Source organism: Papilio polytes, unplaced genomic scaffold (genome assembly GCF_000836215.1).
Source record: "Papilio polytes unplaced genomic scaffold, Ppol_1.0 DF823823.1, whole genome shotgun sequence".
NCBI classification, from domain to species: Eukaryota; Metazoa; Arthropoda; class Insecta; order Lepidoptera; family Papilionidae; genus Papilio; species Papilio polytes.
This window is the reverse complement of record NW_013525381.1, coordinates 302,020-374,108: the sequence shown is the minus strand read 5'-3', so window position 1 is coordinate 374,108 and position 72,089 is coordinate 302,020. Positions and strand designations below refer to the sequence as shown.

General features: G+C 32.8%; 3 protein-coding genes across 3 annotated transcripts; 1 reads left to right on the top strand and 2 right to left on the bottom strand.

Moving 5' to 3' along the window:
• Positions 1 to 45,837: 45,837 nt before the first annotated feature.
• Positions 45,838 to 48,532, bottom strand: LOC106103360 (tenascin-like). Its single transcript, XM_013283105.1, has 5 exons — positions 48,395 to 48,532; positions 47,259 to 47,402; positions 46,741 to 46,878; positions 46,485 to 46,625; positions 45,838 to 46,026 (listed from the first exon to the last, which is right to left on the bottom strand). The coding sequence occupies exons 1-5, from the start codon at positions 48,474 to 48,476 to the stop codon at positions 45,908 to 45,910; spliced, it is 624 nt and encodes a 207-aa protein (XP_013138559.1). The 5' UTR covers positions 48,477 to 48,532; the 3' UTR covers positions 45,838 to 45,907.
• Positions 48,533 to 58,049: 9,517 nt separating this feature from the next.
• On the top strand, positions 58,050 to 59,353 carry LOC106103427 (uncharacterized 30.3 kDa protein-like). The gene is made up of 2 exons (XM_013283203.1): positions 58,050 to 58,333; positions 58,516 to 59,353. Exons 1-2 carry the CDS (start codon positions 58,261 to 58,263, stop codon positions 59,298 to 59,300), a joined length of 858 nt encoding a protein of 285 aa, XP_013138657.1. The 5' UTR covers positions 58,050 to 58,260; the 3' UTR covers positions 59,301 to 59,353.
• A 551-nt stretch (positions 59,354 to 59,904) lies between these two features.
• On the bottom strand, positions 59,905 to 60,579 carry LOC106103428. The gene is made up of 2 exons (XM_013283204.1): positions 60,485 to 60,579; positions 59,905 to 60,169 (listed from the first exon to the last, which is right to left on the bottom strand). The coding sequence occupies exons 1-2, from the start codon at positions 60,561 to 60,563 to the stop codon at positions 60,018 to 60,020; spliced, it is 231 nt and encodes a 76-aa protein (XP_013138658.1). The 5' UTR covers positions 60,564 to 60,579; the 3' UTR covers positions 59,905 to 60,017.
• Between the last annotated feature and the right edge of the window lie 11,510 nt (positions 60,580 to 72,089).

The following is a 72,089-nucleotide window of genomic DNA, read 5'->3' as shown; positions in this document are numbered from 1 at the left end:
GGCAAGTAATTTACAAATTAAAACGTACGATTTTATGCCTTACAAAGAAGTTTGTTCTGTTAGGTCACCTTAACAGTTTTGGTATCTTCTATTATTTGTTTTTAGATATTTCAGGAAAAGCGAAACCGGGATATTATTATAATAACCTTATACCGGTTGTGTAATAATACAAGTTAAACATTAATTCAATGGGCAGCTTGTACAAATGTTTTAATTAAGGCGGGCCTAATCCCGGCGGTCTATTGTATTTACTTTAACAAGTTTAATCGAGACCAAAGTCAATTTGAACGGATGCCTCGACGTTCACGTCTCGCTTCACTACCGTATGAAAATTTAATTTTAATAAACTAAGGTATATATCACTTAGTTTTAGAAATTGTATAGTGTACACGTTACCACATGAATGAAAATTAGACTACTAAGTCTAGTCTATTTAGTTTTTTAAATCTAAAACCTAATGGTTGTGGACACGACATGATCAGATTCAGATGGTCAGCTTTATAAAATGGTACTATAAAATGTTTTCAAAGGCAACTTAACATTTTCGAATGATTAATTGTTGGACATTCGCTTGGTTAAGCAATTGTACAAAATAAAGAATGGCCACTGAAGTATAAATAAAGTGTGATTATTGATTTTCTCCTCTTTGTTGATACATTGAGAGTTGATTTTATTGTAACGTTATAAAGGATCATAATGGCATACGTAATACGTAAACTTGTGTCATCAGAGTAAGTATGTTTTAATATCGCGATAAGGCTCGCGTATTCTGGAGCACATTAAATAGAAACTGGAGTAAGTTTTAATTAGTACCTGCTAATTAAAACTTAGCAAGCTAAGGAGACACGGTTACTTCATGCGGGATGTATCATGGGTATGAATTACCTCGTGTAAAGTGCGCTCGAATGTTAATTTTATGATAATGTTAACGTTACATACTATGGTGCTTTTCTTAGGTAATTTAATACATTTTCTTCAAGGTAGCATTTGATATTAAACATTTTGGAGCTAATTCTAGTTATGCTATGGAACTTTTATAGTTAATCTTTTCATAACATTTTTATCTATTTTCTACCTAAATTATCACAGTGGTAGAGTCCGTTTTAATCTCTACGCATGAATGGGTCGGCTCGCCCGGTGTAACACCACGACCACACAGAATTCCGCGCTACGTCTGATGAGTGTGGTGCCGGAGGCCCAACTTTAGTCCCTTTTCCACCCCACCCGTTTTCTCATGGATGGGAAGGGAACGTGGATTTGACGGTGCAGGAGACGCATAGGAAAGGAAAATGTCCTCTTTATGTGCGTCTCCTACTTCGTCGATTAAGGGCAGGCAACGCATCAGCTATTGCGGGTGTCTGTGGGCAGCGCTTTGCCAGTTTGGTTGATTCAGTGGCCGCTTGCTCGTTTGTCACCTTATGATACAAAAAAAATAGTACATTTAAAATAGCAATAGTATTGTAAATGACAAAATAGTATTGGAATAATTTGTTATAGTTTAATTTCAGAATGGTTATTTTACACGATTTATGTATTTCATCACCGCAATCAAGTATTCAGGATTCAACAATAAACTTACACAATATTCGACACAAAGGAGAGTTTTTAAAATTGCAATGCATGAGATAAAAATTCCACGAGGGAGTCGAAGTTAAAACGAAAACTGAATAGAATGGTGAATAAGTTGAAAATGTGGTTCGAGGAATTCCACCTAACTTTGATTTAAGTTAACGTTCTGTAGTGTGGCTTTATGACTGCATTGTCTATTGGTTGAAGAAACGAAATCCATATCTTACTTATTCCATCATATACTCGCATAGTTTGTCTAAGTTAACAAATTTAAGGTTAACTTTTAGAATTAAGATACACCGCATCTATCCAACATTTATTATCTGGCGTTTAATAAATAGGTTATTAAAGAAAATATTAACATAGAAAGTTCCAAATCTGAAAGACGGCGTTATTAAGTCTCGACATCAATACGAAAAGCTAAAATAATATTTCTTTTTTTGCAAAGTTAATAGGATTTCTATCATTTGAAGCACTAAACAATTGAACTCCATTTTCAATCACGGCCCGTCAGCTAAGCCTTTAAAATACATGAAAATGCCATTCGGGCTTCTACGTATAACCCTATTTCTTTATAACGTATTGTTCTCACGCTTCATTCGTTTATTAGACGTATTTAATTTACACATATATACTTATAGTATTCTTATAAAAATAATACTTAAATTATATTTACATTGTACAAACATAAAGATACTGACTCATGCGAATTTAGTCGTCCTTACTGTATTCTTTAAACAAATGGTTATTATTATTACATCAATAGATAAAATAATCTGACGAGAGTATATTCACGTACAAGTATCGTAATTATTCTAACCACGTGTCTCATTAGAGCTCAATTTTATCCTAAATTAAAAGGCTTTTTGTTCTGTTGAAATACAAATTATAACCAAATAAATTGCGGGGAATACAAATTGACGAAAGCAAAACTTGTTCTCGCGTTTTCTCTTTAATCATCTTTCAAACAATTTCCTTGATGAACATTGTCAAACTGGTACACAAGTTTGATTTGGTTGATTGTAGTGACAAAATAATTTACGCCATAAATAGCTGTGCAGTCTTCGGATGTACATAGACCGGGGTACGAACATCTAAGATATTGCAACGATATTTTACTTATTTCAATTGAGAAAGTTGGTGACAAATTTGGTTAATTTACTGCCATAAATAATGTAGTTGCCGCTTCAGACGATAGTTTTTGTTATAACAAGTTTTCGAGGATTTAACTTCAAAATTTCGTAGTTTAATTAAGATAGAGAGAAATCGCTTCACATTTTTCGATGACACTATGAGTTTTATAAAAACCTGAGAAGGATTTTGTTTGTGTCAGTTTTCTAAATATTATCCTTGAATAATTTCAATTATTTTTATGCAATTACAACTCTTTCAGTAGTATCAACGTAATAAAATTAACTGTGATGTGAAAACAGATCAGTCTTTCGCTTCCCGCCACGAGCGGCGTGATGTATCACTTCAGGTCAAACGTAAACTTTTTTCTAAACCACACAGAAAATATAAATTTATTTTTATATTCCCGTAATACTATAACGATCTATTATACGAATACTTGCAGCAAACAGTGGTCTGGAATCTCGAGTGCCATTCTACTGTTTCTCTTCGAAAAAGACTTAGGATCAAATTGCGTAATGGAAAATATCGGCTAGCCAGAGAGGCATTTTCAATAAAAGTAAGTAGAAATTGTTTATAGAATTTTGATGTATAAATTGTGGTTCTTAAAGATACTTGTACAAATGGATGGAAAGAGATAGATATAAATTTTTTATTTGCATGCGGCGCGGCGTTGTCTCCGTGCTCAGGTGGCGCTATTTATTATGCCTCCGTTTTCCGGGAAAAGTGCTTCGTAAAATCGTGTGCTGACTATGAAATAAATGTAACCACTGTTTGAACTTTGCTAAGGGATATTTATTGCAATAGATTTACATGGTTATTCGTCAAATTTATGCGGTGAATATTAAAAAAAAAATAGCAATTTGTTTTGTCATTGGAATTGCAGGTATAATAATTTCTATAGAAATAAACATAAAACATAATTATTTTTTTTATTTTTAAATTACGCAGCAGCCTGTAGAGGTTGTCAACAAAACAAATAAGATAATATTATTTTCCAACGAAGGCAATTTTCGCTCATTTCAAAGTCTGGGCACAGTTTTATGGCCATTCGTCCCGGAACACGAGGACTGTTAAAAACCTGAATGTTGCCTGAATAATATGCACCATTTTAATTTTTTGCAAGTATTATTGAATACTAAAAGGTATGTGTAGCTTCTGTCAAACATAACTATAAGAACTGATAACAATTAATAACAATTGAATATCACAGTTGAAATTGTGAGTAGAATAGCTTGAAAAAGGAGAAAACTCCAGTACATTTCTTCAAAAATGGAATATTTAATAGAAGCTTTTATCCTGCGTCCTCACTTTTTTAATAATAAAACCCAATAAAGTCAAACAAACGAAAACTTTTACGCAAAAATTTCAATTTTTGACAAGGGTTGCTTGGGTAGAAGTTTTTTAAGCACATTAATTGTGCAATCAATCACGTAACTTTTTGGATTACTAATATATGCATACAAAATAAAAAAATCTAAAATCAATGGTTTACGTTAAAAATGGTATATTTGTGATCTTCCTTATGTTGAAGAAATAAGATTAAATGTCGCGTATAATGTTTTTGGCCGAGGACAACCTTAGCAAAGAAGTAAATTATTCTGAAGTTAATTAAGTGAGGAATGTTGTTAACATTCTTTACATTTCCACTCACGCAGCGAACGGAGAGTTTCAGAATTAGTTTAACTAAAGTACTGTTACTTACACTGAGCTCACGTTTAGTACTGTGTAAAGAAAACGTGGTTTTGTAAAAACTACATTTAAATGAATAAACTTTAAAAGATTAATTAAATTTTTTATGTTATTTTTTTTACAACGCTTATGGCTGTGGCAATTTGGCTTTAAGTTTATTTTTTTAAATAACTAATTATAATTTCTGAAATAAAATACACGAAGTATTTTATTTCTAAGAAACCGAATAAAGAATCTTACTTTAAGGTTATAAAAACATTTTGAAACTAATTAAAAAACGTGAAAGATGCAGAATACTTTCGAAAATTCTTGGATTTGCATTTCTGCGACATTCATTAATTAATTCCGTCAGTCTTTCTTTTAGATAATAAGTGAATCTCTGTTCAGACGACGTGGACGCGGTGATAAATGAATTAGTTTTCCCTCTAGCCGTGACGCGGACTCGGACGGACGATTAAAATCCAGTTTGCAGATAAAATTATTATCTGCAACTTAGGTTTTTTACGTTTCTAATTAAATATCTTCCTATTCTATTATAACCTCTTACTTAAAGGTTGACTAATAATTAGCTCATTTAATCTTTCAGAATTTCTTACGTTTTGTGCAGCTAAGATTTTTCTGTCTTTTATATTGTTGGTTGTTTTTGACATTAAAACCCTGTCATTAGTTTTTTAATTCGAAAAACAAATTTGTTTAGACTTATATTAAACAAATTTTAATTTCTTTATTTACTTAAGTAGAAATTTATTAACATTAAAACGAAACAATTTCAACGAATTCGCATTATCCGAGCCACGGATATTTTAACTGTTTGTGGTTTACTTTGATCCATTTCTGTGTGGTTTATAACTTTGTTAGTATAATTTAGTTAAACAAAACATCCTAATGTTACCTTGAATATTTAACATACATACATACTTGTATAGAGGTATCTCATATCTTACAATAAACAAATTGTTAGAGAAGTGACTAATACTCTAATGTTGTTTTTAACACTTTTACTTGAATTTCTACATTAGCTATTCCCGTGCGGCTTCATCCGCATGAAATTATAAAAACTTTTATTGTTTACAATTGTCAAATTCTCAATTTTGTCGGCACTTTGTAGTTTATGGTCCCTTTCCCACATGAAGGTTTTTTTCAAATTTACTTACCTCCTAAGTTTAATAACGTGAAAATATGTAGCCTAAAGCGTGTCGCAAATGCAGGGCTTTATATTTACTCAAAAATGTTAAAATAGTATAAATAAGTTTGTGCGGCCGAACAGGGAATAAGTACACCGACAACTTAGTGGTTAGATCTTAATTACTTTGAATAAAAGTTTAACGCTAGATGTAATAAAAACAGGTAGTAAATTTTGAGGTATGCTTACATTTAAAGTAGTTCACGCCTTTTAGTATAAAACACGTTTAAGCAATGTAATTTTGTGAGCTCTTCTGTTTATGCGAAGTAAAATAGGCCGTTAGGCAGATGTTCACGATTGAATTGTTAAAGCTTACTGTCGACTCTAAGTTGGAGTAATTATAAGTTAAAATATGTAGTAAATAAGTAAATTTTATTTATTACAATATAACAACACACTTTCAAAGTATATTATTGAATTTTGGACCACGGCATCGAATAGGAATCGAAGCAAATTCAACCTCTTTCCGTTCTCATTCAGTGAACTCCTGATTCCAAAATGTAATTCCATATTGTGGAAATTTTTGTTAGAAAAAAAAGCAAATGGATAATTCTAATATACTAATCTCTGTACAGTATAAATTTAAGTTAAAACTTAAATAAGTATATTAATAGCTAATCCTTGTCTAAAAAGTTTCACTTTCAAAGAGGCACATTACAAGCTTTTGAAATATTTATTAAACTTTCGAATAATGTATTCTTCAGTACAGTATCACATTACTTTGTCTGGTATGTAAATACTTACTTAATGTAGATGCAATGTTAATTAAAAAAAGCTTTAAAAAAATAATGAAATAGGCGACGAGTCGTTTATGTAACCTGTGTCGTCAATTTCTAGTATAGGTTGTTTTCTGATTTCACTTATTTTCTCTTTGAATTAGTTCACACAGGAGCCAAAAATTACAGTGCTTTTGATCTTCATCTCGGAAAAAACCATAAACATATATAATTTTAAATTTAATCCATACTAATTTTATAAACAGGAAAGATTTTTATTTTTGTATGTATTGAAATAACTCCAAAACTTCTGGGTCGATTTCAAAAATTCTATCACCGTTAAAAAGCTACGTTATCACTTAATAACACAGGGCATATATAATTATTTTTTTATTTTCAAGAGAACAAAGTCGCGAGCTACAGCCAGTACTAATTAAATAGGTAAATTAAATGAGAACATTAATCAATCGAAAGGTTAACTCTATTAAAATATAGAATTATAATCGCTGTAAGAAATTCCAAACTCTCTACTGAAGAATTAGCTGGTTTCTTGGAAGGTAAGAAAGTTTTGCTCATGAAATTCCTTACATTTCTTTTTAAGTAGGTTACCAACTGGAAAGTAATAGTTCTTGAATAAAGTTGAAATATTTAAAAAGTTAGACATAATTATAATACAAAGAGAATGTTATAGAGTCATTTTAATTACCACAGTATCTACGTTCTTTTTAGGGACATGTCTAATTAGTACTCGTATTTGTCAATAAGTAACGTTTTGTTAAGTATATTTAAAAAGTTTCCAAAACCTGATTACGTCGTATTTATTAACATTTCTCGAGCTGAAAGAGAATCTTGAATTACTCAATATTACCGCTAAATGAAGTATTCTAAACGAACCAAATAAACGAAATTCAAATTTGTAATAAAGTTTGTATTTTCAATAATAAAGTTTGCCTAAATTAATTTTAAACTTTGAATAAACGTCTTAAATGTTTAAAATCATAAGTAATTAGTAAAATTAGTTTTCATTTTCAAATTAACTTTGTACTGGAAGTGGAGAACTAGTAATATAGTTGGATGTATGATCCTCTCATTGCCACCTTCTATCATCATCAGCTCACTATACGTTCCTACTGAGGGTTTCGTAGCCCCTAAATAAAGGGACTAGTTATATATTTTTATTCCAAATAATAAAACCAATGCCTTTTCATCTATCAGTGCTAAAAGCCTCGAAGTGTATATTAATGTTAGTGAAGGAATACGCCCCATACTTGGCAGGACTTCGGTATGTGGATATTAGGATTCCCTGTGCGGTACAGGCATTCAGCTCCGAGTTATACGGAATATTCCACGTGACTCCATCATCGTGCATTTTTTCGCTCCCCTCGTCCATTACTACGAGATTTTGTTCATACTTTATTACTACACTATAAAATTGTTCTAAAAGTACGATTATAGTGAAAATGAGATTCAGAAAATGCATTAGTCTTAAAGTATTTTTCTTAATTACTGCAATCTGATAATTATAAATAAGTGACGAGAATTCTATCTATTAAATATCCAGGGATTGTATTTACTAAAATTATTTAGAACTAGCTTTTGTCCGCGACTTCGTCAACGAAAATTAAAAAAAAAACTGTTAAGCAACCTACGTGCTCTATATCGGTGTAAAATTTCATCGAGAGTCGCTTTGGAAATACCGAGAAACTCAGTAACAAACATCCATCCATTCATCCATCAATCTAAACTTTTGCATAATAAGATTAGTAAGATAAGAATCAAAGGCGATCAACCAATTTGTTTAAAAGTTTTTTCTTTTTAAATAAAGTATGCAATATAACACCAGAATAATAGAAAACTGTAGTATTGTACTACCATCATGAACAATATCGTCTCACTTAAATATGAATGCTTGTCCTACGTGGAATTTCAATATCTGCATATCACATCCAATTTGATGTAAACATTTCGTTTCAGAATTTAGTTTGTTTTCACAAAACACATATCTTCGTATTACTTTTCATATAAATATTATACGTATTTTGATATGAGTTATTTTGTCCAGTCTTTTATTTGAAAGAAAAATTAGAAAGCATCGCTTCGCATTAGAATCCGGTTCCTTGTCGCTTGTTCGCATTAGAATGGCGTCACTCGGGGTTTCAAAATTTGCGGGCAAAAAAGAAATATAACCAATTCCCGGATTTAAGCTATTTACAATTTTCTATTGATTATAGGCGATTCCCACGTCACGGCATATTTTCGGAACGTACCCCCTTTGAATAATGAGATTAAGGTTAAAAGTGAATTGCTACAAAGGTAGAGGAAAACCGAATAAGGTATGGATGGATTGTGTGAAAGAGGATATGCGTAAGAAGAGAGTGAATTCAGATATAACCGCTTACTAATAGAGATGTATGGCAGAGCTACACATGCTGTGCCGGACAAAAGCAAGTTCATGATTGTATTTCTTAATGTGTGTTAAGAAAATACATATAACATCATAAATATGATTAATAACTCAGATGTTAAAACATATCATCTCAGTTTAACTAATATATGATATTAATTCCGTCAAATTGCAAAACAAACTTTTGAAGAGTAATTTACATAACGAGGCAGCGATCACTCGCGCTCAGCAAATACGTTGTTAATTTGCTTACGATAGCAACTTGTATACTAAATTAATATGCAGCTAGATTAAACTTAGCTGCTTTCTCTAATGGCTTTTGAAATCAAGGTTTAAGTGCTGTTATATTATAAACAGCGTCGGTGGCTCAGGGCTATGAGCACTTGAATTGTAATTTACATGTCTTGGGTTCGAATCCCGCCATGTAGCAATGTGATTTTTAATTTTTCGCATTTCATATGTAATTTACCCAATGTTCTTACGGTGAAGGGAAACATCGTGATGTCTGCACATATAGGCGAAGAAATTCAAAGATATGTGTGAAGTCAACTAACCTACAATGGGCCAGCGTTGACTGAGGCCTAGTCATCATAACTTAGGGTAGGCTGCGAGACCCTCTGGGGACGTAAATTGAGCTGATGATGATTATGATGACATTAAAATTAATGAAAATCCATTGTGCAGTAAGGATAGTTGATCACAATTAATAACGAAAATGCTTAATCTCGGTCTAACTCTCATGTGTACTGAATTTCTGTAGCTTTATGTGCCAACTGATTCACCTCAAAGCAAAACTACGTCGTATCATCGTAACGAACTGTTGGATGTTATGAAATATTGAACGTTCGTTATGCCCTTTGAAACAGAAAAGTGGTTCGATACAATGAATCTGATTGTGCAGAACAGATACTTTGTGCAATGCTGCGGTAGCGATGCTGTTTATTTGCAAAATTAATACATTTTTTCATAAGTACTAGTCAGCTTTGTTCGATGAATTTTTGATGTTAAAGAATGGATACCTATTTAATTTATTTTTTAACTAACAGCTAAGAAATTTTTTTATTAAAATGTATGTAACGAAAAACTTCAAATTTATAGAACCTTGTATAATAAACTTTTAAACACCTAATGAGAAATCTGCTGAGATTAAGGTTGTCGTAACAGGCAATTTGTAATCCGCTTTCTAAGTAGATATAATTCGCAAACACAGCATACGATGATTGACACTAAGTAAACTAAGGGATAATTTTGATAAACGTGCGATTAAATACTTACGTGAACATATGTGTTTTATGTATGTCTAAGTATTTACCATTACAAATCCTATTTATTTATTTTCGACTAGTTGTTGCCCGCGTAATTATCCACGCAATTCAGAGATTACACGGAACAAACGCGGCTTGCGGACAGACAGGAAATTTTAAAATGTGATTTTTGTTATCAGCAACGGAAATATATCATCTTCCCAAATTTGGAATTGTGCTTTTCATATTACAAACAGACACTCCAAATTTATTATCTGTATAGATTTTTAATCAAATTTCAAAATTAGCCGATGTTTTTTAAACATGGTCTTACAAAATCAATAGCCATGTTATGATATAATCACGCTCATTGTGTGTAAGCTAAGTTAAAGAAAACAAATTCTCATCCTTCAATATAGTGAGTATAGAGTGTAGTTTATATATTCATATTTTATTTTTCTTATAAAAGACGTAATAATAGACAGTAAAAAATTGTTATTACATGAAATTTTCGATGACCGTCGACTGAATTCATTGTTGTTACAATTTGCATAACGACAGAATAATCACCAGCCCTGAGGAAATCTGATGTAAATTTGAATATATTTCACGGTTCAAGCATTACCTTGTATACATAATTCATTAATTCAATACGTATTAGTACGAACTCAACTATTATCCATTCGATGTACCAATTGTAGGATAAACGGCTTACTATTGTATTTGCATTGATTTACAAAATCAACAAATAAATATTTGGACATAATTCAAGAATTACAAAAAAATCTGAAATACCTTTTTCATCAAATACCAGAGCTTTATTCTTCATTTAGTTATGAAAGAATAGCTTTCGCCCGTGACCGTCCTCGTGAAATTAAAAATACTTAGTAAGTAGCCTATAGTATGTTCTTTCATCTACATTCTACATAGTTATATGTCATATTTCCGTTCAGTTTAGAAGAAAGCTATAAACTCTAACAAATATCTATTTTTGTTCCGAAGGTTTGGTTGGATAAATCGATCTGGTTGAAAAAATATTAGTAAGATAAGGAAATGGATCGTGATAATTGACGAAACACAGATGTGTATTTAACGGCAGTACCTACAAATACGTTTCGGTGTTTCTCATTTCGTACAACTGTTATAAGATCTACGTCTGTTAAGACTATTCGCACTGTTGTGTGATTGTCGATTGTTTCGCAGACAATTCAACTGTTTAGCTGCACAACAAAAAATCGAGTAGTGTGCGCACCTCCATATAAGCTCATAGGAATCAAAGCCACTAAACAGTTGTCCGATAGTTTAGTCAAAGGTATCTCGCACTCTTAATGTGATATTATAATTATCTCGTATCATTGTTACATTATTTAATCTTAGGCTATGAATAGATAATGAACTACCTCATTTGTTCAGTTGCGTTTAGAAATTCGATTGCCAGTTGCCAAGTAGAGTTTAATTACGCATTACGTACGTCTATTTGCCCGTCAGTTAAGGTATTCTACTATAACAAATGGAATATCTAATTATCTGCACATTTAACCATTAGGTTGGGTTTCAGGTAAAATGACAGTTAATATTTAAACTTTTCTACCTTCTAAACGTGAAATTACTTCCGAAACACATAACCATATTGAGCACTTGGGAGTGATGATCAGCCTTGTGCTCCCAAAGGTAGAAAGTAGATAGTTTTCGATAAACGTCTGATGCCCAGCGTCAGACTCCTGGGCGCCCTTGCACCCGAGTTTAAACGCTCTGCTTATATCAAAGCATTGTTTTGTTTTTTCAAAGATAAATGAAGATGTATTTAAACAAGTGTTTCAACCATGAAAATGTAAAGTAGCGCGCTCTATCCTTTGGCCGCGTCTTCACTTAGCTTAGGCGTAGTCGTGGTCAAGCGCTGGTTTATTAATGTTAAAAAAAATGAACAATTCTTGAGTGTTAGAAGTTGAGTAATTATTGGACGTAATTATTGTTGTAATTTAATACCTCTTCACGTTGAATATTACAGGCTTCAATAAGGCTACAAAAGTTTACAGAGTTGTAAAAAGCAGACGTTACAAGAAATTTAAACTGCTTTATGCAAGTAAAATGAACATTTTGCAAGGGATAATAAAAATTAAGAAACTCGTTCCTTTTAACGGTTATTGAAAAGCTCAAGTACTAAGGGAGTTTATTTTCGTTGTTTACAAAACCAACTATCGCTTAATATTTAAAAAAAAAGGCTTTTTAGTCTTTTATGACGAGAGTAAAAAGTCTTGTACTTAAAAACGCATCTATTATATCATTTTAATAAACTAAATTAATTTAAATTACAATTTGACAAAGTTCATAATAATTTCGATACCAAATAATCTTTTTGTATTGATATCGAATATTCCCCGACAACGCGTTCACATTCTATTTAACTCTCGAAACAGAACTGAACATTGGTAATTAACCTCGTTTGAATTAATTGAACGAAATAATTACAAGCGATCAGACAAACCAAATACAACGATATAACGTGAATTTATCGCTTTCGTTGAGCCAATAATTTTTCTTTTGATAATATTATTTTTAACACACTTTGATATCTTTATCTATATTTCTATACTATCCTACTAATATAATAAAGCGTAAACACAGACTACTTCGTTCCGTAGGATGTAAGCAATTAAAGCATATTTTTGTAAAATTCTTTCTTTATTAAAAAAGCCCTTTATTTACGACACGCTTTAGGCTATATGTTTTTACGCTATTAAATTTATGGGGTAAATAAATTGGAAAAAACCTTCATGTGAGAAATCGACCATAAACTACGAGCTGCCAACATCAAGGAAGTAAGACTGCCGTTGTCATTTGTGCATTTGAATTTTGATAACATTTGACATTTGCAATTGAGAATTTGACAAATGTAAACAATAAAATAAAGGTTTTATAATTTCACGCGGATGAAGCTGCACGGGAATAGCTAGTAAATTATAAGCATATATATAAGTATAGTTAAGTGTGGGCTCAGGTAACAGAATTTCCAAGGCGGCCGCCGAGGGCTGAGCGCCTCGTAAACGCGTGCGTTGACTAGATAATGAGCTGAGATAACAATGTCCTGAGCATATTTACATTTAAGTTTCAATTACAACATTTACACAGTAAACTTTATTGCACATATTACGTAGGCCTTCTTCGCGCTTCTTACAGTTAACGACCAAGCTTAGCCTTATCCTGTTGTACATATAGACATTGCTGTGTATATTTCATAATTTAATAAGTAAAATTATAACTTTTTATGTCAGAAACTAGGTGGTTTATGGGCTGGATAGGTATTGTAATTGCAATTTTAAATTAAAACATTTCGTAAGTTAAAACATGAACTATAAACTTTGTATGTAAACACGAGAGCTTCGCTCATCTCTGCGCGGCATCGCGTGACACCAAACTAATTATTTTCTTCAATAACCGCGCTCTGTAGAGCGTCACGGAATTTATAATTAAAATAAGAGCTTTATGACAATATTGCAATCTTTCATTTTATATAAAAACTAGCTGTTCCCGTGCGGCTTCATCCGCGTGTAATAATAAAAACTTTATATTATTGTTTACATTTGTCAAATTCACAATTGCAAATGTCAAAATTTCCGTTACCATAACAACCTTGCTTCCTTAATGTTGGTAGCTTGTAGCTTATGAAAAGGACAAAGGTGCTTCACCGCCGAATATCCCGTGCGGTGACACCTTTATGCCAGAAATCCAGTTTCGTCAGAGATCAGTGCGTATGGCACTGCAATCTCTTGACGTCAACAAGTCGAGTGGGCCAGACGGTATTCCTCCCATTGTGCTTAGGACATGCGCTCCTGAGTTGGCACCGGTTTTAACGCGCCTGTTCCGGTTCCTGTACTCCATCGGCATAGTCCCGAAATCATGGAAGACTGCCGTAGTACACCCGATCCCAAAGAAAGGCGATAGTTCGGATCCGTCCAACTACAGGCCGATTGCCATTACCCCCTTGTTCTCGAAAGTCATGGAAACGACCATCAATTGCCAGCTTATGAGGTACCTGGAGGAGCACCAGCTGTTAAGCGATCGTCAGTACGGTTTTCGTCAACGTCGCTCAGCTGGTGATCTTCTTGCGTACCTAACGCATAGATGGTCGGATGCAATCGAGGGCAAGGGTGAGGCCCTGGCAGTTAGTTTGGACGTGGCCAAGGCCTTTGATCGGGTGTGGCACAAAGCACTTCTTTCGAAGTTGCCTTCCTACGGGCTGCCCGAGAAACTCTGCGCCTGGATTTCCAGCTTCTTGGAGGGTCGGAGCATCAAGGTCGTTGTCGACGGTGCATGCTCTGACCTGAAACCAATCAATGCTGGGGTCCCACAGGGCTGTGTACTGTCTCCCACCCTGTTTCTTCTGCATATCAATGACATGCTGCGAATACGCAGCATTCATTGTTATGCAGACGATAGCACTGGTGATGCACTGTACACGGCCCGCGCTAATGTTTCTCGGGCCACTGCCGATGAGAACCGGAACAAACTTGTGTCTGAGCTGGAGACCCTCTTGGGTGAAGTCTCGGATTGGGGTCGACAAAATCTTGTCGATTTCAATCCTAAAAAGACACAAGTATGCGCCATTACCGCTAAAAAAAAAAGATCCCTTTGTCGTCAATCTCCGGTTTGAGAACACTCCCCTGGTTGCCACAGCCAGTATCGGTATTCTCGGCGTTGACATATCGAGTGACGTTCAGTTTCGCGGTCATTTGGAAGACAAGGCCAAGCTGGCCTCTAAAAAGCTGGGTGTGCTTAATAGGGCGAAGCAGTACTTCCAGTCGGGCCACCGCCTTCAACTTTACAAGGCGCAAGTTCGGCCCCATATGGAGTACTGCTCGCACCTCTGGGCGGGAGCACCCCAATGCCAGCTTCTTCCATTTGACCGCATACAACGGAGAGCGACTCGAATCGTCAACGACCGAGCTCTTACCGATCGGCTAGATCCTCTGGCCTTGCGGAGGGACGTCAGTTCCCTCTGCATTTTTTACCGTATTTACCACGGGGAGTGTTCCGAGGAGTTGTTTGGAACGATTCCTGCCGCCGAGTTTCGTCATCGGACGACACGACAGACCGCCAGGTACCATCCTCACCATGTTGATGGCTGGCATTCCACAACCGTGCGGTTTTCGCGGAACTTTTTGCCCCGCACAGCCGCGTTGTGGAACGGTCTGTCCTCGGCGGTATTTCCAAACCAATACGACTTAGGGTCCTTCAAGAAGCGAGCCTACAATTTCCTCAAAGGCCGGCAACGCATCTGTAGTTCCTCTGGTGTTGCGGATGTCCATGGGCGTCGTTGACCACCTTTGTGTTCCCGCAGCTCGTTTGCCCCCTTCTCTTATAAAAAAAAAAAAAAAGGGAAAGGGATTACCCCTAAGTTTAATAGAGTGAAAATATACAACATAAAGCGTGTAAGTATAGGGCTTTTTATTCAAGAAAGAGTTATTCGAAAATATGCGGTGATTGCTGACATCCTACGCCACAAAGTAGTGTGTGTTTACGCTTTATTATATTAGTATAGATGAAATTATTAATTGACTTTTGAATTTTGTCTGTTACCACCTAAAAGATAACTGGACGGATAAATATGTCATTTGACAATGTTGATACCAATGGACGACTATTTGTTCAAAGTAAATACTATTTAAACCCTAAAATTGCTTTAATATCTGTATATAAAGCTACATACGACACTGACACGAACTGTTCTATGAATTGCTTAACATCTAAGAGCCAACTGAAATGAAGTAAATTTTGATTAAAATATCTAACACTAAAATAACAAAGTAAATGTCAATTAATTTTCTATTTATACGACTTACAGTAAAGATAAGCTTAATTCCTGTCGTAAATGTTTAACGCCTTATTTACTTCCATTTAATGATTCTTTAAAATGTAAAGTGCTAATAAAATAATCTATTAATGTGTTTAAGTATTAAGATTGTAGGCGCGAGACGCACAATTGAAGACTAAATTCTATAGCTGTAATTCAATAATGTTTGTCACGTTTTATTCATTACTAGCTGTTGCTCGCGACTTCATCCGCGTAAAATTAAATAATAATAAAAACAATATAGCCGATGTTGCTCACAGATTAATTACCTGTCTAACAGTGAAAGATTTTTTAAAATCGGCAGAGCAGTTTTTGAGTTATTTGAATACATACAAAAATACAAATCTTTCCTCTTTATAATATTTGTATAGATTATTTCAGATTTGACATGATTAAGCAGCCCTTTAGTGAAACTTTCTCTTACTAAATACACAATAAAGGATTCGATTAGTAATTGTTTAATAACTCCGAGAGTGGAATAAGATTTGATCTAAAAAAATGCTTCATTACTTGATTTATGTCAGTTAAACTAAGAAATAGTTGAACTTCGAATAAAGAATTTCTTTTAGTATCTCTTGGGACATGAGGTTGAATAATATTAAGAAACTCTAGCGAACTTGCGTTACTTATATAATTTATTCACCTCTGTGAGATAACTAAACTTTATTACTAATATCAGAAAGTCCTTTTTTGAAGGTTTTATACATTTTTTGTTGTTGAAGTAACTGCAACTGCAACGGAAGCGGTTGCTTCGCCGTTTTGGCGGATTCTTACTCGTTTGCTACTTTATATATAAAAAAACGGAGAAGAGACGCACAGAAAGACTATATTTCCCCTTCCAATTCGTCCCCTCCTCTATCAAATCCAGACAGTTCCCATTCTTTCCGTATTAGAATACTATGGGAAATAGAAAGGGGTCTAAAATAAGGCATTACATTGTTTTATAGATGTTTCGTTGCCATTTCAAAATAGAACTTTGCGTTTATCAAAACGTTTGTTTTTAAAACCTTAAGAACAGTTTTTGGTGCGTAATTTCCGTCTAGTTATTTACTTAGGGATAAACAAGAAATAGAATATTTTAAAGTAACTAGTTGCTTGGATCTTACAAAAGGTAAGGTACGTAATTCGATAACAATGAAACAAGAAGCTCTTTGTAAATCTAAACTCTTTTGTTTAGTGTCCGAAAGCAAATCAGTTTTAAGTTTGTCGTAGTAAAACATAAATACGCCATTTTCAGATTGATTTTAAATCACATTTTAGTTAAAAGTTCTTGTTATTTTAGGTCAGCATTTTACACCTTGAAAGTTATATGAAATTGTTTGTTTTGTTAATGGAAAAATTATTATTAACAAAATAAACAGTTACATTTTATTTTGGAATGTCGATTTTTAAAGTAATAAACAAATTCGTGTCCAGACTTTGACCTCCCTAATCCTGCAGACTGCATTATATTAAATTATCTGGGGACTGAGTTTACTTTCATGTATTAGCATAACGAGATAAACTGCAAAGCAAAACTATGTAACATTTTAAACAAATATCAAATTTTAAATGATAATTTAATCTCAAAAATGTGTAAATCAAAATACACACAATGCTTTAATTTTAAAGTGAATTTTATCAAGCAATTTAATTTTAATTTTGAGTAGAAATAAATTTAAATTAAATGTCCAAAAATGTAAGTTTTAAGCTCGGATGTTTAAAAGCGTTTCAACTTTTAGAGGATTTGAGGTTAAGTGGTGCTTACGATCGCTTAAATGTAATTATCCAAATTCATTTCTATTAAAAGCAATTTGAAGTAAAATGTTTATCATTTAACTCGCCTTGTCGCTTTAATTAAATCCACGGTATTATGTTTAAAGGATTTAATATTTTCCTGGTAAGATTTTCTTAAGAAATATAAGATAAAGATAGTAAAAAAATAGATGCAACAAAAGGCTCAATATGCAAAATGCAATAATAGTTTAAGCTCAAACGCACGTCTGGGGAAACCTCCAAAAAATACAACCCTTATCTTAACCATAAATAACTTTATTTCAAACTTATTTACATATTTACAATAAATAACTGTAAACTATGTATATCGATTCGATCATACTTTTTATACGCTTCTTTTTCTTCTTCTGTTTTTACTACATCTTTTCTTTAACAAGCCACGTAAAAGTCTCAGTGGCCAGTATGCAACCTCTATGGCTGTATTCATTCTTCTTGTCAGCCAAAGACGTTACATTTTGCACTGAACACACCCTCTTTTACGTAATTATATCCTTCAGTACGATGAAAGTCTACTTTTAGGGGATAGTTAAACTTTTTATTTTTTTAATTTTGAATACAGATATTGTGAAAAGCTACATTTAGCCATATCCCGCACAAAAGCAAATTCAAATACCACGTAGTCAATACTATTGTTAGTCTGTCAAACTAGTTTCCGACTGCAAATATCAGAACAAACAAGGTGCTTCAGTAGGTGTTTCATTACAACAAATAGTGTACGCATATTTGACTTTAGTGTTAAGCAGTTATATGATGCATAATTTATGGTACATTCTAATAATTTTCTTTATAATTGTGTGTATTTCATAAATTTTTCAAAGACCGATATTTCTGTATTATTAGGTAATTTCAGCGACTAACTTTATACCACTTTTAAGGAAATTATGCAATTAATACGCAGATATGTTATAGCACAGTTTTTTAAACAGTAAAAAAACCTTTAATTATGTACGAAATTTCACCTATCGTCGACTTGTAGTAAAATTTAATAACGAAGTGATAGCAAATAAGTGATGTTTGTCATTTTTGTTTGTATAGGACGATTTAATTACAGGGTTTATTTTTGCTTTTATATCTGTCTGTAATGAATACGTTTCATCTTAAAACTGTTAAAAATTTGTGTATAAAGCGGGAAATGAAAACTCAAAGAACGCATTAAAGGGAGGGGTCTTTCGCTTTGAAGTTTGTTCGTTTTAAAATTTCGCATATATTTATATAGAGATTTATTTTTTCAAACGTACGACTAAACTGTGTGTAATCTGTAGCCATTAAACTTAGAGCGGTAATACTCGTACAGAACCCGGCAGCCACACTTATATCCAAGCTACAAACATTTGCCAGTATAATTGAATCCTCTGTCTTCACAATGTAGCGTTTTATTGAATTTATTTTTACACCATCTCTTCTTCCATGTTCCTTCCAGATATCTGAGAGATTGGTGGAAGAAGTCAAAGATCTGTCCCACCACTGACTGATAGAGACTCAGCTTAAAAATGACTTCACTGTCAGATAAGGGAACAAAATCCGATATTTCCAACACATATTTTACATGTTCATTATCAAACAATTTACAGTTTGGTGGGACAGACTCTAAATCTTACTAATATTATAAATGCGAAAGGTTAGATGGATGGATGTTTATTAGATTTTGTAACTCAAACTGCTGAACGGATCTCTATGAAACTTAGTATAGATGTCGATAAGCATAGTCTGGAAGAACACATAAGCTACTCACTTTTTTTTTAATTTCATGCGAATAGAGTCGCGGGCAAAAGCTAGTAGTAAATACATTTGACATAAGATTATAGTGTATTTAAGCTATGTATGTAGAATACTAGGCATGTACGGTATGTAGGAATAGGACAAGGAAATATCGCTCATGTAATAATTAATGCAACTTTGTTTCTAGAGTATTTAGTTTCGCAGCACCTGCATTAGTGATACACTTTTCAGTAAGGGGTTATTTATAGCGTGTCTAGTCTCGCGACACGAGTACGTCATTAAATCGTGCACCGAGTGGATAATGAGAAGTGGAGCGCGTTTTCACTTAACGCGAGACTAGCTTTTCTATTTAAAAGTTTCTAATGTCTTCCATGTTATAAGTACACTTTTATATGGAAGAAAATCAAACAGTATAAAGTACTGTACCACTTGGTCAATAAAAAAAGCAAAATGCCTTTAGAAACAGACATTTGGGTTAAAAGATCGCTGTCAAGTTTGACGTTCCAATGATGTTTTTTCAATTAACTTTAATGCGTGAAATTTAATGTTTAAATACCTAATAAAATATTTGCAGGCGCAATTTATAGCTTAGTATGAATTTCGAAATGGCCTACACTCACCGTCGAGTGTCGGCAAACACGTGATCTGCGGAGCAATATTGACCCGGATGATATCACGTAGCGCCTCTCCCAATAATTGCTCGATACGCCGTCGATATAGAAATGCCTACTAAATTTGTTATATACCACCTATTGTACTTAAATTCTATTTTTGGATCGTACTTAAAAGAGAATAGAACTATAACGTTAATCCGAAATATCAAAGGAGATGACGAAATCCAAAAAAAAAAATACTTTCTTCACCTAAACACTAAAGTCTTTTTCTTCTTGCTTGACTCTAAGAAACTCGAGTTCCTTGAATTGTAGGTGTATCATCATCATCATCATCAACCTTTGTTTGTCAACTGCTGGAAGTCGTTGGATGCGGAAGGCGGAGGACCGCATTCTGTGGAAGGCATTGGGGAAGGCCTATGCCCAGCATTGGACAAACAAAGGTAGTGTAGGTGAAGTATTATTTAAAATGAATATGAAGTCTTTCGACTAACATCAGGTAATATTGGGTGATTTATGACATTTTCTTGTAGGCGTGGTACTTAGGTATTTCAACAAAATAGTTGTCTTGATAATTGGTGTAGTCGTAATCCTCAATATCACAATTCATATTTCCACTAAATAATTATAGATCATAACGAAATGTTTCGATTAAGATATTGAATTGACGTCCACCGAACACATGGTCGCGCGCGCATTCCGTCGCGACTCAAATGGAACTGACTCGATTTACAAAATGGCCGCCCTACCAGTGCTCGGTGTTCGCCATGGGCATAGAGTAAGCCTACAAATATAATAACTGTAAAAATATATAATGACGCAGTTTTAGTAAACAACCCACTCAGTGACAAACAATTTAAGGACTTGCTTTAGTGGTTTAATGTTTGTATCTTATTTGACATTGACGAAGGTACAGGATTACAATAGGTTAATTTAAATGGAATACTTGTATAGTAAAGTTAAACTATAAATCGTAAAGAAGAAAGAAAAGATCGACAAGAAAGTACTGATAGAAGAGTTTTGATATTGATAATGCCAGCTGGCACGCACTTTATCATGATCTTGGACTGTTGGATAAATATGCAAGGAAGGTTTGTTGTCCCTTTCATTACATTGGTATTAAAAAACGATAACAATAGTCTTTCTAGGTTAAAAAATTATCATTGCAATTTTTAGTGTGAATATAAATGACATTTCTAGCTCCCATTGGTCGTTCAATAAACCCTAATGCCGGTTGTCGTACGTCGTAACCACATTTTACAAAGTTTAGAGCCAACCTTATCCATATTTACTGCGGCTGATATCCGAAACTCGGTATATTTACGACCCCCATAGTGTTTATTAACAACAAAACTTCATTTGGTACGTTTAAATTTACGAAATCGTTGATTTTAGTATTTAAATGACGAATAAAATTTTTAACAGTTATAGGTTCCGTCCGCGTGGAATTAAAAAAAACAAAATTGAGTAGCCTATGTGTTTTTCCAGACTGTCCTCTAGATCTGTACCAAATTTCACCGTAATCCGTTTAGCCGTTTAGAATACAAACTCTAACAAATATTCATCCATCCATCTAAATTTTTGCATCTATAATATTAGTTAGATTTGAACATCTTAGTGTTCACGCTACTTGATTGCCCCCTTTTCTAATATAAAAAAGGTTATGTTTAAAAGTAATTTACAATCTTTATTTAGGTTTTTACTTCAGTTTATAGTATTGCTTATTACAATAACATCATGTTCTAGGAGTATGCGGGTAAACATGTCATCCCAAAATAAATATGTACACATTCTTGTCTAGTGAGCTGGTGATCTGTTCCTAATATTTTGAGACGACGAAATGCATAATTAAATGCATTAGAAACTGTAATAATAACTAAGAAGAAAATAGTGTGAGATATTCAATATGGTGGAAAGCCTTGTTGGAGTAAACTATGTGGAACTAAACAAACTGTTGGGCATTGTGAAATACTTAGTTGTTTGTGTTGCTTTGTGAAGTAAATTGGTTTGACATTCTAACAATACAGTGGCCTCGTGTGTTCCCAAGTTAGTTTACATTTGCGCGGCTTATTCCGGATAAAAGTAACCTAACTCTAATTCTTATTCAATGCAAGCAACTTCTTATTTACCCTTACATTTATTTTCGGAAATGTTAAAAGTTTTAGCTGTTCTTTGTCACTTTAAACATCTCTTCTGTCTGTTCTTTTTTATTATATAACTAGCTGTTCTCGTGCGGCTTCATCCGCATGAAATTATGGAAATTTTATTTTATTGTTTACATGTGTCAAATTATTAATAGCAAATGTCAAAATGACATGACATGACAAACCTAGGCAATCTTGCTTTCTTGATGTTGGCAGCAACTTATGGTCTCTTTCCCACATTAGGGTTTTTATCCATAACATTTATCTCCTAAGTTTAATAGCGTGAAAATATATAGCCTAAAGCGTGTTGTAAGTGTAGGGCTTTTTATTAAAAAAAGGATTATTCAAAAATTTGCTGTAATTGCTTATCTTAGGCAACAAAGAAGTGTGTGTTTACGCTTTATTTTAATAGTATTGATATTGATATAGACTGCGATTCATAGATTTAAGTGGTAAGTTCAATATCTAGTATGGACTTTAATGAAATTTACGATTGTAATGGATTTTATAACTCGCTACAGAACCCCAAAATACACATTTATCTGTTAAATAAAATATAAAAGCGCCACAATGTAGTAATGTTGTAAAAGAAAATAATTTGGTTTGACAGCAGGCTTTTAGATAAGTATAAGTCCTTTATTTTATAGGCTTGCGAAAAATTGTATTATATACGTCCCGAAGTTTTTTTGATAGGAATGAAAAGTTAATGGAGTATAAATTGATTTTTTTTGTATGTTTTATTTCACTGCATTTATGACTATAAAGTTAAAATAAGAATTGTAATTATCTTATGTAAATATTTTCACATTTTCAACGATACGATTTGTTTCTTTTTTCTAATTTTGTTTTCATAAAAAGATATTATGAAAATTGTTTCATTATACTTTGAGATGGACAGGCAATTCCAAGTACTTTTTATAAATACAGAATTTTAATGAAAACTATTTCTGAATGTCGTCAAGTCCAGCGTCTACTGAGAAACTGATCAAAACAAATTTAGACAGTCCGTTTCATCTTAAGTGATACGAAATGAAAAATAATTTCACAGCGTGGTTTTTTGGAATTAACATTTCATTAGAATTCTAAACTTTTGAATAATGGTTTAATGAGAATCATCAAAAAATACAAACTAACGTGAGCGTATTCACTTCTACTAGTTTTAATCCCGTTCTGGAATTGTTAAGTCTAACTAACTATGGTGATGCAGTACGCTAAAAAAGGCCTTTCCCTCCGACAGCAAAAGTCTTCACATTCCTCGATCCCGTGTCATTATTATTGGAAATTGTAAAGTCACCAGTAACACCTTTCCCATGTAGATTTTCTGTTCGTTTTTCTGCACCTAAATATATCGTAAACAACCCAAGCATATTTTTCCCAAATTCCAGCATATTTTTTAATAACTCTTTCTCTAAAAAAGAGGCTATACATTTTCACGCTAGTAAACTTTGGGGTTAATAAATTTGAAAAAAAAACTATACGAGGAAAAGGGACCATAAACTACAAGGTGCCAACATTAAGGAAGCAAGGTTATTACGGTGGCGGTAATTGTTATCAAAGGCCTACGTTGTCATTTGTTGATTTGAATTTTGATATTAATCAAATAAAGTTTTTATTATTTCATTCGGGTGAAGCCTCACGGGAACAGCTAGTAAGTAATAAAACAATCACACCATTTTTCTATACGATGATCCAAAATGTATAAAATAAAATACTTATTTCTTTGAGATTTTGGTACATTTACTGCTTATAATAAATGTAGGTCACGATACGTTCGACTGATATTCGTGTGAAAGCGCTAGGCTTTATTTACAGCTCCACTGGGACCGCTGGCGTTATCTACGCGCTAAGCTTTCACTAACTTTTCAATTCTATCCCCACCTACATCTATTTTTATTTATATTCGAAATTTAACTTAGTTCAAAGTTTTACAATTATTACGTGAATCGATAAGTTCGGGAAATTTCGCGAATGTATGGACGTAAATTTTAACATAGTTAATGTGGTGACGAGTGACATGAAGCATTTTAAATTCAAAATGGTTGAATTTAAATCATGGTTGTTTACGACCAATGGGTGACCACTAGTATATTTTAACTAGCTGTGCCCGTGCGGATTCATCCGCAAATAATTATTAAAATTTTATTTTAGTGTTTGCGTTTGTCAAGTTATCAATAGCAAATGTCAAAATGACACGACATGACAAACCTTAGCAAATTTTCTTTCTTGATGTTGGCACCAATTTATGGTCTCTTTCCCACATTAGGGGATTTTATCCAAAATATTTACCTTCTAATGGCATGAAAATATATAGCCTAAAGCTTACGACACAAGTGTAGGGCTTTTTAATAAAAAAATTTTTCAAAAATATGCTGTAATTGCTGACATCTTAGGCAACAAAGAAGTGTGTGTTTACGCTTTATTATAATAGTATAGATAGTTTAGACGCTGCCAAGTTACTAATAAATTGCATATATTTTTTTTAATCTAAAGTACAAGTAGTTAATTAGTTTTAATAATATTGTTACTGGAAATGGAGTTAAATTGACGATATTTTTAACGCTTTAGGTGAATTTAATGTAGAGTAAGCTAGACAAAACAAATATAGCCGCTACAATTTAGATCTAACGACTTATAAGTTGGGATTTATCAGTCTAGACCAGAGGTGGTTAAACTTCTGAGAGCGGCTATGTGGGGGCTGACGGTCAATACATTTTTACAAATAAGTGCTAAGCTGTCATGTGTATTTTACCAATTTAACAATTACGTTTTTATTAATTTACAAATACAGATAATAATGACGTTGAAAATAAAATTATTTAAGCCCCCTTCACACCTAAATTTAGTTTTTACTAGAGGGTAAGTTAGTATGTGTGTACGCAAGACTTTGATTGTATACGTCAATTGCAAGTTAAAATTCTGTCTACACACGCATAATCGAACCGTTCAGTTGAAACTAAACTTATGTAGCATGCTTAACATGTAAGTTAATTTTAAAAAGTTTGCGACAAAATGTGTAACTACTAGGCTATAATGTTACAAGTAACATAACTTAGTAAAAAATGATGTTTTGTAAACATAAGGTAAAATATATTTACTGAGATATGTAAAGAGAGATATAGGAACATATTTGTTTGCAAGATGGCCTCTCAATTCACAGAGAAGTTTTGTATTTACTGCGGACGGTTACCGCCAGGCTTCATTCACGTCTCCTTTGGGATATCACACATTACGCAATCTATATGATTTCAACAAATAGAAGACAAAACCTTAGATATGCAAGGCACTATTTTATAATTAATCACTCAAGAAAGCTTTTCACTACAGTGTCACTACTAATCTTACTAATATTATAAAGGCGACAGTTTATATGGAAGGATGTTTGTTACAGTTTGTAGGCTAAAGGCTGAACAGATCTCCATAAAATTTGGTATTTTAGATATAGGAGATAGTCTGGAAGAACACATAGGCTACTCACTTTTGTTTTTTTAATTTCACGCGGACGGAGTCGCGTGCGAAAGCTAGTATTGATCTAAATCTTTATGTTGATAATTACTTAATTATTAAGGGTTTTTAGAGATGAAAATGTGATAAATATGGTGATTATAATGACTCAATAAACTGTTTAAAGTTCAAATTACTGTTGAATCTTTATGCTGGCTTTTTAATTAAATTCCATATTTTAATATTAATAATATGATTTCAAATATGTACGTATAATGCTCAGTTGAAATTCGATATGAAAACAAAGCATTCATATGTTGACTCGATAAAACAATGAACGTGTATACGCTATCAATCAGCAATCACGCTCGCCAGTTAAACAAAATGTCAATAAACTGGATAATGCTGAGTATATTCTTTTGTTGAAAAAGTATTTTAATTGTATTGGTATTTTGGTAAGAAATTAAATGCAGTTCACAATAGTAATAAATTACCGAATTAATCGTATACAGTAAGTAATTTATTAAGTCAAGAAAACTTACAGGTATTTCAGTAATGAGCCTATTTAGTAGGTCCCAAAGTGACACAATAAATGTTTTATTTAATTCTTATTAGTCTGGTTAATTTGATATAATTTGTTAGTTATATTTCGTATCAATAAAAACAATAAATTACAGCGTATACTTTCTCATGTGTCACTGCTCTACATGTAATCTTATTTTCTATTATTATATCCACTATTTTGCTATCGAAGTGACCATTTGAACTTGCGTATTACATACAGATTTACCTATTTTAATTAAATGTACCTTCGTCAACGTCAAACATGATTTAAACATTAAACTGCGTGGGCGTAGTGTGTAATTGCCTAACATCGAATGGGTTGTTCACTAAAATTCACTTCGTAGCAAGTCATTACAAATAGAGAATTTAATATCAAAACATTATGTTGGGAACAACCCACTTTTGTGGTTTTATAATAGAAAATAAATTTTTCAAACTGTCAAATGATGTAAAACGTGTTAAAGGACAAGTGAAACGTATTCGTAATTACGAAAGCTATTGGAAATTTAAGGCTTATCCCACCAAATACTAAATTGTCTGATAACAATCGAACGTGTCAAATATGTGATGGATATATCCGGATTTTGTTTACTTATCTGACAGTGACGTGAGCCAGTGATGGGACTGTTGTTAATTATTAAGGCAATATAGTTAATTATTCGTGTTTAAATCTAAACATAAATAAGTAAATGTAAGGCCTAAATATTCGTATCGTAATATTAAAATTGACATTTTAAAATATTGGTTGGTGCGTGAAAATTGTATATAAACTAAACTCTTTAAAATATTGTTTTGCAAATTGTTATTAAAACACAAATTAATATAAAATTAATATAATTAATAGGATATCAGATCGCACGGCATCGTAGTTGAGCAAGTTTAATTAAAACCGGCATAGTTCGGCGATAAATTGTAAAATTGCAACGCGAATGTATGAAAACATTTGTAATATCAAAATTGCAGATGAGCGAGATTGTTTCATTGACTTCATTGTTCAATACTACTCATTTATTTTCGTTACAATTAATATATAACCTATTATTCATTAATTTTAAGATCTTAGAAAGACTTTTAAAATTAATAAAATGACATTGACTATTGAAATTTCTGATTTAGTATGAGTAGTTGTTTTATTTCAAAAACCTGTCAATCTTTTTTGGAATTAAAGTATTCTGCTTTTATAATTTCGAGGACTTTATAAATTAATAACTTAATTAAGTTAAGAGATTGTTCCAGACAAAGCTGTAACTTCTTACGTCCAAATTCAATTTTCAGTGAATTAATTAATAATTAAATACACGTTTAATAACAATGTTTAATACGAATAATCAGTTTTTTTTAAATTATTGAATTAATACTGTGATAAAAAAAATGTAAAAAATAAAATCTGCAATTTTTTTATCAATGAAACGGCTCAGTAGACACATGGTTCATAATTATCTATAGTACATATGTTACAATTAGTAACTTTGTATATTGCTTTTTAAATACTATACCTAGTGTGGATACGAATTGACAAAAATCATTTATAATCGCCCACATTACCACATCCAATCTTGAAAAGACAGTATTCAAGATCTAGTAATGTCACCGATCATTTGTGAATTTCGTTATTTTGTTTGTTGATATTTTGTGGACAGCAAGGGCATGTGGTTCGTGCAGTCTGAAGTCATACGTAAACACGATTACTTTAATCGCCCTCCGCTATTCGTCTACGCAATTTATATTCATGATTATGCTAATGCAATCAAGTTGTAAATATTTTATAACACAGCGATGAGAGATTTTTTTTAATACTTGTTTATTTTAGTAAGCCTTTAAATTCAGGCGATGATTAAATTCAAACAATATTACTTTTATTTTAAAAAAATGTTACTGTTAAATTGTTGGAGAAATAAGGTTATTTTGTAAATAAATAGTGTATGGGCTTACCACATTTTAGGATAAAATTAAATATTGCGTTGGTAAGGACTTATGAGACTCATTATTCGCACACGTTTATGACACGCTGGGACCAAAACATTAACACTTAACTGTCATTTGTCACCTGAGCTTTTTATCTTGATTCCTTGCAAAAAGTATCAAAACAAAAATTTGTCAAAATTAGAGCAAAACGTTAAAAATCCTTTTTAATTTTTGTTATTAAATTTTATTGATTATTTTGATGCTTTATTTAAATTTAAAATTAAAATGATTGGTGTATATTTTACATCAAAAGTTAGGGGAGAAACTCATGAGACTACTGGCTATGCTTTTTCAAAAAGGGGTAGTAATCAATAAAGAAGAGTAAATTATTCAAAGTTCAACAAGGTATAATTAAATATCCCATAGCTCTGTAAGACTTAAAACTAACTGAGATAAACTCTTCTTACGGCAAGACTCTACCTGATCATTACGTAAACGACACACGTTCTGGAACTGCGTTCCACCGGGCAGTACATAACTTATACCTGAACCTTCAACAAGCGCCGCATTTTAAGATATTTTACACTATCTGTTGCTCGCGAATTCGTCCGCGTGAAATTAAAAAAGTATAGCCTACATTACTAATAGATAATTAACCTTTCTAACAGTGAAAGATTTTTTTCAACCGGGCCAGTAGTTTTTAAGTTATTTCAATACATACAAAAATACAAGTTATTTATCTTCATAACATTAGTATAGATAGTATTGACTTTTAGAAGTTACTAAAATTAATTGAAATTTTACTATGTCACATGAAGAGAAAATGTATGAAATTTGATACATTTGTAGTTTTAATAAATGTTTCCTCAATGCTTTTTTCTGAATGCGCTTAATGATATATGTAATTAAAAATAATAGGTAGGTACAAATGAGACGTGTACAATGTATGAAATGTGTAATTTCAAGGTTTTCGCCTTCATTAAAATAATATTCAACGATGTACAAAAAGACAACGTTATCTGTTATGTTCTTTCAAATATAATTTTGTAAGCGTCTGTTTTTTCCCGATTGAAATGACGGTCTAAAATTTTGAAGAGTGTGATCATTTTTTTTCAATTTCAATTATTTTTTATGGTTTTCTAAAGATACGCGGCCTTACAAATAAAAGCGGTATAAAGTTATACTTTGGAATAAACTGAGTATAAGCAAATTTTATTACAAATTTTGCTTATACTCAGTTTATTCATTTACTTTATCCCGCTTTTATTTGTAAGGCTGACGGTGTTTAGCGTATGTTTATTTTTCGAACTAATCATTGTGAATTTTAAATGTAGAGAAAAACATTTCATAAATGATGACACAATTCCTTGTAATTAACTTAAGAAATTCTTGGCAATTAACCTTGAACTATAAGTTCCAAGCCCGCATATCTTTTATTCAAGCATCATTAATTAAAGCAGTTTTGCGTGAAAAACGCGAATTAGCTCAAAGTATAAGAGCAATAAGCTCCACTTAGCGGAGCCACTGTAATTGGTACCTTAGACAAAAGTGTTTGAAATCGAAATAATTTTTCAACAGATAAATTATGTTAAGTTGAGTGTAGTGCCGGAGACCCAAGTTTAGTCCCTTTTCTCTCCCACCTTTTTTCTTATTACAAAAGGATGGTAAGGGAACGTGGAATTTATGCTGGAAGACGCATAGGAAAGGGAAATATCCTCTTTATGTGCGTTTCCTCCTTCGATTAAGGGTAGGCAACGCATTCGCTATCGCAAATGTCTATGGGCAGCGGTCACTTCGCAATTTTGGCGGCTTCAGGTGGCCGTTTGCTCGTTTGCTACTTTATAATATAAAAAAAACCCTGTGAATATAATTTAGTACAGATTTCTGCTATGGGATGAATATTCATTATAGAAGTTAAGCTACAAGATGGAGGGGAATTGATAAAGCTTGTCTTCAGTCAGAGCCAATTTATGTGAAGAGAATACGCCGGAGTTTGATTTATAGTTAGTTAATTTTGATGACGAACAAGGTTATTGTTTTCATCCAGTCTGTGTTGATAAAGAACAGAATATTGGCAACAATGAAACGTTATAACTTTAGATACACAATTAATTATTGAAAGATGAAATATTGGCTTCACTTTGGTAAATATTGTTTTAAACTTTCAATAAGTAAGACTTTACGAGTATAGTAATACCATATAGATAGATAGATTAGTAAGTTTGTATAGGAGAAAGACGTAAAATAGACGGGGAAAAAATATGAACCGAACAAAGCGTGACCTATATTTTTGTCTGTCTTAAGTACAATTTAGTGCAAATAAATTGCTGACATTATTAAAGTGAATAAGTTAAAGCTACCGTTACGTAGGCTGCGGTGTACTTACATAATGAAGTTCCAAACTTCACCACGTCGTAATAAGCGAGCGTTTCATCAACGATTGTACTAAGAAAATTTGTATTATAAATTATGGGTATTCTAACCACTATTATAATAAAAAAAATAAAGTCCAGATTACGTTTGTGTATACTATTGTAGAGATTTCAAAACCAAATAGATTCATCAAATAAAATGCATTTGCTTAAAAGCGAGTTGTAGTTAAACATCAAAATGTTTTAGGATTACTTTCTACAATGGATGGACATTCCATGTTATCTCGAAGCTTAAGCGAAGTTTTATTGAACTGAATATAGAATTCATCCGAAATTCTAACACGTGAGGTTTTATTTAAACTTCATCTTTCAAATCTATTCATCATTCCACGATTCATTTGTTTTTTTTTTTAAAACATCTCTCTCCATCCCATCTTAGTCATAACACTATAAACAAGTTTATATCAATTTCGTATTTCCAAACAGCTACTTAATGTCTTTGAAAGTTGAGTAATTTTCTTCTCGAAGGCCTACAACGTATCTGAAGTTCCGTTATTACAGATGGACGTCGACGATTACGATTATGAAAAAAAAAAGTATTTCCATGTCATCTGTAATTTTTTTACAGCATTCGTATTTATAATGTCGTTTTACTTCCTAAGCTTTCACATTCAAGAAAATTTTTCATATAAAATTCTAGGATATTTTTCCCTTTTATTAATCAGTTTGTAAATGCTGCGATACCATGGAAACACTTTAATTCTCAACCTTGTAACTGTTCCGTATTCTCACAATAATGGAATTTTCGGTTAACTTAAAAGGAAATTATTTCGTTCAATTTTCTGTAGGGGCTTATTTTATCAACGTATTGTTCTTAATGACAATAGACATTTTGTCATGTTCTCTCATAAATATTAATGTACATTACTCAGATTTTAAAAATAATTAAAACGAATACCTACATTAAATACAAATTGCTTATTACACTTTTCTACAAATGAGCTAAAAAGCAGCCAATTGTGTATTTATTTTAGGAATTCAATTCGTGCAAATACAGTTTCAAATTTTATAATCGCCAACAGGTTTTAATAAAATAAATTTACGTTAAAATGAATTGGACACAAACGAGCAAGTTTATTTAATTTACGAAGCTAAAAAATGGAAATTTCAATTTTCTCCGGTGAGATTATACGTCGGTTAAGTTTACGAGATTAACTTGGTCGTTAGTTTAAATCTAGTAACGCTAATTAAAACTTTGTAAATTATTGTCACGTTACGAAGAAACTTCTTTGATGAAAGTTGCGATGAGTACGACAGAACTGTTTACGAATTATTTTATCAAAGTTACCTAGTACGCGTCTACGTATATTCTTATAAAGACCTTACTTCGTATTTACTTTAATAGTGGCGCATGATAAAAACACAATTGTTTCATATATGGTTGGGATCAAGAAGATGAAATCATACTAATGTTATAAATGCGAAAGTTTAGATGGATGGATATTTGTTAAAGTTTGTAGCCTAAACGGATGAATGGATTTCGATTAAATTTCGCATAGACGTAGAGGATAGTCTAGAAGAAAACATAGGCTACTCAGTTTTGTTGTTTTAATTCCACGCGGACGAAGTCGCCGGCGAAAGCTAGTTATAAATAAATTCGTAAAACACTTCTTAAGAATTTTTTTAAAATTAAATTACCGTATGTTTTAAAATACTTCCTTAACAAGTCAATTCAACGTTAACTCCTTATAAGACAGGCATACTGTCATGCTTTTAAAATAGTGATAGTAATATGATACTGCAAAGACTTTTCAGATGTGGAAATTCACGGTTAAACATTTCAATAGTAAACGTGTTCCCATCTGTAAAATGTAGGTAAAAGCTTTAAGATTTCTAAAATCCCAGATATCCCAGAGCGCCGGTAAATATCGCCAACTCGTTGCTATTTACAAAACAACTCTAGATATTCATCATTTATTTTTTAATGTAAAATATTTTTTAAGTTCACACGTGGGTTATAAAATGCGAAATATTATAAAGAAAATGTCATTGCAAACATCAAATATCGCTTTATCTCTTGGTCAGTTTTAAAAATAGCAGTTGAAACGCCATACATATCTACGAGATAATGGAATTTCCGTGTCTGAAATGCGATAATACTATTTTAAAGAACTGTTAATATTTTTACATTAATATTATTGTTGAACTAGCTTTCGCCAGCGATTCCGACCGCGTGGTATTAAAAAAAAACAAAAGTAGCGTATGTGTTTTCCAGACTATCCTCTATATGTATGCCAAATTTCATCGCGATCCGTTCAGCCATGTAGGCTACAAACTCTAACATCCATCCATCCATCTAAACGTTCGTAATTATAATATTAGTAAGATTAAGAAAGCAAGTGGTAGTTATCACGTCACAGTCAACATCAATTAGTCAGTGTTGATTAAGACGAGCTTTATAGTTAGGTTAGGTTAGGTTTGCGGGATACGATAGACATAATACAGCAGCGACGACGGCAATTGTTACAGTAGCCGAGTCCAGTAAAAAGACATAAAAATACGATCAACGCATTATGAATAGTCGATAAAAAAAATTATTTATTAACTACATGCGCAGTTCAATCAGATCTGGACGTATGTAGCGTGTGGCTTAGGTAAGTTATATAGTGTTTTCAGGCAGTTGGATGTTAACCAATTCGTCGTACTAACCGATATGTACTTCATAAAAATTAATATTAAGAAATGTGTAAGGTAAATGGGAACGGTGTAGAGTCGAAAAGTTAGAGAAGCTTGTCGGTTACATAAGGCAGGCGATCCCGAGGGAGATGTGAGCAAAGCCTGGCGGTAACTTTGTACAGCTCACATGTTTCAGACATGTCTTATCTACGTTTACCGCTGCGAATTTGCTTAAGACTAGCTTTCGCCTTTGGTACTGCATACTAAATAAATAACAGCGTATTTGTAGTCAAAGAAAAGCTACTCATTTAAAATCAAATAGCATACATTTAACTACTATTATAGTAATATAATCTCTATTTTCCCATTTATAAATTTGACGAAGTTTTCGATCTATGCATTGTGGACATCAAATACTCAATTTCTTGAAATGGGAAGGAAATAAACCTCTTTGACTGCACCATTATATAATTTTGTTACTTAATTTTATTCTCAGCGTAGTATAGCGATAGGACCATGTCATATTAAAGCTGCAGCAATATTTCTAACCCAGTTAAGTTGAAAAGACGCGACGACATATTTATTTTATTGCATAGACTGGATTTAGTCAAATTAAATCTGTATTAAAAGTTAAAACGAAGTGATTCTCAAGCGTTTGGTATTAAAAATCAAATATATCTTAATCACACTTTAAATTGAGATATGAATTTTGTTATTAAAAGGACAATTAACTCTTATGTGTTAAGTTTAATGTATCCATTTTAATTGTGCCCTCGTCAATGTCAAACAATATAGGAGCATTAAAATGCCAAGACATTGCGGGTAATTGCTTGTCGCCGAATGAGCTCACAACTAGGTCAATTTACAATATACTAGTTTAGATATTAGTAACAACGCCTGTAATTACTATAGTTGTCTCTTTCTTTCACTAAAGCAATGAATAGATTCAATAATTTATTGTTCCTTTCGATGTGTTGTTACCATTACTTTATATTATAAAGCTTGATTGAATTTATTGAACAATCAATTATTATTTCATTAAAAATTCTCAGAAAGAAAACATAAGCAATAGGACAAACTCAATTGTTTGTTAATGTATGAAAACAAACAAGCAATTAAATTACCAAATTAAAAAATGAAAGTGTAACAATGTGTCGATTAACTTTAATTAGCAAATATAGCCAAGAAAACTCAACAGACAGAATTTTAAAGTATGTTGATAGTACTAGATACATAAATAGGTTACAAGTTTTTACTACATAAATATGGTATGGAATATTTTATCCTTTGAAACATTAAACTTAAGAAAGTGTTTTACATCTCCTCATTATCCACTCGGTGCACGATTTAACTAGGCCCTCGAGCAGAGACTAGACGCGTTGTACATTATACAACTTACACACGAGGGTTGGACAGAGAAACAGAGCAGTAAACACTGCAGTTCTACTATTCAACACACACTTGCCATGAAACAGAATCATTCTATCTCCGTGCAGTAATGCATTGTTTATGTCTGTCTATGTCTTCTGCCCTACTGTATTGCCCAAATTATATTACGTGAACTCTAGACTTCGCTTACACCTAGCGTACACGTAACATGTGTTCGGGTTTAGTACAGCGGTGTGATGTTTTAAAATAATTAATGTAACACGAAGATTTTATTTCAACAAGAATATTTAACGTTAGACAATTTTATAATTAAAATATTGGAAGAATATTCACAATTTGTTAGTCTAGTTACCTTATCGAAATTAAATATTCTTCAAATCCATAATAACTTCGCCTTTAAAGTTATTAACTACGAACGTGGGTGTTATTTATTCCAAAATGTTCTTCAAAGCTCTAAACAACAAGAAACTATGTTTGCCACAAATCAGTATTAACAAGTTGCAACATTTAGAACAACCTGTACGGACAAGGAAAGCCGTGAAGCAACACGTCAGACTATAAGCTCACAATATTGTTGCTAGTGCAACATTGTTGTGGGTTTGCACTGCCGAAAGATTAGTTAGAAAACGTTGTTCTCTCTACTTTTGTTAAGAGAAAGAGAGGGACAAAAACGTACACAGGTTAAAAACTAAGCAATGTTATTAATAGATAGTGTTATTTTGCACGGGATAAATAGTCAAAGAATATAATTTTAATTATCTGGAAACTGTTAAATTCTTAAGTTATAAATTACGAGTAGAACTTGATAGCAATCTCGCAGGTAATCGAATGGGTGTAATAAAATTCGATTGAATGGAGGATTCATGGAGCTGAAAATTCGGACTCCAGGCTTGGAAACTGCCTCTTTGTTTGTGAGATAATTGCATCGTCTTTTAATTAAGGATCAAAGTTACTTCATTGTTTAAATTCTAATATAAAATATGTTTTATGGAGCGTAAAACTATCGAAAATGTAAACAATTTACCAAAACATTAGTTTATTTTTTACGTTTCCTCTTATTACTAGTTGGTAGAGACAGTAAGGGGTTCAACAACAGTGGTTAAATTCAAAGAAGTAACATGTTATACCGAATATTAAAAAAAATAACGTCTTGCTATTGCGCTTGCTACCTTAAAAAAATGTAAGGTTATTTTCATTTAAGGAAATGTTGCAAAGTAAAAATAATATTTAAACCAGCTCAGAGTTAAAGCCTTCATTACACGTTTATTATTAAATTGCGCGGCTGAGTAATGTAATAAACCTTTTGTTTTTCCTTAATAAAATGAAACAAAGGTTTATGGTAGTTTTTTATTCTAATAACCCTAACATTTCTAAAATAAACATTTTTAGGTTATGCAAAAATACGGAGGCACATTGAAATTTGTATTTAAATATGGCCCAAGTCTATAGTTAGTAAAAATACAAAATAAGATTTCGCACACCTTTCTTAATTCATATATAATATTCATTGCTGAATTCCTATATTTAGGGCCTGTCCCACCAAATTGTAAATTGTCTGATAACAATTCAAGATGTAAAATATGTGATTGAAATTTTAATTTTATTCCCTTATCTGACAGTGTTGTCATTTTGAAGCGAACTGAGCCACTATCAGCTAGTTATGGAAAGGCCCTTATTATTATAAATATACTTACGACATTGTCAAATTTTTATATTCGTATCACTTTAGTTTTAATATGAGAGGGATAGTTTTACTAAGGTGGAAGGAAATTGAAAGTTAAGTAGAGGTAGTATAATGGGTAGGGTATCTCGTGCTCATTACGTGCTCGCATCGCAGTTTTACGAGGTGATCATCCCGCTCCCGAGGGCCGGCGACAGGAATAGCTTCACCTGAGACTCGACCTTGAGCCTATTTTCTAACGTCTATGTAACAAATATTAACATACAAAATGTGGATTAAACTTACAATTTTTAGTCACTATATCAAGTTAATTAGATGCTTATTAAAGTTATCTGTAAGTAGTAAGTCAAGTACAGGACAAATCAGTGTGTTCTGTGGTGAGTAACTAAATAGAGTAAACTCTTCCGAAGTAGCTCTGGCTTGGTTAAAATATTTCGAATTTATAGTTATTTAAAGGAGATCTTATGTGATATTGGTTTTTTTTCTTACATCGATCTTGGTGGCTTTGCCGCAATTAACGAGGGAACTAATTAATTTGCTGGAGCGAGGGCGCGGGGCGCGGCACATCAGCGTGAAATGAGATCTAGCAGAATCTAGGCCATAGCGTTCGCAGTACGTATATTTTAATTACAAAAATAGTTCAATACCTCTGACATTCGTTTTAATCAAAATATTTACGTGGAAAACGTAAATAAAAGCTGCGGTATTAATGAACTCACATGTATTATTTTTTCTTCTAGATATGTTTAAGTTAGGTAGAAACAGATAATTTTGTCAAGCAATTGGACAATAATAAATTATTATTTACATGTTAACTTTTTAGATTAAAACATTGTCTAAATTAAACTAATTTCGATATAAATTAAACATGTTATCAGAAGGCAAAGTTGGGTTGCAAAATTCTAAAAATGCTGAAGTAAACATATTACTTGGTATTAATATTACGCGGCTCGCATGTAGCGGGGAAGATTAAAAATGTAATTTCCGTCGCCGTCGCCTCGCGAGCTTCCTCCGTGTACATAATGTCGATGTGACGTATTGCTCCAACAAAACCGATCGCTGTGTTGTTATTTTTTAGATACACCTTGAGGTGATGGCCAATAAAGATACGTACTAATTCCCAATAAACAAAGGTATGACTTGACTGAAACGAGGAAAGATTTTGACTAATCATACTTACTATTAATATTATAAATGCGAAAGTTTAGATGGATGGATGTTTGTTAGACCTTGTAGCCTTAATGGCTGAATGGATTTCGATGAAATTTGGTATAGATGTAGTCTGAAAGAACACATAGGGTACTGATTTTTGTTTTTTTTAAATTCCGCACGGACGGAGTCGCGGGCGAAAGCTAGTTCAACTTTTTAAACGGATAACATCAACAAAATGTGATGATAGCTACTTGCGAGCAATTTCTCCTCGTCGTATAAACATGAAATTTTATTTGACACACAATTAATTGTAAACACAGACGGTAAATAATCACATTTAGAAGCTTTTGTCAGTCGCCGCGGCTGTTAACGAGAAAAGCAATTAATTTATAGCGTCAAGTCGCATCGCCTCCGCTCGCCTCGCCTCGCCTCCAATACAATTTCTCTTAAAATCTGCTCAACTAATGAAAAAAAGTTGTAAAGTTAATATTTAAACAAAACATACTATACCAATTAAACTTTAAAAGTTATTATGAGAAGTTGCTTAGAAAATGAAATTACTCCGTTATGCATATCTTGGGACAAATCTTGAAGAATATCTTTTAGGTAGATTTTAACTCGTTAAAACCCTATGGTTAATATCAAATGCAACAGAGGACAGTTCTGTAATGTCCAAAAAATCTGGAAATTATCTATAGTCTTAAAGTTCTATTTTACTTGCTAAGTTACTTCTTAAAACGTAAGGTTGATTGTAACAGCGCTAATAGCCTAATGGTTTGAACTACCGATCTTACGGTCGAGGCCATCCCGCCATTAGACTATTGTTGTGAACCATACCCTAGCACAAGCCTAGAGTTTAGTTAAACTAGTCAAAGGAAATACTCTTAAATTAACAAAAATGTACTAATACTTTTTATAAAAAATCATGCGTTAATAAACAATTTTTGTTATCTTTGATTAAGTGTAAATATCTGATTCTTAAAATAAATAACACTAAAACAGTGAACCTTTTCGTCAAGGGAATTATGTGATAATTAACCTAAATTCTAGTTTATTGCGTTCCCGCTGACTGACTGCCGACAAGGGTTATCAATTTGCCTCCATTAGTGGTTTGTAAGGTGAATTAATCTTTAAAACACAACAGCTTTTGCTAAAAATAGACAGTTTTTTTAATACGTTTTTATTTCATTTTAAACTTAAATTCTAACTATACAATTAACAAGACAGCTAGTTGTGTATTAAAAAGTCAAGTCTATACGTTTGACGGTAACAGTTTTATGTCAAAAAAAAATGACCACGAAAAAAAAACAGTTTAAATAATAAAAAAGAATAATTACGTACATTTTTTTAAACAATAGATAACACACAGTTTTTTTCTTACCTGAATAATTTATGGAAAGGTAAATTGTAATAAAACTATTTTGATAACATATTAGTACTTCCAGCGAGTAATATAAAGATAGCAACTTATTCCCTTTTAAATATTAAAAGCATGGAATTTATTAACTTTAATTTCTATAGCATGTTATAAGATCGCTTTAATTTACATTTAAGCTACGTAATGCGTGTTAACATTATGCATAGTAGATTACTTGTTAGTTGCAAACATCAGCTAGGCTCCGTCACGCCCTCTAGCGTGCATGTCACGTCGCCGAGCTGTGTCTAGTGCCACTTACAACGATCTTAACCTGCTGGCTTAAGCCCTTTACCTTTAGTGTTAAACATTTATAATTCTTGTTGACATGTTAAGTTTTTATTTAATAACTTTAAGTACTGATATTCAACAAGCATTCTCTTTAATTCTTTATGTTTGGCATTAAGTATTTTTGTCGAGTTATTCGCAGTTCATTGACAGAATCGTGTGAAAGTCTGTTTAGAGTCTGAGTCTGAGGTTAGGTAACATTTTAAGCCGTGGCACGACAAAACATGATGAAGAATCTAAAATCAAGTGTGGGAGGTAATACATCACAATATTGACGCGGGGAATGCTATCGGAAATTACATTTTTAATAAACTGCCCCAACGGGTGAACTGCGTGCTCGTAATATCAATCTGGTTTTCGCTTACACAACAGCATTGGCAAACAAACAGGCCGATACAATAAAGACTTTAATAATAAACAATAAAAATCACTATAGAACAGTAATAAGTAAAAGATGAATTGGTTTTTTTTTTTTTACTAATTTCTCATATCCATTACAATGCAGATTCCCAATACCAAAGCCAAAGCCGTATAAGTTTATTATTAATTTATTGATGACTAATTTACCAAAACACGTGAGTTTTATTTCGATAAAAGTATGCAATTTAGTTCAGAAAATGCTTTTTCCTGTGAGTATTGAAAAATCCTCTTAGCATCTGTCGTGTGGTTGACATCATTGAAAGGTGAAATTCTGAAAAAATGCTTTGCAATCGTGATGCAGGTGACCATATTTCGTTCAAAAATGTGTATGTAATAATTATTCCTTTGACTAGCTCACATATTGCTGTACCTTGTTACATATTGTTACAAACCTATAACTACATAATAATCTATTGGAAGAAGACTTTGACTATTACCAATTATTAAAAAAAAAAGTAATTTAACAATTAAAGTGTTTAAGAATACGTTTTGACCTTATAGCATTGTATCATTTTCTTACGGGTTTTATTAGTTTTTGATTTGCTTTTGCAGTTTTACTCTCCTCTTGGAGTTTCGTTCTATTAATAAGAAGCATTTAGTATGCCTAGTAAGCTTCGTCTAAACTGAAATTAAATACGATTCTGTAAGCTTAAGTTTACGTAGTTTATTGCAGTTGACAGAGCTGCACTCGTGTTCACTCTGTTGCATACCAGATCTGTATATTAGACTTAAATATAAGTAATCTAAGTTGCACTTACATGTTTTTTTTTAATTCAGGACGTAATGTAAACATTCTTCTTAATTGGTACATAGTTAATAATTATGTTTGGTTTGTGTTTCGTTTCCCATTTATAAAAAAAAGAAAAACTTGTTATTAAATAAAAAGAAAATCTTGTTCTAAAGTAAAAACCTATGAGTTTGTTTCTTATAAAAGTTCTTTAAAGACTAATAACGGGAATGTTAGAGGGACGATCTCTCTTTAAAATAGAGGATAAGATACCCATTATTTTGTGAAAGAGGAAATATTTTGTTAAACTTTACACCTTCATAAAATATTAAAGTAACGTAAACACTCGCTCCGATAGAGAAGCTGTGTTATTTAAAATTGAAAATATCTTTTACACAGCGGTATTTTTAAATTCAAGTTAATATGCATAACTCCAATGCTAGAAATGGGAGCGCTCTCTATATTCCTCGGACGTTTCTAACAACTTTATATGTGCAAAGGGATGTTTCCCCTCTAACGAAATATCAACTACACTTTTTAGTTAGCAAGCTTTATAAAATTTTAGTTTGAATTGAACTTTAGCTTTTATAAAGTCACACGTAGAGGGCGTTACTTTTTATAATTAACACTTTTATATTTGTAATGCAAATAGATTTTCGACCTCAACAACGATATATCATTAGAATATCAAAAGAAGAAAATATATATAGCAAAAAAAAAAAAACAAAAACAAAATACATTTACATAAAGGAAGGGCTTAGTACAATTAAGAATTGGACTAAAAACCTGTAAATAAAGTATGGTCCGTTGCTCAATACTGAAGGAATACCGGCGCAAAGGTCCATCGAAAATGACCCCGTCGACTTGCTTGAGCTATAACTTTTGCTTTACGACCCATAAAGCTTCTTATTTCTGGGCACTTATTATACGAAAAGCGTCTTCACACCAACATTCCGAACGTAATTCCTTGCAATTTAAGGAAATAAAGGTCTGATACGAGCTCCGTATTGGTACGTACCTTATTTAAAACCAATAAGGATTTCTCTTTAAGTACTAAAAATGTTTTATAGCAATTATAATCACCTCTTACCGGAAATCATGTATATATGTATGTAATGTAGACAATTTCTTTATTTAATTGTAGCATTCAAAAGTATTTTAGTTTTATTCTTATAAGATAACTAGCTGTTTCCGTGCGACTTCATGTACATAAAAGTATGAAAATTTTATTATATTGTTTACATGTGTCAAATTATCAATTTCAAATGTCAAAATGACATGACATTGTGACAAACCTTGCTTCCTTGATATTGGCAGCAGCTTATAGTCTCTTTCCCACATTAGGGTTTCTATACAAAACATTTATCCCCTAAGTTTAATGAAGTGAAAATTTATAGCCTAAAGCATATAAGTGTTGGGCTTTTTATTAAAAAAAGAATTATTCAAAAATATGCTGTAATTGCTGACATCTTAGGCAACACAGAAGTGTGTGTTTACGATTTATTATAATAGTATAGAAAATATTATTTTTGGTCATTTTCTGAAATTTTGTGTGATTCGAAGTTACAAGTTTAAATAAATTTAAATAATATACAATATGTTTAATTCATTTATTTTTAAACGTTGCTTCAATCTCTGAATGATAAAATCTAATTTATCATGTACTTATTTCAGGTATCAAATAATAACTTTTTAAAAGATATGATCATTTAAAGGTGGTGCTACGTCACTCGAGAAAATGAAAAAGTAGGAATCAGAAGAGAGCAAATTATCAAAACTTAGTATTGCTGAAGTACACAAAAATTAAAAATAAACAAAGTAATATTCCATTGGGAGAGTTCAGTTTTCAGAATATCTATTTACATTCCACCGTCAGATAAAGATTGTTGAGATAGCCCGGCGGTAATTGAAATATTTAAAATTGGCGTAGAAAATTTAATTCGTGGTCGTGATAATGAAGTTGGAAATTTGAACAAGCCAGGGAGAGGAAATGAAGGCGATGTGGCTTTGTAAAATATTTTGCTTTTTGTACGCGAATACCGGGAGGAAATCAAAATCAACACTTATTAATAAAGATGGTTAACGAGGTCGGCTGACCAATGAAATGTGCAATAACATAATTTATTAATTTAATCTTTAATATTTGCAAGTTAAAAAGAGGTTTGTAGAATGCTTGATCTTCTTTCATCAGAAAGCGTCAAACATTGGTTAATAATTCAAACTTTTAATTAAGTATGAGTTTCTTTTGTAATTGGCTTAATTTTTGAAAGTGTTTGAAAATTCCTGTATTTTTTTTAAAGATTTATAGGGATGCAACGTAAATTAACTGATGTGGAATACTGTCAAATTGTATTCTAAAATGAATTCGTTTTACGGCAAGTTCCGTCGGATACGGTTTTTGTTTATTGGCATCGGTGGACAGGTTTTGCATGTTTAAAGGAATTCTAACCATTTATATTTTGCATGCCTTTACTGTACCTTCCTGCTTAATTGAGAATAAATTATTGACATTAATATGTAGATATGTAACGTGTCTGAAAATGCGAAGTCTATGGCGTTCGCTTCTCTATTTTGATGAATTCCGATGGCCACTTATTTATTTATCACCTTATTCTGTTAAAAGTTGCATTTTAAAGAACGGAGAGATGAATAAATTAATTGATTTTCTTAGTTAGAAAAATATTTATTTCATTATTAATTATTTTGACTTGTCGGGATTTTATGCCGATACGATGCCGTAGTTAACACTTACTACTGTGAGGGTGTTGCAAGTGATAGACATACATTTTGTTATATATTTAAATTTCACTTGAAACTATAATCTTATAGTAGGAGTTGTGTATAAAGCCAAACATTGAAGTAATAAAGGTGAATTATGTAATAAATAATCTAAATTCTCTGGTAGAATCTGAATAATAAGTAACGTCCCGCGGGATATTCCGAGAAATCCTTTCTCTATTCCAGATTCATTTGTGTAGTTACCTTGAGACGGGGAACAATGTTAATAGAAAACCTATTTTTAAGAAATATTTTCAGGAAAATAACAAGTTCTACAGATCGTGATAGATATATTTTTCTCTTAATTGGGAAATTGTCTTTTATGTTTTTCAGCTTTTTCAATTACGAGTAAATCAGTAATCAATAAGTGGTAAATCTAGTAAATTATAATACGAGTAGGTTTATTTTTTTATAAGAGAAGGTGGCAAACGAGCGGCGGGAACACAGAGGTGGTCAACGACGCTAATGGACATCCGCAACACTAGAGGAACCACGAGCAAACGGCCACCTGAATCCAATGAAATGGAAAACGACCGCTGCCCATAGACATCCGCAATTGTAGATGCGTTGCCTACCCTTATATGACGGAGGAGGAGACGCACATAAAAAGGACATTTCCCCTTCCTATGCATCTCCTCCACCGTCAAATCCACTTTTCCTTACCATCCGTTCGTAAGAGTTAAGAAAAGGGTCGAAAGGGAAAAGGACTAAAATTAGGCCCCCAGCACCACACTCATCAGACGAAACGGAATTACCTCCACTTTACGCCTGTTTTCTGTGTGGTAGTGGTATTACACCGGGCGAGCCGACCCATTCGTGCGAAGGTGTTAAAGCGGGCTCTACCACTGTTAAGTAATGTAAGTTCTGGTAAGTTATGAAATAATGTTCCAAGTTAACTCTCAAAGGGTTTTCAGAGAAAGCCTTTTGTATTTGCGATGGGATATATTTGTGTTCGATACAGAACAACTGACATATTTGCTTAATTTTTTATATGACCTTAAAAAAAGTATTAGCATTTTTTTCCTTCTATAAGTTTGTTCTAAGTCGACATTTTTAAAAACTACTTTTTTTTTGTATATTACTAGAGAAAATTATAATAAATAAATATTAAGTTTATTGATGTATTTAGATTAATACATTAATGGAACATTATTCTTAGTAATCCTTAGTTTATTCCTTTAACCTTTAAGTATTCCCTCGTCAAAGCGAAAAGCGTTTATTCGCAACGTAAACTTTCAAATTTCAATTAACATAGCTGATTACAAGCTTTTGTGGTTACGTCCTACCTCGCTGATCTACTTTGAATAATTTACTCATTTCTTTAATTAGCTAATAATTTTAAGTTAATTGGATTTTTCTATAGTTGAGGAATAGTCGTTATTTGTGCGAATTAATTTTACTAAATTATGTTTCCACCGCAACAGGAAAATAAGAATTTAGGAGTAAGTAGATATAGCTTATTGGACTTATTGGACGACTGCACTGGGCAGGACATGTTGCCAGCATGGATGATTGCAGAGTTCCTAAACGCCTGTAGGAAAATAAGCCGGATGGACGTAGAGCGCGTGGTAGGCCGAAACTTAGATGGCTAGACGACGTCGAACGCGATCTTTAGAACATCGCCGTCAAGGACTGGAAGCAAAAGGCCCAAAATAGACACAATTGGAGAAGTTTACTTGGACCAGGCCCAGGCCCACCCGCGGTTGTAGTGCCTCAGATGAATGAATGAAATATAGCTTATACAATTTTCAAAAGTTTGTCTAATCTTGACTCTAGGTTCTTCGCTGCGAGTTGATTTTCGTACAAAATCGATAATGTGACGTCACAAATGTAATATCTCGTTTTATTACCTAAGAGATGTGTGCATATATAGCTCCAAAAATAAAACGCAATTAATAAAACTAAGTAACAAATAAGTAATATCGCAACTTTGTCCATCTTGTTTGTTGGACATGTGTCATTTCTTGCTAATTGATTTGGAAGTAAGAACTTGCGAATTTCATTAAAACTTGCCGAAACTTCTTTCATTTGTCATTAAGTGTCGTTGAATCAAACAAAACAAACTTTAGGCAGACTTGTTTAGTGACTTTGATTACATAATATTGACTAGATGTTCTAAATAACTTTGGAGACTAATAATTTGAAGTCTGTGGAGTATCTGTAATAACATACTAAGTTGATGGGTTTGATTGAATAGTACTCACAAGTTTGTACGTATCTGATTATCTCAAGAAGTTATTATAAAATTAAATTAAAACCATTTTAGTGACTGTCTTCTTTTTCTATCTTAATAGGTTTGCATATGTTTGTAATAGAAAAATTTAGATTTAACTCACTAGCTAAAATCAACATGTTATGTTCAGTGGTTTCGAAAAACATTTATCGTTACAAATCAAGCCTCCAGCAGTCAGTATTGACCCGAAACTCATCCTATAAAAAATCCAATATTTTAGAATTCACTTTGACAGATTTTCCTATCAGTTTATTTATTCTAGCGGCGTGTAAATCTTTTATACAAGTCGTATTTTGTTTAAACAAAACTGTTGCTACCATTATATGTCTGAAATAAATTTATCGTTTAATTATTTTCGTATAACTTGTTTCTAAATGAATGAAACGGAAATATTTGCTTTAACGTTATTTGCCTTAGAGAAGAGGCACTAGTACAATACTGCAAGCTTTTATGCCTCGCTACTGAAAGGCTCACAAAAGTTTGCTGAAAAACGATTATTTCTAGGAACAGTGCTGTTATTGCGTATGCTTTGTGTTTTGTTAGCTTGTCTATAAAAGCCTTATTAATTAGAATGTTTTTCATTATATTTACATATAGACTTTCATATATTAATCACACATTTGTTTCATGGTGTTGAAATTTCCTGCATCACTAGATGAAGACGTAATGTTTTTTGGTTTTAGTATTTCGTTTGACTATTTTGTAGATTTAACATTGGGTTTTAAATAAACAGGAAGAAAACAGACAATACAAATTGTTTGATGTTCAACTATTTCATTTAATTCACTTTCATATGATCAGTACAAAAATTACTTCTCATAGTAATATTAAAAACATTTGCAGTCGTTACCCAAACACATGCCGCCGTGGTTGTGCATTTGTATGCACATCATGTTACAAGTACCGAAGTCACACACTCCTACATCCTTAGAGCTTTTTAAGTTATCTGTAAGCAAACGTTTATTTCAGTAAACGGATTTGTTACAGCACCAGCCAATTGGGTTACCCAAATTAATGATATAGGCACTACTTATAGACGCAGTTGCAGGTGCGTTGGCGACCTTTAAATGATAGAGGAGGAAATGTAAGGTGAGGAAGGCAAAGACGACTAAAGTTAGGCCTAAACATGAACACTCTTTAGACACTACGAGGGATTACTTTTATGGCTGTCTTCTGTGAAGTCTTGGTAATGCACCAGCCGAGGTGACTATTCATGCAAAAGATATTGCGTGCTCTACCACTGTTAAGTATTAATATTATGGAATTAAAATCATCACATTTCATGATCAACACGTTGAACGTAATTTTTTATTGTAAAGTTCTTGTACTAAATCAATATTAAGGACCACCTTTAGTGCCCAGTAAACTATACAACAGTTACAAATATAATTTAGGTCTATATACCGTTGTCATTCTTCAGTATGTCACATTTGCATTTTCCATGTACGCAGGCGCCGCCATGAAAGCCTATCCGTCTGCACGTCTGATCACAGTCTAGTGGACTGCAGTCACTGACTTGCTTAGATTCATCTGAGATTTCGTTCTCTGAAAATGTTATACAACTGTGATAATCTTATCACAAGGCTACTACTGTTGTAGTCTTTACTATAATTAGTAGAATGATATCGATGTCTATGTAAGTGAAGCCGTAATTTTTTACCTGTTACATTCTTCATAATGTCGCATTTGCATTTTCCATTGACGCAGGCACCTCCCGGGAATCCAATGCGCCGGCAGGATTGATCACAGCCGAGGGGGCTGCAACTCTTCAACTTATTCTTAATCAAATTTTCAATGTCTGAAATCAATAAACACCTTTAGAACGGGCTGTATACGGTTTTGTTTAACCTATCGAACAACAATTAGGCGATGTGCGATTGTTTTGAAACCAAGTCAACAGTTTAGTTGCACAACTAAAAGAGTAGCGCAAATAAAAACTTATAGGAATTATTAGGAGACTAAACAGTTGTGCGATAGTTTAATCAAAAGTGTGAGCACGCTCTTAGTGGTACCAAATTATAGCAAAGAATTGCAAAAGAATATCTTTGTAGATTTTTGCTATGGGATTATTTTATGTGAACATAGTGAAGCTTCTTGATGGTTGTTTATTCGCATACATTGTGTTGTTTCAGTCTACCGTTTAACTTGTACATTTATATGTGCATTATATATAATTACCGGTTTTGGTGACTCTGTGAGTGCATTCACAAACATCTCCATTACAAATGCCGCTGTCGAAACCCAAAGCATGGCAGATACGGCTACAAGTCTGCGGATTGCAACTGCCCAAATTCTCTTCTTGGACACTGCTCTCTACCGTACCTGAAAAACAGTTTTTATTAACTCACAATGTATAATAGATCCACTGCTTAGGAAAGTAATTTATCCAAGAAGTAGTATAAAAGTAAACAGAAATCTCCTTCTCCTTTCCACCCTTTTCTTAAGAGGGACGGATCGGAAGGAAAAGTGGTTTTGAAGGTAGAGGAGACGCATAGGAAGAGGAAATATCCTCTTTAAGTGCGTCTCCTTCCACCGTCGATTAAGGGTAGGCAACGCATCTGCAATTGCGGATGTCTATGGGCAGCGGTCGCTACGCCATTTCGGCGGTTTCAAGTGGCTGCTTGCTCGTTTGCCACCTTAGAAAATAAAAAAAATTAAAAGAACATTTTTAATGACGAATTGAGCTATATTAATAAACACATAATTGTAATTGATAACCGTTTAACTATCTATACAAAATGTTTACATTCATTGCGAGTGAGCAAGGTGAAATAGAGGTTAGACATGTTTTGTACCAATGCAATGCAGTAACTCAAAATTATATTAATAACTAACTAATATTATAAATGCGAAAGTTTATTTTATTTATTTATTATAATTTTACAGTTATACATCCATTATTTTGTTAGTAAATTTGACTTAGTCTAAGTTAGTATTGTACATATAAAATAGATTATATAATTATATTAGCGCCCATGGACAATTACCACGTGCTTATAGTTATAGTTTAGATGGATGGATGTTTGTTAGAGTTTGTAGCCTAAACGGCTGAACGGATTTCAATGAAATTTTGCAGACATGTAGAGGATAGTCTGGAAGAACACATAGGCTACTTGCATTTGTTTTTTTTAATTTCGCGGGGAAGAAGTCGCGCGCGAAAGCTAGTTAAAAATAAAAGTAAGCTAACTTTAACAATTATCTTAAAATAATGCTAACATTTGTGTATTGTGTATATTTTCTAACTTTTGCATAAAGCTTTAATCACAAGAACTGTTTGTCTAATTAAAATTTTAAGACACTTTCATGAAACTTACCGTCATTGTATACATTGACCACAACAGAGGCACTCGCCGTATAAAATAAGGCAATAACTACAATTTGGAATGAAGAAATCATTGTGTTATACTTTAAAGTTGTAACATGTAAGCCGCAATGTTAACTAAACATGTAACAGAACGCGCGGCCTATTTAAGCGGGAAGATACGTTGCAGGGAATTTACCGCTCCTTATTGCAAAGTAATATGAATCACTTGATAAAGAATTGAACCTCACCTATTTAATGTTATGTTTGTTTTATAATCGAATAGGAAGTCATGAAACTGCTGATAATCTGTCTTAGCAACAATTTTCTTATTACTACGAGTATGTTGATTATTATGTAAACACACTTAAACATTATTACTAACTTTTGCCCGTGACTCCAACAGCAAGGAATTAAAAAAAGTGCGAGTAGCCTATCTGTTCCAGATTATCTTTTACATTTATACCAAATTTCATCAAAATCCGATAAGCCGTTTAGGCTACAAACTGTAACAAACATCCATCCATCCATCTAAACTCTCGCATTCATTAGTATGATAAGTATGAGCCGAGTAATCAATCACCTAACCTAGAAGGGTCGAAAACCAATCTATGTATTAAACACTTAATTCGGACACTTGACAACACAACTAATGATTAACTAATATTAATCGTTAGTTAAATATTTAGAGATCAAATTCTGAATAGAGGTTATAAAACACAAGAGTGAGGGAAGTAAGTTGGCAGGCGCTGAACAGCTGCTCTGAATATTCCATTAGACCTAATGGAACGCCGCAATACCAATCACAGATTTCTATTTCCCTGCAACGTATTCCATTTCAAACTCATTTCAAAATAAATGAGCTTATTGTTGGTGACGTCATATTTGAATAGAATATTCTAGAAATATCCTGAAACTGGATTAATCTTGCAATACTACGTTATGTCCCGTATATCATAAGATTAAAAGAAAATAACTCTAAGATACTTTGAATGTTACACTGTAAATAAATAAGTATCAAAGGTAATGGGATTTGTTTCAATTAATGCCGCGGTTTACCGTATTGATAAACAAAAATCCCCTTAGTATGTTAATTTGCTATAAACTTTACGAGTGACTCTGTAAAGTTTTTAATTAATACCAAATAAAATGTTTGACTTGAACGTTTTACTTTAGGCTGATAGGAGGTTCAAGGTATAATATCTTCATATCGTATTCGCATTAATGTTAACATAAAGTTTTCTTTGACAAATACCTATACAAGTTGAAACAGTAAGGTACCGCCTGAAACAGTAAGGGCCTACCATTGGCTAATAGAGCATCAGATAGCTTAAAATTAATTAAAAACTACTGTCAGATAAGGGAACAAAACTCGATATTTTCATCATACATTTTACACGTTGGATTGTTATCAGACAATTTACAATTTCGGTGGGACAGGCCCTAAATGTTACATTTTAAACTTAAGATGGTTAATTTCGGTTGTAAATATTTTTGTGGTTTTAATTATGTGTAAAATATAATACAAAAGTGGGTTTCGTTAGCTTTTTAAATATATTCTCTAGTTTCAACATAGGACCGCACCAGTTTAACACGATACGCTATAAAACTATGAGAGGTTCATTATTTTAGAAGCATTTTGACAACCTACCCTATTAGTTACTCAGGGTTATCGTGTGCTTGACATTTTACATGAAAAAAAAAATATATATTTTAAAGATCTGTACAAAAACATATAAGCGATAATGTTTGTTCTCCAGTTTTTGCTCAACACCAAGCTTTAACAGTGGTAGAGCCCACTTTAACATCTTCTCATGAATGGGTCGACTCGCCCGGTGAAATATCATGACCACAGAGAAGACAGGTGTCAAGTGGAAGCAATTCCGCGTTTCGTCTGATCAGTGTGGTGCCGGAGATCCAATTTAAGCTTTTTTCCGTTTCACCCTCTTCTCATAAGAAAAGGATTGAATGGGAAAGTGGATTTTACGGTGGAAGGAGAAATATCCTCTTTATGTGCATCTCCTCTTCCATCGATTTAGGGTAGGTAACGCATCTGCAATTTCGGATGTCTATGGGCAGCGGTCGCTTCGTGATTTTGGCGGATTTACGGGTCGCTTGCTCGTTTGCCACCTTATTGTATAAAAAAGGTACAAATGTTTTCTTTATCTTACAACGTCAAGGTTCAAAAGAGTCTTGAGGTTTTGTTGATAAAAAAAGGGAAGGTTTGTAGTTGGTTACAGCGGACCAGAGTACGGACGTGGGCGAGGGAGAGGCACAATTAAACTTTCATCAAACAATGCTAGGTCGAATGCGAACGTGACGTGCGGAGGAGTAACGAACTAAATAATTAATTTTTGTAGAGTTAGCATCATTACTGCCAAAAACTTCTGTATATAAAGTTATTTCTGCATTTACGTAACGAGGAAAAATGTTTGTTATACGTATCGAGGTACACCGGTAGAGATAGACTAAGAAAGGTGACATGATCAATAAGGGATTGATGACTGAGATGACGGATGATAGACTTATTTGCAAGAAGAAAACTCGATGCTCCGTTCTACGGAAGTAGAATAAGGTAGGGTAGACGTTATTTACGTATCAGGCTCTTTTAGTTAAATAAACGAGTTCGATTTATTGTCACTTGTTTTTAATGGTTAAATAAGTTTAAGAAACTTTCATACTGATCAATTAATGATTTGGATGCAAATTGTAGGAAAGCAAAGCAGTGTTAACAATAACTTTACTTTTCCTCTCATCCTAAAAATATGCAATTATATGCAAATTCTTGATGTCTGCTCTAAACAGACAACGCTCCCAGCGGCCAGGTAAATACCCGAGCGAATAAGGAAAACAAAATGATTTAATATTTTTTTAAAGATAATTTTATTATTGCTTTTTAATTAATACTTGTTCCTTATGTATTATACTGATTGATTTTGTGTAAACAATTAACTTTGTTATTATTTAATTTCATAAAACTATCGATGCCTACATAAACTGAGCTATTTATTTTTGACAGGCGTTATGGATTTTTATAATCCGTTAAACTTTTGTATTTTATTTTTATTGTATGATGTATTGGTTTTATAAATCACTTTGCAATTCTTGTTAATACTTTTAAATGATGACGTGAATGAAATTAAATATGGTTTAGTTTATAAAAAAATACAATAGAGTTCTTAATATTTTAGATGCGTTGTTAATTGTAAAATGTAAAAGATGTTTGGAATGTTTAAATTTGACGTTTGTTGAAATAATTTTTTAATCGATTGTGCATGCACGATATTAACCGCAGCATTTGATTGCACGGTGTGACAGAGAGGCAAGATGTAAACTCAGTCCGATTCCCCATACGCTTATATACAGTACACATAAGGAAAGTAGTTTTTATTTAAATACGAACAGCAAACTTCTGTCATTGAACGTTATCTTAACAAATAAAACTGTATAGAGTTTTTATTCGTGGTTATAAGTGAATTATCAGTCTGTGGCGTTTACATTAGACATTTTAAAGATGAATTTCAAAATTTACTACGTATTTGTGTTATTGATTGTAGCCGTGTGTGAGTTAAGAGGTAAGTGTTTTATCAATTGTTTCACCGTGCATTTCCACTGTCATAATACTTGTATAAAATCTTAAAGATAACATTATTATAGTCTATGCATCCCTTCGTAAGGGTTAAAATACAGGCGAGGTGTTATGGCCAGTCCCACTAAATTGTAAATTGTCTGATAACAATCTAACGTGGAAAATATGCGATGGAAATATCGTGTTATGTTACCTTATCTGACAGTGATGTATTTTTTAAGCTATCTGTGTCCCTATCAGCCAGTGGTGGGACAGGCTCTAAATATTCTCTATCCGTCCGTGTGCTTCCTCTTCTGGCCATTAAAGTTATACTTTGACTGTAATAATGCTTTAGACCCATAATTTTATTAAGTTAAACTGTTTTATTTTTATTATATAAAAAAATTAAATGCAACATCAAATTAGTAACATTTTGTTCTTGTAAGATTATGACTAATTGAATACTCGTGAGCCTTAATTTCGAATGACCGCTGTTTAAGGTAAGACCAAGTTTTAACATCAAACTTTGAGTCAAGGCCCAAACTACATTACTATGTAGGATTATCAGACATAGTTGTTTGCGGTATATCATTCTTATACGTTATTTAGTATTTTAAACATATACTTTGTATCCACAATAAAATCAAATAAGTAAATGCAATTAATAAAAAAGTAACGGAAGTATGGCTTGTTCGTTATTCCTACTTTTGGGATTTCCCGCTCGCGGGCCGTTCCCTAGAGGGCTCACTGCATACTAATCCTCTGGTTGTACTACTTAAATTAGAGGATATAGCAATGAACTCGGTTACAAAAGTAAGAAAAATACATGGACAACTAATGCTGAGATTTGCGGTATCAAAAAAATATATTTTTTTTTTTGTAAAAATGTAATTTATGATTTCATTTAAAAAAAACCAGTGGAATTAAACCTTTTGGAAGTCGGTTATGAATGTTTTAAACAAGTTTCTAATGTGATTACTCCTTACAATTTTTATTTGTTATCGCTTATTTCACTTTTTTACTTTTAAATCACGGCGTTTTCGTTAGAACGAATTATATGAAAAAAATGTGGCCTATTTGCTTGCTTCATGTCGATTTTAACTTTGTTATTCGTTCATAAATAGTGCAAAGTCAGACATTAAAAGGGTCATGCGATAGACGATAAATATTCCGCAATAATTACAAAGTTCTACAGATATAAGTTTTGTTATGTACCAAACGTTCTAGAAAGTAAATGTAAACTTAATACGAGAGATTCCAATGAATAAGGATTGATTCTAAGCATAATAGCTACTTATTTTAATTGTTGATTATTTTAAAGATTCATTCGAATAGGTTTAGAACAGTCGAGTGTCGGTGGCTTAGTGGTTTAAACACTTGACTTGTAATCTACAGGTCTTGGGTTCGAATCCCACCATGTACCGATGTGATTTTCGATTTTTCGACTTTTCATATGAACATTATTTACCCGACGTTCTTACGATGAAGGAATACATCGTGATGCAACCTGCACTGGGCCAGCACGGTTGACTAGTCACCCCTTACTAGGGTAGGCTCCGAGCCCTTCGGTGGGGACATATAGTGAGCTGGTGATGATGATTATGATAAGGTTTAGAACAGGACCAATTAATACGAGTTTTTAAGGGTTATCTCTACTTGGAGAGATAATTGAGTTTATATAAAAATGTGCATGTTATTTATAAACATTGCAAGTCGACGTTCTTATCAGTAATGACGAGAGATAAAAATGTCAAGTATGACCTGTCTACTGAACCGTGGTCGTGTTATGAGGTCGACAGTCTTACATAATATTGTAACAAATTGTTTATTTGTTATTTTAGGGTTTTAATACTTCGTTGCATATGCACGTCTTCGAACGGCTTAATATCATATTAATGATATAAATGCGAAAGTTTAAATGGACGGATGGATGTATGTTTGTTAGAGTTTGTAGCCTAAACGACTGAACTGATTCCGATGAAATTTGATATAGATATAGGGGATAGTCTGGAAGAACACATAGGCTACTCACTTTTGTTTTTTTTTAATCACACGCGGACGAAGTCGCGGGCGAACACTAGTAACCTATAAGTTTGACTATGTCTTAGTCAATTAGGCTGACTTAATGCGGATTGGATATTTTATTAAATTTGAATAAATAGTCTACTAAACTCTAGTATATTGGTTTGTTTGTTGTTCCCTTTATAGTTTTTCATGTATCAATAATGGCCGGTATCTCAGCTACTTTTAATCATTCGTTAGTGTTTGTGGTTCGATAACATCTTGAAATGCGTTTCCGAAATACAAAGTAAGTTACTTTAGTTTTACTCTGGTGTAACTTCGATCAACCTAACACTAATGAATCAATAGGAACGATAAAATAAATGGAAACTTCAGCAAACAAGCAAAAGTAATTGTAGTAGGCAGCTAAATGATAACACCTCAGTTCCATCTCAAGGACGAAAACCTAGGGTACCAATCGTGAGTGGGATCAGGACATGAAAATAATGATGCTTGTCACGCACTTGTACTAAGATCATACTCTCGGAGGAAGCAAGATTCGTTATTGACGGTTACGTCAAGGAGGACATCATCATCATCATCATCACTAGGAAAGTTCACAACGATAATGCAATGTCAAGAATCGAAGTAACGACTGCTGTCGACACTATTGGTATTCAATATACTGAACTATTGACGGTTTATACTGCAAAACGTCTATTAGATGTATTTTTCCTAATTTTATAAATGCGAAAGTTTACATGGATGTATCGATGTTTGTTAGAGTTTGTAGCCAAAACGGTCGGACGGATCTCGATGAAATTTAATATAGACGTAGAGGATACTACAAAAGAACACATAAACTACTTTTTTTATTTCTTTATTTCCAAAATATAATACGTACATAAGACATAAGTCATACCCGCCAAACCACTTACTTTTTTTTTCTTCTACGCGGACAGAGTCGCAGGCGAAACCTAGTGTAAGTTAAATACAATTTGTGTTTGTTTCAGTAATACGGGCTGTGTCTCAGAGTAAATTGCAATGCCGCCGCGATTGCAGCGAACATTGTCTCTTGTATTCCAAAATGTTTGGCGCCTGCTTGCACAGGTCCTGCCAATGCGGGGGACAAATCTTGTATTCGTGAACAATGAAAAGTAATACATAGATGACATATGTAGATACAAATTTAACGTTGAATATTTAAAAAGCCATTAAAGCACAATCGTAAAAAAAATCAATTGTTTTTCATTATAGAGCAACTTAACGTTTGGTTTTTCTTATAAAATCAGGAAAATATGTATAAAAAATGAGGATTCTATTTCAGTAGCCATTTGTAATAATTACTCAAAAAAGTTCTCTACTTTATTTCAAAGTTGAACGATCCAACGGACAAAAGTTAAATCGAATCTTAAATACTTCGATTCGTAAGCACAATTTACAACTAGATAGACGTCATTATTTAAAGATATTTGTAGTTTAAGCGTGGCCTTATCATTTAAGTAGCTCTAACTATTGTTGAACGGAACTTCGCTTCCGCATCCGCAAGTGCGGAACTTCCAAAAGAAATGATAACTCCGCACCCACTTCCGCTTTTGTTATTACTTATGCGGAGTTATAACGGAAGTTAATTTGCGTCTTTTTATGCGACTCGCGCGGGCGTGATATATAAACTATAATTGTTATACATTATATTTGCATAATAAACTGTACCTTGTACCAATCTGTATTTTGTATTAACGTAGTTTTAGTTTTTATATCCCTAATAAATCACAATTAATATTTTATTATTGACCATGCTTCAGCTTCCGTTAACCTCCGCTTCTGCAGAGATGAAGCCCTACGCCTCCGCATCTGCTTACGTTAAAATGGCCTCCGTTATAACCCTAGTTGTAACATATATAATTGACGTTTCAGTATTCCAATGTATGCATGTATAATTAGTATTTCAATTGCTTCAAGTCACAAAATCCTTACAATATAACAATACTGCAATTTCTAGTGGGTGTTCTAATTAAGCAATAATTTATCCGGTCGTAAATGCCGAGAGAATACTCTTAACATCGTCTTATTGTGTTGGAACAATAGCACGCGGTAAACCAATTAAATGGCACGAGTTTCGATTCAAATGTACCTGACCGAAATAAAATATTGTGCTGCTTTTAATGGTTTTGTATATGGCATATATCTTAATTACCTAGGCAATAGTGAATACATACTTTTTTTAGAAAAATTGCAAATAAAATTGACGTAGAAAAGTACAAAGCTGATAAAATTCAATAATATGTAACACGTTATAGAGTGTGTTACTTTTCTTGAATAAAATCCTATAGTTTACTCCTGTAGCAGGAATTAATTCGAAGTTATATAAATAAACTAGCAGAAGCCTCTTGTACAATTATCTCAAGGGGATCAAATTACGGTGGGCGAAGTAACGGGGCGTAAATGCGCGAACCCTGGAGTCATCAAGGCAACTTATAAGCGAACCTTCCATCCACTTCCATCGTGTTTGTACGCTTACGGAATGTTAAAAAGCCACGTAACCACCTAATGCGGGCAGGTATCTAATTCGGCATCTAATTTGCCCTCGAGCGAGCAATTTGATACATACCGCACATTTCTTATGGTCATTGTTAGGGAAACTTTCGGCTAATAGCTTCAAGTACTTTCTAGTGAAGTCAATTTTAATATTATCGATATTTTTTTATGTAATAAAATTTACTTAATTGTTAGAAACTACTTCGTTCAAAAGTTTGACTATTAATTTGTCAGTCCAATGGTGAATAAATCTTGAGGTTTATGGATGTTTTTAGTGTTGTTTTGATAAAAGTTTTCGAAACATCTAGATGTTGTATTATGTCTTGAATTTAATAATCTCGATTATTAATATTAAGGCAAATTTAATGGAAGATAAAGATTACCTCTTAGCTCTTGAATATGTTTAATTTCAATATTAAAGTAATTTTTCTTACAAAAAGATTGTTTTTTTTTTTAAAAAAAGATATTCACCAGTCATCTAGAATCTTAGTGTTTAAGGACTTTTTTTATACATTTCCTTCCAAGAGTTATTTTTAGTGTAATAAGAGTGTATAAGCTGTTCTTAATATAATTACAACATTAACAATGCTCAGCGGTAATGTTACAGACAATTTCTACTCGTCATGGCATTTGTAAGGATTTCGAGTGACGTAATAGACATTTCCTAATACTGTCGGGCTTACAGTGAGGCTTTCACTAATGACAGGCAATTTAAAGCCTGGATCAAGCAAACCGCCTACGCTATAACTATAACTTACAAAGTATACTAAATGTATATACGAAATATTTTTAATTTAATTAGAATTTTTATATTTATATTTGAATATAGTAAATGAACAATAACTTCACCTGATGTTAAGTATTTATAACACCGTTTTTAAGAAGGTTTATTTGTGTTATTTTTCGTATTTGATGTAACATTATTCTTTATCCTTTACAGAAGGCGTGGCAGAAGCAAAGCCGCGTTTACCTTGCCGCCTCGATTGCAACCTGCTGTGTCAGCAACGCGGAAAGAACTCCGGTGTTTGTTTAAGCGGTCATTGCCATTGTAGGAGTCGAATATCTACTTGATAGTCAAATAAGAATGTTATTTATTAAAGGAATTGATGTTTAAAATAAAGTATGTTTCATAGTGAAGTATTTGTAAATTTTAAAAATTGTTTACGCTAGGATAGGCTTATGCTGTTGTCATTGAATCCTGGAATTAGTTTGTCAATTTTATAATTTGAAGCTTTAAATAATCATATGTCTGACTATTGGGATATTGTAAATAGCTTGGGTAGCAATGGCCAGCTAGAGAAAAGCCATTCTATTCTATTACGGCTAATAGTTTTTCATAAATTAAATAATTTTAAATGTCAAAACTTTTATTTGTTTATTCTTGTTTTTTTTTTTGATTCAACATTTGTGTTTTCTTTATTGCAAAGTATTTACCCTATACTTGTTTCTTTGTACGCATAAGTTTGCTTTGACTTTAGCCTATCTAATATAATAAACACTGTGTTAAGCGCTTCTGGTGATTTTTTTATCAGTATACTCACAACATTTGCACTACAAATTATCATGTATTGACTTTGTAATCAGACAATGTCTGTTCATTATAAGGTTAAATGATTCATATACAGTCTGTTCAGTCTTTTTTATCTCCAGGACCTCCCCTAAGTCAGCCATCTCTTGGAATTTTGATAAAGTGTTTCGCACTAACCTAATTACAATGATATAAATAATGTTGCCTCTTGATGGCAACATTAAACGTTTAACAGTAAGCAGTAATGATGAAGTGGTTATGTGGAATTTATTTTTTCATACTTCTCTCGCAAGTTCTTTGTAATCAGGTTGAAACAGGTAATTATGATATTTTAAATTGTGTTTAATTTAATTTTCAAACATTGCTTTTATGTTCAGTAGTGTGATAAAGTTGGAAGAATTAGAATAATTTATTTAATAAAATCTTTTATAGCAAAACGAAATAATTTGGAAAATTTGTTATTTAATGTTGTTATTTAAACCTGTTATCTTTTCTTCAGATGAAATTTCAACCTATAATAACACGATCAGGGTTTACAATGTTGGCGTTGAATTAGGAATAATCAATACTGAAAAATATACATTTGATTCATTCGTAAAAGATGAACAAAACATATTCAAACCCTTGTACGAGGAATACAATGTAGCAACGAATAACACAGACCCGATAAACTATCAAGATTGGCTGATTGCGAACAACTATGGCATTCTCAGCGACACACAAGAGTCCTTATTTCAGAAAAAGATATCAAAACGTAGTACTGCAGACAATAAGAGGAGATTTGTAAATTTGGTTAAGAAGGGAGATATTTTAATAACCGGACGAGGGATAGGAGGTTTGGTGGGACATGCTGCTATAATGACAAGTAATTATTGGGTGCTCGAAATGCCCGGAGGCAAAGGTTGGGACCACGGGATAAAAGATAATAACCGTCAAGTTCCTAAAGACAAATGGTTTGACAAACACGCATCTGACTGGACTACTGTATATCGTAATAGAGATGGCACAGTCGCTCGACAAGCGGCGGACTGGGCTGATAGAACCTATTATAACCCGTCAGGTGGCGCTACTAAAACAAAACACATTACATACAAGATCAGTACCGACATTTGGTCTACCAACCCGAGTTATTGCTCCAAACTTGTCATACAAGCGTATTACTACGGAACGGGAAAGAAGAAAGTTATACGTGATTTATCTATTGCGGGAAGAATAATCGTTCCTTCGACAATACCGAACTACTTTTTACCGCCGTACACGTTGGTGAATAAAGGAAAATATTGAAATAGTTTTATCTAAGTTTTCTTGTTTGTGATTTATAAAAAAAGTAGCTTTTAGTACAAAAACAATTTACAAGAATGTATATTTAAAAAGTATTATATTGTAAAAAATATTGATGTATATTCTTAGAATCCTGTCTATAAATTTCATTTAATTTTACGCCATAGTAGTATAACGTAAATAAAATATACACAGATTTATGTAAGCCATTTTAATTATACCTTTCTGAGAATGTAGTTTGAAGAATATTAATATAAAATAACATGTTGAAATATAATAATTTTATTAAAAAAATTTGAGAGTATTCTGTATTACTTGAGTGAATCAGTCAAAAATATAAAAGGTATAGAATATAAGTTATTCTTATAGGGCAGTGAATCCCCGTCTTATGTTAGTCACCGGGACTTCACCTGATCACAGCATGGTCGTTGCTCTCACGCATGTTTAATCATCATTCTTTACCATTTAGCTATGTATTATGTAATTTTATATATCTAGATTTATATGTCCTTTAAAAAGCTTAGCAATTCCATATTTGTATGAAGACTATGAATTCCGCAACTTTACGACTAGGGGGACATCAAAGTATGTCGAAATAAATTAATCATTTAGTATTACAAATAATTTAATTTCAAACAACACAGACCAATGTACATTTAGAACACAACATACAGAATTTAATGGTATAAATAATAAGATATAAAACAGTACTAAATGGTTTTATCCTAAACATTGACATCCATTGATGGTGCAGTAGCCACCAGACAGGTAGCCGCGCTGTCTGCAGCGAGCAATGCACTCGTAGAACACACAGCCCTTCGGAGGTTTCACCATAATCGTTTCACGTTTTAGTCTTGTTACTAATGATGATTCTGTAATAAGACATTACTTTAATTAGTATTGACCCTTATGTTATTGTACCTTATAGTATTGCGAAGAAAAAATGAATTGAACAATTTAATCTTTAGAATCTGTCAAACTGTTTAGTCGTGCTTAAGGGGGGGCAACTTGGACGTTTTATTAGAATTCCCAAGCTTAAACATTACGGTTATGGCGATATGTTGCTGTTATTTTAATAATTATTTTCCTTTATAACGTATAAGTTTTACATAAATGTAACTTACAAAACAAAGAAAACCAAAGTCAAGTTTTAAGTAAATATTCAATTAAAAACTCATATAACTTACCATTGTATTCTTCTACTTCTGCTGCAGCGACAACAGCCAATCCAATTAAAACCACGAAAATAATGACACGTCCTTTCATCGTGAATACTAAGTGATAATCTGAGGAGCAAATGGAATCCAACTTATTTATATATCCTCACATCTTGGCTTCCATTGCTTTGACTCTACATTCTTTCAAAGATTAAACACTAGAAACAATAACATCGCTAATAGAGTCATCCACTACTACTTCTATAACGTTTTGTACAGTCGTGTTTCAACTTAAAACAGCAATGTAGAATATAGAAAACGAAATAACTTGAATCGTCGGTATTACAAACAGTTACGTGCAATGGACATGCTAAATGTGGAATGCAAAGGGAATACCCGGCGTCAATTTCTCTCAAAACAAATTGCATCCTATAAATCTATTTCTTCGCAGTACAAATTGAAAGTGTAATATTTTTCTAGCAAAGCTGCAAGTCGTTTTCGCGTATAATAGCATACGTTAGGTTAGAAATTTGTGTTAAAATTGGATTCGAGATAAGGTGTCACAATATTTATTCGACCGAGTTTCGTTCTGTTCGCGGAAAACTAAAATCCACACGTCAATAAAGTTCTACGTTTACATTACCTAGTTGACAAAGATTATTTTGTTTTATACTTTGGCTCCAAATTATTGATCTAAAATAGATTGACATGGAAGTCAGTTTTAGTTAATGTTAAACAACTGAGATTTTTTTTAGGATTTCCCCTCATATTGTTAATCGTATTCTCGGTAAGTTTAACAAAATTAAACTAAGCATCATTCAAATGATTCATCATTCAATATTTAGTTTACATTTAAAATTAAAACAAAACTCTTGCTTCGTTTCACATTCGGCCATTTATTTTCCTTACTATATTGAGCGGTCATTACGAAAGGATAGTTTTTTGCGGCTGCGGCCGGCGGAACCCGGGTCGAGTGCCGTTCGCAATTTATTTTATTCTAAGAGAGCAATTCACAATAAGTGGACATGATGACACTGACTGATATATTTCTTATTGAGATCGATTTAGTGATGTTGACTCATATTTTCTCTCATATAAACTACTATTTTATATTTCTTTAGGATGGATATTTTTTATGGAAGTAAGTGGATTACCTATATAGCTGGTAGAACGAAATAGTGGATGAAGTAAAAAAACTCAAGGAAAAAATAGGTTATGCTTTCAAAAATTAACATAGATATTACATTTTTTCATATTTTCTATGTTGCCAGCAACAATTGATATACAGTCTTAGTGAATATTAGTATAGTACTGTATTATTTATGGCGAGTACTTAAAGATACGTGCTTGTGCATTTAAAAAATAAAATAACACTGCCCCTCTTCCTCTAAAAACAAAACACAGTTTTTTCTTTGTTGTTTTTTTATCCTGACGATGTTTTTCAACTGCTTTATAAATGCTATTCAATTCATTGATTCATATTTTAATCAGTAAAGCAAATAAAAGTTCGCTTCGAAACATAATTTGTGCTCGTTAACCGTCTGCAAACACCTTGGAAACGGGTTGGAGCTTGTTTATTGACACGGCCGTGCTGTGTAATGGATCGCGGATTGTTTCACTGAGAGCTTTCCATTAAGTGATTTAAGAGATTAATAAACCTACAGTATACTAGTACTGCGGTATTTGTATTTCAATAAGATATCATTGTTTTCCTACAAACGGAGTTTCTATCTACTGATTGATTTTGATAGACTAGATAATGTTAGACTTGTCAATTATTTTTGATTTTTTTTAATTAATCTTTTTTTTATAATATAAGGTGGCAAACGAGCAAGCGGCCACCTGAATCCACCTAAATGGTAAGCGACCGCTGCCCATAGACATTCGCAATTGCAGATGCGTTGCCTACCCTTAATTAACGGAGGAGACGCACATAAAGAGGACATTCCCCTTCCTATGCGTCTCCTCCACCGTCAAATCCATTTTTCCTTCCCATTCTTTCCTTTTAAGAAAAGGATGGAAAGGGAATGGGACTTAAATTAGAACTCCGTTACCACACTCATCAGACGAAACGCGGAATTGCTTCCACTTCACGCCTGTTTTCTATGTGGTCGTGGCATTACACCGGGCGAGCTGACCCGTTAGTGCGAAGATATTAAAGCGGGCTCCACCACTCTTACAAAGATGGTGCCAACAATTGATCAAAGCTATATTTTTACAAATCCTATGAAAATAAAGATATCTTGATAGCTTTAGCGATTGCTACGCGATTAATATTAATAATATTGTGAAGTTTAATAGCTATGAAATGGATTGATTGTAGTTAAGTGATGATATATTATTAATCAGCAAGTTGTGTAATTAATAGTTTATGAGGCTCAGACATTACGGATCTTAGTTAATTACATATGGTTTGTGTTAAATAGCTAGGTTAAGTCCGGGCTTACGTTAAGATGTTACCGCCTTATTAAAGCTGAATTGAAGAGAGGAAACTTAATTAACATGAGTTTTCAAACGTTTCACATACTTAATAATACTTAAATTTGTCATTTAGATTAATATTATGAAGAATAAAGATATGAATTTGTGGAGATAATTAAAATTGAACTACTAGAGAGATTAAAAAAATCTATTACCATTAGAAAGCTCTATCATCACTGAGGAAAAGTCTTTAATTATAACTAGATTTTTTTTTAATTCCTCGAGAATGTTACGGGAAAAATTAGCCACATCATATACATTAAGGTATAATGAGGTGATGATTTAAATACAAACATGCCGGCTGCAAGAGATTGGTAAAAGTAGATGTTCATATATTTGTCATTTAGAAAAAAAATGAGGATACGATCTGTGAGTTTGAAATTCAAACGAGTAAAATAAATAAAACATATAAAACCTGTTAAACGTTCCTTTAGGGGAATCTTAGCAATAATGGTTTCAGGTGGGATTTAGTGTAAGCCGCGTGCCGATATCGTCGCGGTTAACTCGCATTACGCATTCGTAGCACCCAAAGCCAGCTAAGCTGAGAATGATAAGATCCTTGTGAGTTTCAAATAATTAAGTAACAATTAGATTTATTGTAAACTAGCTGTTACTCGCGACTGCAGCCACGTGGAATTTAAAAATATTAACTGTGTTACTAAGCGATAAGTTAGTTTTTTAATGGTGAAAGAATTTTTAAAATCGGTTCAGTAATTTTTTAATTTACTTCAAAACATACTAAAACAAAAATCTTCCCTCTTTAGAACATAGTTACATTAGAAGTAGTTAGTGTTAGTTAGTGTTTTGAAAAGACGAGAATAAACGATACAAATGGAATAGTCACATCTACAAAGAATGTAGTCAATAATAAATAATTTAATTTAATTACATAAATTATTCAAATAAATTGCATTGTTCTGTCTATCCCATTTGAGTTAAGTGACGTGAAGGGTTATTTAAAAAGAGGATAAATAAATCGAAAATTTACACCTCACTGAAATCAGTATGACATAAACGATTTCGAAAATAAATGAAATTTCGATATCACAAGGACAATTTATTTCTTAAAATTGAATCATGCGTGAATGTTAACGGTAATTCAATTTTGTACTCTAACCATATCGCAATAAGGTAGAAATTAACTGACAGTTTCAACGATTTCGGCATGTTTTACGCATTGAAATTCAGTAATATAAAGGTGGAGAGGATTTCATCGATTGGACGTTTGTAGCTTTTGTTAGGCCTCAGATACAATGGTATTATTTATTTAGACACGCAGTTTACTCGTATATATCTTTTTTATTTCTTAATTTCATTATCAAGAATTATTTTCTTAATGATTTATTTTACATTTGCCTTTTAGAATTAAGATCATTTTCTTATTTTATCAAATGAGTGCGGGAATCGAGAAAGTTAGAATTAATTACAATATGTGTGATTTTAGTAATAACAACATTATTTAAATTTCAGGTGTAACGTACAACGTGAAAAAATGAGTACAAGTCTCAAAACAACTTGGTCGTAAGTCAGTTATAATGATTTTGTTATTAATTAAAATAGCTTTCGCAAATCCGTCCGCGTGGAACTAAAAAAACAAAAGCTACTCGCCTATCTGTTCTTCTGTACCAAAATTCATCAAAATCAATTCAGCCGTTTAGGCTATAAACTCTAACAAACATCCATCTAAACTTTCGTATTTTTAATGTTAGTAGTATTATTTTGTTAGAAAGTGTAACGTTATAAGCTGTGTCACAAATAAAAATAAATGATTCGACAAAAACGAGCATAAATAATAGTTTATCACACGTGCAATTTATACAAATGTTTCCAACCGTGCTATGGTTGTTGTAAAACTGCATGCCAGTGCTACAGCTCACAAAATTATAGTTCCAATTTTCACAATGTGAAAATAGATTTATCGTTTGCAATTTACAACTGGGAAATAAACTAGATTTACCTTACACGTTGAACAAATACGTTCTCAAAGCCTTAAAACTTTAAATTGTGAAGAAAATATTTATTAAAAATAATATTGTCTTTTGACATTAAATTTGTTTTTATTATTCTATTTTGCACATGTCTTTCAATTCTATCCCACGACCAATTGTCATTTAATTTCGAATTATATTTATAATCTTCAACTTGCGATTATGATACAGACATGTAAGGATTAAAAAGATGAGAGCGTTTTATATCGCCTCATACAAACGAGATCTTTGTAAAAAAATCTTTTTGTAGTGTTTCTTTGAGTGCTAACGTACGTGACCCTCCGCAAACGCAAGGCGATGCTACGCACGTTCATTTTGCGTACACACTGTACACACCTCAGGAAAAAGGTTCAAAGGTGTTTATATCAGAGCGTACTTTGCATCTGGGTGACACATTCTATTGAAATAAGTTAGCAAAGTAAGTCAAGTCTTTCTTACCTTTTAAGCCTTTGAGACGCAGTACGGACTATGGGAATAGGTTAATGATTATTTTAAAAACATTAAGAATGTACACACACCTGAAACTAAACTATCGCACAACTGTTTAGTCTTGCTTTGATTCTTATGAGCTTATATGAGATTTTTAGTTGTGCATTAAATTGTTGAATTGGCTGCAAAACAATCAACAATCGTACAACAGTAGTGCGATAGTTTGGTCAAAGGTGTACGCTCTAATAAAGAGTGAGGTGAGATAATTAAATCAATCTATGTATTAGGTAAATCAATTGTTATTTATTTACCAAAATACAATACACGAATAAAACGTTACATCAAATAACGTAAATGTGTTTGTTACTTGCAATATCTATTTGATATTTTATTGAAAAATGCTATAACAACTGTATTCGTCATATTCACAGGGGTTTTGCGAATATTACAGTTAAATCTCTTTGTTTGGCCGAGCAGCTCTCTGTGCTTCGATAATAGAAGCGCTTGTGACAAATTACTGCGCTCATACAAACGACAACTGTGGCCACGGATACATTTTACTCAAATGTTATCTTATTGAAATATTATTTCTGCTACAACTAAATATCTTAAGAAATGTTTTAAATTTAATGTTAACTACACTATGACGACATATGTCTGTATATTTTGAATAATCTACGTAATATCCGAACATTACTATGTGTAACATCCCTTTCTTATTTGTTATTTGTATTGTGCACATTATTACTAAGTGTGGATCGATGAATTTTTGTTACAATCTCCAAAGCGGCCAAACAGATCCGATGTTTGGTACAGATGTAGAGCATAGTTTGAAAGCTATACGCTACTTAGGAATTATTATTTTTAACTCCTCGCTAAGTGCTTAAATAGCAAAACGTGAAAAAGATTTGCAAAATGTCTCTTTTAAAATACTTCATACTTTTCGTAATAGAATAAAGTAGTGGAAATGAAAATATTTTTATTTGTATACGACTTAAATAAATAGTTAGGCAACTCGTCGAGCTAGATCCAGCAAACAGTCTCTGAAGTAAAAACAAGAAGCTAATAAATTGAGTTGCCGTGACGTCCTGCCCCGTCCCCTCGCCCCGCGCCTTCGCCACGTAATCCCACTACTCCATTTATATCTTCTATATTGTTTTCTTTGCGTCTTGAAGCCACTTAGAAAAATTACTGCTGTGCTCCTTCTACATAAGCACAATATTACTCTTTTGTGAACTTTTAATACATTTTTTAATTTTTTTTTCTAACAGCGTAACATACAAACGAGGACATTATTTAATACTTATATCAAAGCCAAATTAACATTTAATGAAAATTATATACTGTTTGATAGACAGTTTATAATTTTCATAATTAATCAACGAAAATTAATACAAAACATCCATTACACAGACACTGGACGACGAAAGTTTTCAATTAAAGTTTTAATTACTATTTCATTCGCGTATTTCGTAATTGATTATTAGGTTTTTAGGTATTTTACGTATTTTGTTAGGAAGAATCTTGTTATTTGGGTAATACAATTACATCGGGAACAATGGTTACTGTAATAACAACTTCAAAACGTTTGTTTGTAGAAGCGATCGCTTTGTGCCGTTTGATAGGAGGGACGATGGGAGTGCGATGTGACGCTTACGTTGTTAGTTCCTTATAACTAAACTAGATTTCTATGCATTGAGAAATATATTGATGTAGCTTTGACACGTCATTAAGGTAATAGGTAAATATATTATCTGTATTTTAAGGCTTTGTCTTTAAATGAAGACACATATGAATGTAACTGATTACTCTAACAAGATATAGCAAAAACTGCAACACTTTGTTACGGCTCTTTCCGTTAGCTGAGGTCCATCAAAGTCGATAATCGCTCCGGTGTTGCCGTTGCTCATTTGCTGAAATATGATTGAAAAACATACATTGGTTATAGGCCATCACTCTTTGAAACATACCAGTGTTTTAATATCGTTATTCTGTAATGTACTGTAGTAATAGGATAAGATAACAAAGAAAATGACATTCCCTATTTTTATTAGAATTTATCTTCAAGGTAACATTAAAAAAGTATGAATCAAATGAAAGGAAATCTTTGATAAATTCTAATCTACAATTTTCTGCTTAATGTTCCCGTCGTAGTCGTAAATCTCTCTGTATAAACAACGTAGCAATTTATTGGCGGCTGTTTTTCGGGTTAAGGGCCAAGTTATATTATTGTAACTTTCTACGCAAACAACTGTCTTCAAAAGCTGTTATATAAAAATCTGAAATCTCCATTTATATGGAAATTATTCTTTAGAATGTAAGGTTTATTATTGAAAGGAATAATGAAGAAAATTCATGAATCAAACATAGAATAGATATGACGAAAAAAGCAAAGGATATCAGAAAAAAGATAATAATATGTTACAGAAGTTTTAAATGTATCTTATTTATTTAGAAAACTCCTAGTTGTTTGCTGTAGTAAAAGAAAAGAAACAGCGTAACAGCTTGTATCAACGTAGTAGTTAAATACAAAGCGAGTTAGAGCAAATATACGCACCTAGTTGTGCGGAATCGATTGCTTTGTGTTTAAACACGATAGTCCGATAAGGCAATTACCATATGCCTTGTTGTTGCATTTGTACGCGACGTTATTGCGACACGAGTGACCACTACTGGCTCAAAGGAACTCAATGTCAAATTATAATGTTTGTTGTTCCCTTTGCGAATGCATTTGGAAATTGAACCTGCACGTGATATTAAAAGATAACACGAGTAAAAAAAGATGATATTGTTAAAATAAGTATCGGTTTGAGTAAATTTGGGTGTTAGTTTGTAATGTTAAAAGAAGTACTACAGATTTCTGCAAAATGATGTATTTTCGTTGCTGATAACGAAAATTCTATTTAAAATTTTTGTGTCTGCCTGTCCGCGAACCCGCGTATGTTCCGATTTTGACCGGACTTTCACTGACGGGTAGCTGACATAGATACTATATGCTACTTTATATATTGTATGTATATATTATATATTGTATAGATATTATATGCTACTTTTTATCTTAATATTGCGTGGACGCAGTCGCGCGCAACAGCTAGTATAAAATAAATTTTGACAAAGGGAAAGATTAACGACGACTACTAACTTAAAGGAAGTTCAAGGTTACAGGAACAAGTCTTTTAAATATGATTTTACTTATTACATTTATTATTATAGACGATAATAAATTAAGAATGGAAGTATAATGGAAACGAGTATTGATAGAACAAAAGGAAATACCATTCATATTTCAACTACAATAGTTGAATTCAGTATTTAATCCTTCTATACTCAGAGAGTAGCTTGAACGCGATTCAACGAGTTTCTACGTAACTATTGTCGCTGGCATTCAGGTAAAAGAAATGTGATTAATAGTCTTTTTGCAGCTTCTGTTTGAGTCAGGCTCAATATCACTGAAAACATTTGTCTCACTGTCACTGAGCCATATCTCACAAATAAAGATATGACTTGGAACAAATCAAACTTAGTGAAAAAAGATTTTGATTTAGTCATGTCCTTTGAAAAAAAATATGGAAAAAGCATCTCGAAACAAACATTTAATTTACTAAACAGATTGAAAATATAGGGTTAGTTAATTTTAGTACTGTAAACATTTATTAATATCACAGAGTTTATAGAAATTTAAATATGCATTCCTTATTGCGAAAACATAAAAAAATGTTAAAAAAGTAAGGGGTGATAAACCCGTCCATAATGTCCTTGAATTAACTCACGCCGGCAGTTGAAAGGTTAACTTGTCACGAATTCCCGTGCCGTTCGCCTGAATAAAATATTACATTCGCAGTTAAAATGGAAGACTTCATTTTCGCATTCAGTATTATTTAAACGTATGGGGTTCACTGATACATGTACTTAAGTTTTTTATACGATAAGGTGGCAAACGAACTATCAGTTACCTAATTCGCCGAATTAGCGAAGCAACCGCTGTCCACAGAGATCCGCAATAGCAGATGCTTACCAATAATGGACGGAAGAATGAAGGGAATAAACAAAGCAGTGTTATATCAATTTATGGCTTCACTCTACTCGTACTATGAATCCTATTGCTCTCTAAGAGCGGTCGCAAAATATGACTAAATTATGGCACAACTGTTGTGCGATTGTAGATTGTTTTGCAGCCAATTCAACTGTTTAGTTGAACAACTAAAAATCGATTAGTGTGCGCACCATATAAGCTCAAAGGAATCAAAGCGGGACTAAACAGTTGTGCGATAGTTTAGCGCTGTAAATCTCCTTGTCTTGTCGATGCATTTATAGATCTCATTTGCCTGTCAGTAGATATATCAAAATTAAGTTCCTTTGTAACATTGGTTGTGAAAGGATATACAAAATAAATCGTTCTGAAGGACTTAACGTCGAAGCAACGTGAAAGCGACATGACGGTAATCGATCAGATCGCTTCCTCCTGACAGGAGGGAGTAATCCACACGCATTATACCTGTTATCAAAGAACAGATCAACAGCCGTTTCCTTTATAACCCTTATCCCTTTGTAATAGTGTCCATTTTAATTTGATGATGACTGACATTTTGTATATGCGTAGGTGTGAATAGAAAAAATGTTTTTGTAATATTTATGTTGTTTTGAGAATCTGAGAGTTAGTTAACATTTATCAGAGATTCTTGATTGGACTGCACATTTATTTTATATTATGATTTTAAAAAGTGATTACTTGATCTTAATTCTATGAAAGAGCAGAATAAAGGCAGTAATGAAGAATTGTATTGACAAAGAAATCTAATATTATAAATCCGAAAGGATAAATGGATGGAAGTTTTTTATTACTGATTACTTACTAAATTTATTTAAATATTGTGAGACGCGGCAAAAGGTAATCTTTAAATTGAAAAACAGAATAACTTTTATTTCATGATCTCTGTCTCTCATTTTTTTCCAGGGCGTTTTTGTCACTTTGTTCGTGATGTCGTTAAAACTGTTTTTCGTTGTTTTAGCGTGTAACAAGGTATGAGACGGATAAAAATGTTATTTTATTAACTCTTCACTCAACGTCGGATGGTCCGGTAAATGAATACCGAGTCCGCGATTTATGGACAAAAACGAGCCGCGATGCAACGATCATATCTGTTACAAAATGACATAGACTCTACAAAGTACGCGTTGGAAATATAAAAAAGAAATAAAACCCATTGATTTAGGAACGAACAAAAAGAAGGTATTCTATAGTTGGCACTGAAAAAACTTATTATATATCAAATTTCTATTTCTGTATTATATTAAAAAGTTACGTAATCACATAGCGTAATATAAAAAGACTGGTCAAAGTATATAGAGCGGATTTATTTATACAAGACAAAGAAAAATGTGAGATAAAGGAAAACTCGGCAGAAGCAATCCATCTTCACCTTTATACCAGTGTCCAATTCTGCTTCACATGTTACTTTCTGGCAATTCTTTGATAACGTGATGAATGTAGGCATTTAATTTGAAGCAAATACTAATCAGTTTTAAACCTTCGAATATCAATTATTTTTTGTTTGCTTTGTGTACTAATTTATAGTCGATGTTGTTGTATTCAAATCACCCTTCTTGTTTTTAATTGTTTACTAGATTATTTAATAAATAAATATAAATGTTGAAAATCGTATTATTTTAAGCATAATATCTTCATGTTCATTTCATTAAGTCGCCTTCAGAAGAAAATCTAAGCAATTCCATTTGGGTCGACCTAAAAGTTGAACGCATTACCGCACATGAATGAGCAAATGTAATGGACCCAACATTAAAGACATTTTCACCCACTAACTTTTAATACTGAACTAAAGCAAATTTGCAAAAAAAGCTTCAAAACGGATTATATAAAACTTTGTCGATCGGAGACCTTTAATTTTGAAACTTAAAAAAAAAATACCATGAACAATACCGTGGGCTAGAAAGGTCATGTAGAGTTTCAAATATAAAAATAATACCTTAATGCAAGTTCATCTGATCTGTTAATGTGATCCAAAAAAATGTATCTTCTGTCGGATCAGCCTTCGTCCGAACATACAGTTATTTATTTGTGAGTATTTATAATTGGTGAACTGAATAATTAAGGCTCTATGTGCCAATATATTAGAGAAACACTACATCATCATCCTTTGTCGGCCCACTGCTGGACATAATGCTTCCCCAACACATTTTTTTTTTTGTGACTGATTTGTCACTGTTTGCCTTGAAGAGGCATTTACAGATTCACCGGGCTTGAGGTGGCCGCTCGCAGATGGCGCTTAGCCTAAACCTCTTTTATGAGTAACTAGGCTCGAGGGCTCCCTCAGGAGCCTCGGCTCGGGCCGTTACTTCGTTATTATTACCGGATTGGGAGGCCACCAAGCTTTTAGATCGCTTCGGTGGTCGCTCCATGGAGTGACTTAGCACAAGGGTCCCCGAGAGGGGTCCCCAACACACACAACACTTGTCTTTTTATATTATAAGCTGGCAAGCGAGCAAGCGGCCATGCATTCGCTGAAAATGGCAAAGCGACTGCTGCCCAAAGACATTCACAATAGCTGATGCGTTGCCTACCTTTAATCGACAGAGGAAGAGACGTACACAAAGATGATACTTCCTCATCCTATGCGTCTCCGCCATCGTCAACTCCACGTTCCGTTTTCAACCTATTCTTATGAGAAAAGGGTGGAAAGGAGACGGGACTATAGTTGGACTATAAACGCTAATTTAAA

Excerpts from the sequence above, each read along its gene's own strand:
- LOC106103360 (XM_013283105.1), bottom strand. The coding sequence starts at position 48,476 with ATGATTTCTTCATTCCAAATTGTAGTTATTGCCTTATTTTATACGGCG. Across the intron at positions 46,879-47,258 it reads TCACAGAGTCACCAAAACCG|ACATTGAAAATTTGATTAAG; the intron begins GTAATTATATAT and ends TATTGATTTCAG. Across the intron at positions 46,027-46,484 it reads CATACTGAAGAATGACAACG|ATAACTTAAAAAGCTCTAAG; the intron begins GTATATAGACCT and ends GTTTGCTTACAG.
- LOC106103427 (XM_013283203.1), top strand. The coding sequence starts at position 58,261 with ATGATGAAGTGGTTATGTGGAATTTATTTTTTCATACTTCTCTCGCAA. Across the intron at positions 58,334-58,515 it reads TTGTAATCAGGTTGAAACAG|ATGAAATTTCAACCTATAAT; the intron begins GTAATTATGATA and ends TCTTTTCTTCAG.
- LOC106103428 (XM_013283204.1), bottom strand. The coding sequence starts at position 60,563 with ATGAAAGGACGTGTCATTATTTTCGTGGTTTTAATTGGATTGGCTGTT. Across the intron at positions 60,170-60,484 it reads AGAAGTAGAAGAATACAATG|AATCATCATTAGTAACAAGA; the intron begins GTAAGTTATATG and ends GTCTTATTACAG.